The sequence below is a fragment of the Pelobates fuscus genome, chromosome 5, assembly GCF_036172605.1.
Source record: "Pelobates fuscus isolate aPelFus1 chromosome 5, aPelFus1.pri, whole genome shotgun sequence".
Taxonomy (NCBI): domain Eukaryota; kingdom Metazoa; phylum Chordata; class Amphibia; order Anura; family Pelobatidae; genus Pelobates; species Pelobates fuscus.
Window position 1 is genome coordinate 375,196,897 of NC_086321.1, and position 72,089 is coordinate 375,268,985.

The window sequence follows — 72,089 nt, forward strand, 5'->3', positions numbered from 1 at the left end:
TCTGACCAACATCCAAGGCAAGAAGTAAATACTAAATATTTCAAAATCTGTAATGTATTCAGATTTACTTTCGATGCAAATTACATACAATTTTTTATATCTTCAGAGTTTCTAAGAAACAAGAACAATTTTTAAAAACAATAAATAAAATAAGCTTGAAATCGGTTTGTTTAACTGCTTTGAAGGCTGGTAATCTCTGAAATGGGCAGTTGGAGGAACTAGCCAACATATTTCCGGAGAATTTAATGCACTATATTCCAATAAACTTTACTGTCACTTTAACTCACTTCGTTCATGCACATCATTTAGTACAGAGACCCATTGGTCTATATAAAGGTTTCTTTGTCTGACAAAATATTTACTTAAATAAATGTCATCCATCTAGAGCAGAGATCATAATCACCTGTTTTATGTGACATCTTTAATAAGAGATGGAAACACCCATCACTAATTGTATTACGCAATCCATTGAACACTATCTTAATAAACACAGGACCTATTGAACACATTGTTTGATTTTTGTTATTCTTAATTTCTCTATATTATCTGATTGTTCCTCTTTCCTGATAGCATTACAGCCGTATCCGCCATGGCTACACCTTTACTCACAATTGACTCTTTGTCCACTTGTAACTTTGGGTGGTATGGGTGCAGCAATGGGTGCAGCAATGACTTTATCTTTCTTTGTGATTTCAGCCTGTACTCACCTTCAGCATACACAGTTCTCTTTCCTGCTTCCTAACTAAATATGTATTATATACGCAGTGAGGACATGACTATCCCTACCTTCTATAGGTTATCAGAGTGGTATGTGAGGAGCTCTGCATGTCTGGCATCTTTGTTACCCCATCAGTGTTTAAAATGTGAACCGCTAGGAGTTCTCCTCTTTTATCTACATTTGTCCATGCCAATTTATGTAATTTTCGGTGGCCAATTCTGATGTTACGTGTGGCGTCGTTCTCAGTATCGGGACTGGGATACTTAGTCCTCAGTGCTCCATTTTGCCCAGTTTATGGTTCTTGCTAGTACTCAGTGCTTGCAATTATTTGTTTCTGTTCTGATTTACTGTGTTTGACCCAGCTTGTTCATCGTTTTTCCCTGTTTGCCGCCTGCCCCTGATCTTGGCTAGTCTGACTAAGTTGCTCTCTAGTATCCTGACTTTGGCTAGAAATCTTGTTTCCTCTGTTAGACTGCTGCTTGCAGTGTATTTCTCTAAGCTCTAAGTGACGTTAAACCACTCTAAGGTCTGCAGTTAGGTGTTCTATCTCGTGAAGTCCTGACATTGTAGCAGAGGGGAGGAAAGAGATAGGCAGTTCTTCAGGATCATAAGGGAACCCAAGGATTCCACAACCCCCAAGCTGACACTCAGTGGTTACAATTTAGTAGGATATGGAGTTGAGCGAACCCGGACTGTAAAGTTTGGGTTCGTACTGAACATTAGGTTTTTTGGACCCCGGACCTGAACACGGACATATCACTGTATGTTCGGGTTGGAGTTCGGTGTTCAGCGATTTAATGGCGCGTTTTGAAAGGCTGCAGGGCAGCCAATAAACAAGCGTTTGACTCATGTGCCCTTAGAAGCCATCACAGCTATGCCTACTAATGTCATGGCTGTGATTGGCCAGTGCAGCATGTGACCCAGCCTCTATATATAAGCTGGAGTCGCGTATCGCCACACGCACATGAGGTCTTGTTAGTGTAGAGAGAGGATGCTGCTGCTGTGAGGGACAGCTTAGGAAAGAATTCTGCAAACTAGTACATTAGTGGGGTGCACTTCATATCTGAGAGTCAAATAGAAGCTTCAAATACCGCGGTTACATCGGAGTTTTAAAAAGTCAATTTATTTTGGTGCTAAAAAGTACATTAGTGGGGTGCACTTCATATCTGAGAGTCAAATAGAATCGTTAAATACTGCTGTCACATTGCAGTTTTAAAATGTAACATTTTTTGGGTGCTAAAAGTACATTAGTGGGGTGCACTTCATATCTGAGAGTCAAATAGAAGCATCAAATACTGCTGTCACATTGCAGTTTTAAAACTTTAAATTATTTGGGTGCTAAACTGCTAAATAGTATTTTAGTGGGGTGCACTTCATATCTGAGAGTCAAATCGAAGCGTCTAATAGTGTGCATACAGCGCAGTTGTAAAAATTCTAATTTTCTGGGTGCTAATCTGTTAAATAGTACATTTTGGGGCGTGCACTTCATATCTGAGAGTCAAATAGAAGCGTCTAATAGTGTGCTAACAGCGCACTTGTAAACATTCTAATTGTTTTGCTGCTAACATGCTAAATAGTAAATTTTGGGGCCTGCTCTTCAAATCTGAGAGTCAAATCGAATTGTCTAATAGTGCGCTTACAGCGCAGTGATAAAAAATCGAATTTTCTGGGTGCTAATCTGCTAAATAGTAAATTTTGGGGCGTATACTTTATATCTGAGAGTCAAATCGAAGCGTCTAATAGTGTGCTTATAGCGCAGTTGTAAAAATTCGAATTGTTTTGCTGCTAATCTGCTAAATAGTACATTTGCGGCCTGCGGTGTACTTCATATCTGAAAGTCAAATCGAAGCATCTAATAGTGTGCTTACAGCGCAGTTGTAAAAATTCAAATTTTCTGGGTGCTAATCTGCTAAATAGTACATTTTGGGGCCTGCGATGCACTTCATATCTGAGAGTCAAATAGAAGCATCTAATAGTGCGCTTACTGCGCAGTTGTAAACATTCTAATTGTTTTGCTGCTAATCTGCTAAATAGTACATTTTGGGGCCTGCACTTCATATCTGAGAGTCAAATAGAAGCATCTAATAGTGCGCTTACTGTGCAGTGGTAAATATTCGTATTTTCCTGGTGCTAATCTGCTAAATAGTACATTTTGGGGCCTGCGATGCACTTCATATCTGAGAGTCAAATAGAAGCATCTAATAGTGCGCTTACTGCGCAGTTGTAAACATTCTAATTGTTTTGCTGCTAATCTGCTAAATAGTACATTTTGGGGCCTGCACTTCATATCTGAGAGTCAAATAGAAGCATCTAATAGTGCGCTTACTGTGCAGTGGTAAATATTCGTATTTTCTGGGTGCTAATCTGCTAAATAGTAAATTTTGGGGCCTGCTCTTCATATCTACAAGTCATGCTACAACAAAATTAAACAAGTTTTAAAATATGTATTGGCCAACCAGTGGCTGTAAAAACCTAGTTTTACTGGTTACATTCATGACTGCACACTATAGTAAACAGGACCTTCATGTAGTGTGTTCTTTTTTTTTTTTTTTTTTCAAATCATACAGCATCCTTTCATGTGCTTTTCAGATGTCATATTGTGAATTACCAATTTTTGTGTAGCCTGATTTTTTTTTTTTTAAAAGTGAAAAATAAGTGTTATTGTGATCGCTTCATATACAGAAGCATTAATATACATTTCTATATTGTGTAAATACACAACTACAAAGTTAAAAACCAAACACCAAAACAACGTGCCAGACAATCTACCTGTGCATGGCTAGTGTGATACAATAAGTCTACATCTTAAAAATGCAATAACCCACAGAAGATGGGCGAGTTTTTTTTTTGCAAATGGAACTTTGATTTATTTATTTATTTATTTATTATTGCCATTTATATAGCGCCAACAGATTCCGTAGCGCTTTACAATATTATGAGAGGGGGATTTAACTATAAATAGGACAATTACAAATAAACTTACAGGAACAATAGGTTGAAGAGGACCCTGCTCAAACGAGCTTACATTCTATAGGAGGTGGGGTGTAAAACACATTAGGACAGGAATTTACACTCAAATAAGGTGGGCTGCCCTTTAGGAGAGGGCAAGAGACAGGTATGTGAGGTAAGGGTTAGTCTTGGAGGCCATAAGCTTTCCTAAAGAGATGGGCTTTAAGGCACTTCTTAAAAGATGCAAGACTAGGGGAGAGTCTGATGGCGGTAGGCAGGCTATTCCATAGGAAGGGAGCCGCCCGCGAGAAGTCCTGCAAGCGCGAGTTGGCCGTACGAGTGCGGACAACGGACAGGAGGTGGTCACGGGCAGAACGGAGAGACCGAGAAGGGACATACCTATGGATCTGTGAGGAGATATAAGAGGGGCTAGAGTTGTTCAGTGCTTTATAGGTGTGAGTTAGTACCTTGAATTGACTCCTATAGCATACAGGAAGCCAATGTAAGGACTGGCAGAGGGGTGAGGTGTGAGAGAAACGACTAGAGAGGAAAATCAATCTAGCAGCAGCATTCATTACGGACTGTAAGGGTGCAGTACGGCTATTGGGAAGACCAATCAGGAGAGGGTTACAATAATCCATGCGGGAAATTACTAGAGCATGGACAAGCTCCTTGGTAGTATCTGGTGCAAGAAAGGGGCGGATGCGGGCTATGTTTTTAAGATGGAATCTACAGGATTTGGCAACATGCTGGATGTGAGGCTCAAAGGTGAGACCAGAGTCAAGTATGACGCCAAGACAGCGCGCTTGCAAGGATGGACTAATGTTGGTACCACAAACTTGGAGGGAGAGCGAAAGATGAGGATCAGTATTAGGAGGAGGAAAGACAAGGAGCTCAGTTTTTGAGAGATTGAGTTTCAGAAAGCGGGAGGACATCCAGTCAGAGATGGAAGAAAGGCAAGCAGTGACACGTTGCAGGACGGCAGGGGAGAGGTCCGGGGAGGAGAGATATAGCTGGGTGTCATCAGCGTACAGGTGGTAGTGAAATCCAAAAGAGGTAATAAGTTTGCCAAGAGAGGCAGTATAAAGAGAAAATAGAAGGGGACCAAGGACGGAGCCTTGGGGAACGCCAACTGAGACAGGGCAAGGGGAGGAGGTATCATTAGAAAAGGAGACACTGATTGGAATTTACTACATCGGTAACTTGTAATATTGTTTCACACCTACAACACTTGTTACACAGATCTAAGTGATAGAAAACAGATTGATATTTTCTACACTAGAAACTACCAGATAACAAGCTGCTATATTTAAACCAGTTATCAATAGCTAAGAGGTACTTCAACAATATTGTAATTCTGGGGTAATACCCTCACAAGTCAAACTGAGAGGTCAGTTTATAGGGAAAACTGTTGCCTGGATACAATTCTAAAACAATTTCCATATGTCCTTTGCAGACTTTACATGCTGGAAAAACACAGGTGCCAACTGCTGTGGTTTTCTGCAGTGTGCATACCGGCAAGGAGGGTAGGGTGGAAGATGATGTGGAGGATGATGAGATCCTAGACCCCACATGGAATCAAGGTCATGCAAGTGAAGTGTGCAGTTTGGAGGAAGAGGTGCTGGTTGCACAGAGGCACCTGCACAGCATAAGAGGGAGCAGGGTGCCAAAACGGATTGGCCATCCCCTAGCGCTCGTCGGCATGTATTAGCTCGAGAATTACCAGTTATCAAAGTAATACAAGTAGCGATCAAATGATCCATAATAGAGTTGAATGAACCCAAACTGCAAAGTTCGGGTTCGTACCAGATTTAACGATCCATTCGTAGTTTCACAGTGAGGTGGGCAGTCCGGTGACCAGGACCCAGACACTATCTGGGCGGCGGTCGGATGACAGGGACCAAGTATGCCTGATGTTGAAGTTAGGAGTCACAGTGTGGAATGGATTAGTAGGGTCTGGTGCAGGGTAACCGCATGCTTGTCACGTATTCATCCACTTATAAAAATGTGGTTATTGACATTTACTGTCCACACAGGAAAAGTTGTGCCGAGCAGCAACCAAATCCACAGAAGGGTTAATGCTGAGCAGCAATTATGCAAATGGAAACCTGGTAACTGCTTTGGGGTCAAAGGCCGGTTACAGCCTATCAGATCTAGAGGAGGGGTATTTAGGCCCAGTTCTCCTCCTGCTCAGTGCCCTGCCGTGGTTTCCCTTGTGGTTGTCCGAGAGCACGTTAATGATTCTGGTAATTCTGGATATTTGACTTTGGCATTGTTTTTGACTTCCCTGTTTTCTGGCATCCCTGACTCCTGTCTTTTCCTTATCGTTGTGCCTTTTTCTGTTTCCCTTGACCTCGGCTATTCCTGACTATTCTTTGGTACGTTAGTCCAGCCATTCTAAGGTCCGGTATATGTTACCTATCAGTCCTCTGTGTTACACAATTCTACGTGCTGGATCATTCTGTAATCCTGACAATGCCCCCTGGTGTTGAGCACCAGCGTTTGTGCGGCCACATACCAGGACCCTGATGCAGCTTCAGTAAAAAGAGTACTGGATACCAGAAGCCATCCACAACTTGGAACAGTATGTGACATTCATTGTAGTGGCTGTGCGCGCTTTTGGCACTCCCACCCTGCTGCTGCTCGCCTGTCTGCGCTGCAGTGTAAGTTCGGCCTTCCCGCTCACCGCCTCATGAGACTGTGCGAGCAGCAGCAGGCGATAGTGGAGTTTCAGCTGCAGCACGCACGGGTCAGTGGCTCTGCCAGACTTCCCTCCATTTGATCAGAGTTAAAGGATTTCAAGTGGACTCATTACAATTACAGGGCCTCTAAAGAGTCCTGTATTGTTATTTGTCGTTGCTACCTTCCCACGTCGGTAATGGGTCATTTGCTCGCCTGCTGCCTTCCTTCCATGTGGTAGCCATTTCTCAGGGTCCCTGTACGGAATGGAACCCTGATTCCCAGTGGTCACCATGGTAGGCACAGAAACTGGCATCGAAAGTTGATATTGATGACATCCAAATGCAAAGTCGCCGTCACAGGAATGTGCGATTGGCCTGAGGTTCTCTAGAGTCAACAAAGTGCCTGCGCAACTATAATGTCAACAGCTACTCTGTGGAACAGAATTGTCTTTTTTTTATATGTCCCAATATTTTTGGGGCAACCCCAATTAAAAAATATGTATATATCCTGGTTGCTTATTTGCATATTTAAAAAAAAAAAAACAATAAACATAAATGGATCAAAAGGGAAAAACATTATTCAAATATTTCTCTGCATCTCCTCCCCTTCTGGCTTTGTGTGGAACTACAGATTTCAAAAACTAACCAGCATCTACTATGGTTTTTTACAAAAGTGAGATTTGTCAGGAGTTCAAAGTGAATTTTAAGATGAATTTCAAGATCTAGGTCAAAATAGTCAAATACCAGTTAGGGTACATTGACATTAAATATGAAATAGACTTGGGGGGCGGAGCCTGACTCTCAAGCGAGATAGACGTGCAAGCCGAGAGCTCCTGAGTCCGGAGCCCAGATTTGGGGTATTTCACCCGACCACCCGATTACACGGACTGCTACACTCGAGGATCATGATGAGGAGACTGCAAGGCACCCGGGGATACCCGATACTTGGACCCCCGATGCTAGGCGGACCAAATCGTGGCCAGCGGCCTGCGTGGGTGGGAGCCGAGGAGAGACGGCCGCTCTCCCGGTTCTCTGGTGGACAAGGGGGCACTCCCAACACACCTCCGCCTCCCCCCCTTGGACCGGTGGGGGTTATCCCGGTCCTTGAGGACACTGCTGAGGGACATACAAAACTCCCGCGCCACGCGGGAAAGCAGGGACCCAAGATGGCGGCGGCACTGGGCCCTGCAACAGAAGGCCAAACACTGCCACAGCCTGTCCCAGAAGGCCCTAAGACAGAGGTACCGGACACTCTGGAAGCCATACTCGACCGCTTCTGGGCCATGCTATTAAACCGAGCAAGGCAAGCAGCGGCCACACGGGCACTAGACCAAGGCGATCAGGCACGAAACAAGGAACGGCTGGGGAAGCCTCCCACGAGCCGACAGATGTCCAGCACTACCCTGATCCCACCAAAATGGCGAAAACCACGGAAACAACATAATCGGCTAAAACATCAAGCCGCAGACAGATGTCCTGCCCAACACAGCCATGGAACACCGCACCCCACAGCACCAACGCCGGTCCGAGGCAACGAGTCAAAACCAGCGAGACAACCTCTCAGCCGCCCCACAAGCCGACCAAGCACATGTACGTCGGACTGGCAAGCTACCGCCATGCTGAACAGACGGGTAATCCCAGAGGGCGTAGGCTGAGAAGAAGACGACCAAGGGACGTGTTGAGCTGGGATCAAGCCTAAATAATCCACCACGGGACACTGTAATAACATACACCTAAAGCATTTTTATTTTTTCTCTCTCTCTTTCCTTTCTCTTTCTTTGTTTGTCCCTAGTGCTAGCCATGCTGTACAACCTCTTAAGTGCACACTTATGCTTGTTCACCCACTCAGAGCCCAGGGCACCCACGTCAGTTACTATCTAGATGTTAAAACAAAAACCTCACTCTGCTTCTGGTCATACCTACACCGCTATGAACGCTGTACTAAAGGTACTAAACGTTACACAATAATGCACGTCTTCTGACACCCACTAGCCGTGCGCCTAGATAGCCTACCACCGGCCAATCTCAAACAAAAGCCGACGGGCCCGCCTGTCTAGCAAGCCACTTGTCCCCTCCACTCCCCAGTTACTCGCCTCTCACCAACATGTAACCTGCCCTGTTTGTATACAACCATACATGTCCCATCAACTCACTTTGACCAACTAATCTGTAGCATCAAACACATAGGACACGCATGAAAAGCATATGTTAAGGCTCATTTAGAATTTGCTAGCCCTATCGATGGTTTAATGACATGTATGAATACGCTTGTTGGTATGTTTACCTTACCTTTACAGCCGATGCATCACTACGCCAAAACTGTTTCTGTAAAATTGTGCTGATTAATCCAATGTTTCCGCTAATCGAGAACCTATATTGTCGCAATTTTGCTCTCTTTAACCTAAAAAATGTGCCTGACTATTGTTTACCACAACCTGTACAGCAAATGTTTACTACCGTATTTTGATGTCGCTGTTGTGGCGCACCAAAGCTCACTGTTACTTTTGTGCACATCAAAAATAAAGAATTTAAAATAAATAAATAAATAAATAAATAAATAAATATGAAATAGACTTTGAATTCACTTCGAGTTAGTGTCAATTCTCACTTTAGTGCATAATTCTGCTATACGTTCGCAGATTAGAACTTCTCAGCGGCAAATTCTTATATAACTTGGAGCCATTCTACCAGGCCATAGAGGGATGCTTTAGGACAGCACAGCTGGTGCAAACAAATGCATTTACACAGATTGTAAAATCTTTTATTGAAATAATTAAAAAATAAATCTTGAAAACATCTTCATTGTTCCACTGTCCTCACTCTGAGTCTGAGTCTCAATATGTCTATGTGATGGATCTATACAGCATTATGTATATCGCATAGTATTTCTGAAGGACCATTTGCTTCATTCCATAGTTCATTGTTGAATTTGTTACCTTTGCAGCTAGACAGGGAGAGTAGTACAAAATTTATACAGAATAAGCTCACTCAGGAGTTCAGAGGAATTCAGTCTATTCATTGAAAGGTTTTTAAAATGGTTTTACATATTCTAATAGACTAGAGCATTTTGCAAACATGGAGAGACACAGGGTGGGAGAGGTAAGCAATACATTTATGCTGTAATAAAAATAAAAAATAAATCTGAAGGGAAGAGACATCTACGCCTGGACTGACAGCTGCACGGCGATGTTCTGAGTTTTATTTACCTAGTTGGTTTATGAAGAAAGCACCACGAGATCCTAGAAAAGGAAATTTGCCATTAATGTTTACGGAAAACCATTTCTGAGAATGATGAAATGTCTCTGTGTTTCTAGCTAACATGTCATTTTAATTATAGTTGAATGTATACCAGATATGTGACCCTGTATACAGGATGAATACTAGATTCACCGTAGGTTTACAGAAATACGCTGGCACCATAAACACTACAGCGTGATGTAGTGGTTATGGTGCCAGGAATGTCCTTACAACCCCTCCGCAACTTAAGTAGTCGCAAAAATATAGAGCAGGCCCAATGCGCAGCTTAGTTGATAAGGGCCACTAGTGAAACCCAAATACATTTATTGAATTTATTGAACACTAAATAACAAACGTTTCAGGATGTCATTGCTTGGTGCTCTTTAGTATATGTTTTGGGGGGATTCCCTAGTAGCAATTATCAACTAAGCTGTGCATTGGGCTTTCTCTAAATTTTTGTGTTTTATTCTCAGTACTGAGGTGCTACAGCACTAGTGTACATTTTCCCATGTTTTGGGACTGCAAACATCCCACCCTCCTAATCTGTGATGCCATATAAGGAAGTAGAAAGTCCTTTAATGATCTATTCAAACATTTGCACAACACAGGCACACTCTGCCTATACATAGAGTGCACAGTCCCAGGTAAGAACTGGTGCTATGTGTGAAGATAACTGAGTACATGGACAGCTTGACAACGTTCAAACATCTGATGTCTTTGATTAGGCGGTGGAAACTGGGCATAAGGATCACCACCTTAAATGACTTTAAATAGGACATCATTTTACGCACCTCAAGACGCTTTGTGTTATAATGACATAGCTGTTGTTTCTGGAGATTCGAACATCAATGAGTAAACATAAACACATTAAAGAGACACTCCTATGCCTTTTACAAATCCCAATACAGCTCAATGAGATGCCTTTGCAAGACAAGGTGCTCTGGGCAATTGCTGCCTGTTGAGTTTAGTTCCACTGAGCTAACCAAACCAGAAAGCAACAGGACAGGGCGTCTGATTGACAGCCAAGGGGTGTAAGAAGGTAAATTTATAGAAGTACCAGTTGCTATTGAAATCTGCACTTTTAGTAAAATAAAAAAAAGGCACTTTCTTCACACAGAAAGCATTTTAGCAAACTAAAGGGCTTTAGGAACCTGGAGTGTCCCTTAAACAATAAATAAATACTTACATCCAGGATGTCAATGTTGGCATCATTAAAGTCAATGTTCATCAGTTTTGGAAGAGGAATTCCTTGTCCTACAACAGCTACAAAAAAACACGTTAGACGTGAGAAATCACACCCCTAGAAAAGCCTTGTGAAGATAATTAACATTCCACAATTTGGTTCATCCAATCAATTCATCTCCCCAAATAGTTTTGGGTGATTTAGGTTTTGTTTGGGGGAGCTTTATCCATGACATTGTTTTGGAAAAAGTAATTCGGACTAACCAAAATAGCGTGAAAATGGCCAATCAGTTATTTTGAAGTACACCAATAGGTTAAGTGACCGTCAGTGGGAAAAAAGATGGGCAGATAAAAGAATAAATCTGTATTTATATATTATGTATCTAATAAATATACGAGAAATAAATAAAGATTTTCTTTTTTTAATGATCCTCCTATTTCTTCCTCTATTGTTCACTTCTCACTTTAACTGTGAGTAAAATGAACATTGAGTGACTGTCCGCTAACCATCAATAATCGTTTTGCTATCAATCATCTTATTTGTTGGCCCCAATGAAGGAACTCTGAATCATGAAATTCACAAAACTGTCTGTCCAGTGTCCATTTTGTTTCATGAGTTATCCACATAGATTGTCTAAGTTTGGGATTTCAGACAAACTGAAAAATTCAGAAAAATCGTAATATGGGTTAAAACCGAATGCACAAATCTAATTAATACCATATTGATACATTAATCAGCCTCTGTGCATGGGCACAATACTTGTTACCTCTTGTTGGAGGAGAGTGCTAACAATCACATGATTCACTCTTGCTTGGAGCCTCGAGACCACTGCATTATATAACTTTGCCACATCTGTCTTTTCACCCCAAAATAATTTAACAGGTTAAGCAAATTGTTGTTAATAATAAAATGTAATCCTTACTGTTAATTGCTGGCAGGAAGGCAAAGCTGATGATGTTCCCAACGAGTCCACCTAGTACCGAAACCTGAAAAACAAGACTCATCAGCTGATTGTCCAAGGATCTAACTGGCAAACACCAAGAAATTACTACCATAATTATTATACCTTTTATATTTCTAGGAGATAAAGAGAGTTGAGGTGATGTATTTATTGGCTGAGTAAAACCTTGCAAAAACAATCAATACAATTTTTCAGTAGTAATTTTCATAGTAATTTGTAGAACATGCCTGAAGAAAGTCTAACCTCATATCTACTCAGTGAATAGAAATATCACTTTTACAAGTTTGAGCCCTCCGTGTATTTGTATTGCTGACATTGTACCATTCTCGATTTTTGTATTTTACAAGTGCCTGCACTGTTAACGATATCATTGCGTAATTATTTTCCATACTAAAATGAGTTTTCTTGTTGAAAAAGGAAACACTTACATCAAAGCGTCCAACTGACGTAGACAATATGGAAAGTTGAGTGCTGGAAAAAGGGAAATCTCTGTAAGTTTTTAAAGCAAATTAAAATACAGAGAGTTTTAAAAAAAGAGACAAAACTGGAAAAGGGTGGATTTACTGATTACTAGATAAAAAAATGGGGCATGCACACAAAACAATCACAAATCTGAAAGCGAATGCAGCAATTATACACAACTCCAGTTGTTTATGTTTCTCCTCCTCATGCTATGTGACTCCCCCTACTAAGGTCAGGAAAGGGCAGGGTCGGTGCTACCATTAGGAGAATAAAGCATTGGTCTGGGGCGCTGGCCTGTTGGGAGTACCCACCGAGAGGTTTCCTGGTGGGCGGCTGCTGTGCCTGGCATTCGGCTCCTTAGCCACCCCCCAGTTCAGCCATTTATCTGCTGGGCTCCTTTCCTCACCTCTCCTCACCTCCCGGGAAGAACACTCTGCTTGCTGCAGGCAGGGGGAGCCAGAACATGACTTGGTATCCATGCTGCCCCCTGCCTGTGAACACCGGAAACACTCTGCAGGGAGCAGGAAGTAGGATGTGCTCAGAGTGCAAGGCTCTCCTGCTCCCCTAGCAGAAACACAAACACTTCCTGCAGGCTGGACCCCTCTCCTCCAGTCACAGCACTTAGGACCATTTGGAGGTAGGGAGAACTGATTATTGTGTACATAATTGTAAATTGGTGTGTCTGTGTGTACTGAATTGCTATGTGTGTAAATAAAGTGTGACTTTATGTAAAGTGGTGTGAGTTTGTGTTTGAGTGGCAGTGTGTGTGTGTTAGGGTGTTAGTGTGTGTAATTGACACTGTGTATGTGAGAGAGTGTGTGTTAGTTACATAGTTAAATAGTTACATAGTTACATAGCTGAAAAGAGACTTGCATCCATCAAGTCCAGCCTTCCTCACATTTGTTTTTTGCTGTTGATCCAAAAGAAGGCAAAAAAAAAAAAACAATTTGAAGCACTTCCAATTTTGCAACAAGCTAGGAAGAAAAATTCCTTCGTGACCCCAGAATGGCAGTCAGATGTATCCTTGGATCAAGCAGTTATTACCCTACATTGAAAGATTATATCCTTGAATATTCTGTTTTTGCAAGTATGCATCTAGTAGCTGTTTGAACATCTGTATGGACTCTGATAAAACCACTTCTTCAGGCAGAGAATTCCACATCCTGATTGTTCTTACAGTAAAAAACCTTTCCTTTGCCTTAGACGAAATCTTCTTTCTTATAGTCTAAACGCATGACCTCGTGTCCTATGTAAAGTCCGGTTTGTGAATAGTCCGGTTTGTGAATAGTTAGTGAATGTGTATGTGAGTGAGAATGTGTTACTGAGAGTGTGTAAATGACACTGTGTATGTCAGTGAGAGTGTGTGTTAGTGAGTGTGTAGATGACACTGTGTATGTGAGTAAGAGTGTGACTTAGTGAGTGTGTAAGTGAAACAGTGTATGTGAATGAGAGTGTGTGTTACTGAGAGAGTGTACATGAAACTGTGTATGTCAGTGAGCATGTGTGTGTGTGTTAGTGTGTGTGTAAGTGACTGTATGTATGTGAGTGAGAGTGTGTGTGTTAGGGACACTGTTTATGTGAGTGAGAGTGTGTGTGTTAGTGAGAGTGTGTAAGTGACACTGTGTATATGACTGAGAGTGTGTGTTAGTGAGAGTATGTAAGTGACACTGTATGTCAGTGAGAATGTGTTATTGACACTGTGTATGTCAGAGAGAGTGTGTGTGTGTTAGTGAGAGTGTGTAAGTGACTGTGTGTGCATGTCAGCGAGAGTGTGCTAGTGTGTGTGTTGCCATGTAAACAGATTCTTATATATTAAATTAGTTTTATAATATATATTAATATAATTCTATACTAAAACGAAAAAATATTTTACTTAAAGGACCCCTATGGGCACCAAGACCACTTCAGCTTAATGATGTGGTCTGGGTACCAGGTCCCTCTAGTTTTAATCCTTCAGAGAAACTGCTATGTTTCACTGAGGGTTAATCCAGCCTCTAGTGGCTATCTCGCTGACAGCCGCTAGAGGTGCTTCCGCAATTCTCACTGTGAAAATCACAGTGAGAAGACGCTGGATGTTCATAGGAAAACACTGAGTAATGCTTTCCTATGGGCTGTTTGAATGCGCGCGCGGCTCTTGCCACACATGCACATTCGGAGCTGACGTCAGCAGGGGGAGGAGAGGTCACCAGCGCCGAGGGAGCCCAAAGCGGGAGAAAGGTAAGTGGCTGTTTTAACCCCTTCAGCCCAGCAGGAGGGGGGTCATGAGGGTGGTGGTGGGGGGGGGGGGGGCCCTAATGACCCTATAGTACCAGGAATACAAGTTTGTTTTCCTGGCACTATAGTGGTCCTTTAAAGTTCACATGAATTGAATCCCACCATTATTATAAATAAATCCCACCAAATGCATTGATGTATGTTCTAGGCAGTACAAGTGTATGGATATAAATATTAAGTAGTATGTGTGTGTGGATATATGTATTGGGCAGTATGTGAATATTGATGTATGCATTAGGCAGTACGTGTATATGGATGTATGTATTGGGCACTATGAATGTATGTATTAGACAGTGTGTGTATATATGGGGAAGTGTGTGTCTATCTCACTGCAATTCAGAATTTAGTGAATAAACCTCTGAGAGAATGTAGTTGCATTTATGAGGGGGCAGCAAAATGGATTATTGCCTAGGGCGGCAAGAATACTTGTACAAGCCCTAGGAAAGGGTGAGGCTTGTAACAATGATTGACAGTGAACCAAGACGGAGGTGAATATGGTTGTGTTTCTGCACCTGATATTATTTTTAGACCTCTCAATAACATATTTGTTAAATATAGGCATAAGTAAATTTAGTATTTTAAATACTGTGAAATGACAGTTCTCTTTTAAGAAAACCCCTTTAAATCAGACCGATTAGTAAGATAAATACTGTGAGATTAATGGCTGAATATTGTCTCGCACTTAGAGAGTAGAAGAATACTTACCTGTCAACAGACAGGGAGATAATCAGTTTATCTCCACCCACTGAAAACTTTGCGCTTAAGCGTACGTCCTGAAAAACAAATATGCCAGTTCATTTATTAACCCATAATGGTAAAAATAAATGTCTAATAATATGATTGACATAAAAAAAGGCATATTTAACACACTCTGGCTCACAATATTCTAAATTCCCTACAAGTCTACAAAAAGAATTATGGAAGCCACGTTGAAAATCACCTTCTAATCCTTTTTTAAATATACTTACCACCCCAAGGACGCAGATAGGAGTTTTTTTTGAGTTCGAGTTTAAAGCATTGATTTCTGTTTTAACGAATAAAGACACAATTCCACGATTCTTCTGCAGCTTGATGGTGGGAGCTGAGGGTACTCTGATCTTGAGGGTCAGAAGTTGTGTTTCTTTGAACATTGAGGAAACCTGTGTAAAAAAGTAACACTCAGCTTAACAGAACATACTACCTTGCTGGTTTAGATATATATATATATATATATATATATAGAGAGAGAGAGAGAGAGAGAGAGAGAGATACCTAGCATTAATATATAACTCAGTAACATAATAATCTAGGTTGAGAAAAGCATAAGTTCAATCGAGTTCTACCTTTAAAATACATATTTTCATGCTTTTAATCCATAAGAAAGCAAAAAAAATAAAAAATAAATAAAAAGCCCAAGAAAACTATTTGAAGCAATTGGAAATTATACAACAAAAAGGGGAAATGAAGTGGTCTGGGTGTCAGGTCCATCTTGGGTTAACCCTGCAGCTGTAAACATAGCAGTTTCAGAGTAATGCTTTCCTATGGACTGATTGAGTGCTCTTGCCGCGCATGCGCATTTGTCGGAAGAGGGAGGAGAGTCCCCAGCGCCGAGGAAGCCCGGCGCTGGAGAAAGGTAAGCCTTTAACCCCTTCCTCCCCCTAGAGTTTGTTTTCCTGGCACTATAGTGGTCCTTTAAGTGAAAACTCCTTTTCTACAAGTCTCAGTGTGTGACCTCTTGTCTGTTGAATATCCCTGCCAATGAACAGGTTACACTGACCCTGTTTACATTATTTTTTCTAGCCTTTCTTCATAACTAATATTTCCCATTCCCCTTATTAATTTTGTAGCTTGGTTTTTTCTATTACTGCAATATCTTTCCTTAAAACTGGGCCCAAAATTGCACTTCATGACTTTGCAATTAATTATACTGAATCTCATCTGCTGGTTCTGTGTAAAAGGTATGTCATGTTTAGAATACACTATCTTACCTCGATTTGCCCTCTATTAAAATGTTAGGATAAGCTGTCCAAATAATTTAATATTTCTGGATACACTTTTAAATGATTTAATATTTTGATATATTTTTTAATATATGGATACATTTTTCTATCTCTTATATTTTTTGATCAATTAATATATTGATAAAAAATACTTTTAAAAGTTCATCAAAAAAAATAAATCATTTGTAAAGCTTATATAAAAAAAAAAGAAAGAAATCAAGGCCTTTGTGTCATCTGCAAAAACACATAACTTTCAATGTCTACTTCAAACAAATTAAATAGACGCCGACCCAGGACAGAACCCTGAGGCACTCCACTTACCACTTTCATCCAATTTAAATATTTTACATTTACAGTGACTCTCTGCACACTATATTTAGGTCACTCTGTCTTTAGAACAAGATCTACCATCGAAACCAACTAAATTCAGCTTTAATAGTAACTTTATGTATGTAAAAGTATCAAACAGGGTTCCCCCTAAGAGTTTTTCCATCGTTAAAGGGGGTCCGTCACTTCCCAGCATTTTTAACACTGTGGCGGAAACCGCCTCGCCACGGGACATTGGAGGGGCCTGGCTGCCTGCCTCCTACCTGCTGACTATGGCCCCTGGAAAATTGGTACGTTTGAACTATATTTGGGCATGTTTTAGTTTATATTGCTGCTGCTGGCCCTTTTAGAATCATCCCTGGACATATTGGGACGTTTGGGAATAATGTCCATTTAAGACTTTGTAACATATCACAGTAATACTGTCTTAAATATTATGTAGGTATTTATGTGTTCGGTTAAACTGGGGATATGTAGAAATGTGTGTTTTATGTGTTAAATGTATCAGTATGTAATTTTATGTCTTTTACTGTCTTTTTGTCTGCCATGTGGGTAATGGAGTTTTGCCTCAGTCCTTGGAGATAATTAGATTCCTTCCCCAATTATCTCCAGGCCAGAGGGGAGGGATTGTGAGGCATTGTGGGAGGTAACCGGTCTGAGCTGGAAAGTCATGCTGACAGGGGTTTTAAAAGATACTTTACTAACTTTTGAACCCCTGGTCTGATTCATGCCATTTTTTAATATGGTGTTCCCCTGAATGGATTGATTGTGGATATGTATTTTTATGTGAATGTGATGTATGGTTTTAGAGTTATGAAAGTTGGGTAGAAAGTATGTTTTAACTGTATGTATAATTGTGTTAAGTGTTAATCTAAGGGGAGGAGATGTGTGGGAGGTAACATCTATGCTATTGGATATTTTATGCCTCCCCCTGGGTGTGGCCTGTATGTGTGAAATGGAAATAAAACCCAGGCTGGATGTGCCAGTCCAGAGTTCCTGCTTAACCCTCAAAGTGAAGTGTCGTCTCATTATTGGGGGAGGATTTATTGCATGCTGTTCCAGTTTGACTGCTAGGAGTGTAAACCTATTCGTATGATTTCCTATTCAACTGTCTACAGCATTCATATGCTTAAGAGGATTTATATGCTTCTCTGATTCGGTGGTTGTGGTGTCTGCTTGCAGTGCTTGGAGCGCTAGGAGCATCCTTTAACGGAGGTACCCAGTCGGGGTGCCAGGCGATCCGTTACAAACAGTATATCTATTTACCCAATATATCAAACAAATATGTGTTTGTGAGGTATGAAAATTAAGGTTAAATGTATAAATCCTCCCTGCTGTACTTAGTTATAACCTGTGATTGAGCCCTCCATCTTGGCTTCCTGTCAAATATAATTATAAGCTCCACCCTTTGTACTTCTCAGTCAGAGTAATAGAACACACAGAGAGATGGAGAAAGAGACACAATGCTTCAGTCCTTCCTTCTTCCAGTGCAATGTGTGTCCTGAGTGTGTCAGGATTGAACTGGATTGTGATGCCAAGTGCTAAATGTTTAATACATAACTAAAGAAAAATAGAATTGTGACGGACCACCTGGCACCCCGACTGGGTACCCCCGCCAATTGCTGCTTCCTAGCTGTTGCCGAGTAACATAACCATAAGCACCTTAGCCCCTTAGCTGCCGCAGCTTAGCAGGGGTCTCGACATCCCTTCTCACACTGGACCAAACTCTTGTATCCAGCTGCCTGTGAGAAGACCTCTCCTCCAAGAGAGTATAGCAGGTATAGCAGTGTAGCTCTTACAAGAGCCAGTGATTACAGCCCAGGGGAGTATCGTGATATAGCAATCCCCAGAGCAGATACAGCTGTTCCCCCCACACATGAGATGAGACTCATTTTTTGGTAGCCACAAATCGCCTTAAATGACAGTCCCATGCAAGGGGCACTCCGCCCTGAACCTGAGAGTAAACCACAGTAGAAACAAAAACATGATTATTTTGGCTCTCAGATGCAGGACTCTCCCATACATAGTGAAACAATCCCTCCCCTGTGCCTGGGAGATAATTGAGTCATGGACTGTACTCAATTATCTCCAGGCAGAAAAACTCACATTTCAGCAATATCTCGAAAGTACCCTTAAAACCCATGGAAACCCCATTAAAGTGACATCCCATTATAGCCCAGATCTGGGTGACCAACATATCCACAATTCACCCAGATCGGTTCATGGGTTCAGGATTCCCATGGAAGTCATATTTTGATCGACCGCACGCATGGTCCCATGGCCAAAACAGTTCCAGAGAATCAGGGCTTGCGATTGATCTAGTTCGGTAGTTTCAAAACGAACAAAATACCGAACATAGTCAATATTCATACCGTGGAGCTTGTTCACCTCATTCAGATGAATGATTCCACCGAACAGCGCTCTTCAAGGATGTAAAGTACCAAACGTAGGCTATGATGGAAGTTCAGCGGTGTTCAGGAGTTTCAGTGTCTGAAAATAGTTTGACGACCAAACACCGCTTCCTGCATTTGCAGGAACAAGGTGGGCGCCACCTCGTGGTTGACCGTGCGAACTGCGGCCACCCACACGAACAATTAGAATGCTGCGGTTAGAATCATTAAGAGATGATGATAGGGCTTAACAAGGTCCCGGGTGGTCCCTGGTTTGTGCGTTTGTTCGGTTCCCAATTAGCATAGATATAGGACACATTATTACATACAAGGTCTTTTATGAGCTTTTTTGCATGGCCCATAGTCCTGAGGTAGGAGGCTGGCAAACAGGCCCCTCCAAGAAACAGTGTCGAGGTTACTTTCGCCACAAGAATATCACTTTAAAAGGGTTGTTCACAAAACAATAGGTGTTTTTGAATTTGTTATTGAATGGGGTATTTTCCAAAGAAGTGACGTTTCCAATTTAAATGATTGTCAAAGCATGTGTCTGTACAATAAAACCGTCAGGCAAGTCTTACACTCCTTACCACTAATGCAAAAGATTCCTACACTCCTCATATTGTGTAACAGCTCTCTAACAATGTTTATTAAACCAATCGTAAGCAGTTACACTGCCCCCGAGATTCTGTCATTAAAGGGTGAAATATCAAGCTTATTTTTTTGTTAGAAGTAATGTTTGCGTCTTGCAATTGGACCTTTATCATACTTTATCATGTTGTAACTTTCACTGTAGCTGATGTTTAACATGTTCTCTGTCAAAATGCATATCTATGTTTTTTTTGTATTTGTTTTTACCTTTGGAATGACGCCACCAATGACGGCAGTTGTGAGAGGTGGAATCCCAGGAATCTGTAACATAAATGCATATAGACAGTCTGGTGTTATTCTGGGGCATGTTACATAAATTCTTGTATTTATATTCAAATATAGCTGGGTTTCTGGCCACAAGCAGGAGATCCATGCAAATTGTGAAAAAAAGAATATGGGTGCTAGGATTAGCAATAGCTCATGGTCTACTGGAGAACATTTTCAGAGGGCGTATAGTAGACGAATCTCCTGCTCCCCTCACTTGTCCACCAGAAGAAGATGGAGTCCCTGTGCCAGATCCTGGTTTTATTGCACCCCTTGTAATGTTTACTACTGCTGTTAACAGTGATCTCAACAAGCCGTAACACAGACAGCACTGTGCAATATATAAGGGTCGCAAAGTGTATTGTAAAATGGAATGTATCAAGACAATATTCATTCTTTAAAATGAGGAATACTATAGGAACCTACCAAGCTGCATTGTGTTTCTGTCTGTATTTAGTTTGTCAATGTCCTACAGCCCATGTAGGTTTGCATGACAAATCAATTTACAAACAAAGTTTTTGGCAGCAAGGAGCCAGGTTCCTATTTTAAATTACTGGAAAAGATTTGTTCTAGTCTTAACTTGATAATAACATCTCCAGGTACATCGGGTGAGTCACTTGAATCTCACATTTCATTTTATTTGACCCAGGAGCATGCCATTTGATTATATATAATTTTTGGAGAATTATGTATCCGTTCCGTGAAAGATTCAATTACTAAATATCTACTTACGTCTCCATCAGATAATTCTAAATCCATCAGGCCTTCCTTTTGTAGAGCAGTTAGAACACAGCCAAGGAAGTTGGAAGAAAGCCCAAGCTGAGCTTCTGTAGCTTCCATCATTGGTGGCATGGAGATTGGCATCATTGACTGGCCCAAGGGGTAATCAATGAGTCCACCACCTAATTGACTCACCACTGTCTATAACAAGAATGAACATGGTTAGAAGGACCAAACACTAGTTTATTAAAATAGATTCCAGTACTGTGCGTCACTTACATTTAAATCCAGCTCAATAAACTGCCCAGTCACTATGGGAAGACTCGATACTGTGTACTGGATACTTCCTAATAGGCCAAGGGGAACCAAAGCTGCGTAAGAAATGAAGTTAAGTTGCACTAAAAATACTGATACAATAAAGATTTGTATTAGATTTAAGATTAACACTAAGTACCCTCTTGTCCCATATTTTAACATTTAAACTATTTTATTAATGGCATAATGAATATAAACCCCATATATGTTATATTTTAAAATATTTTTTTCCCCAAACGTACAATTTGCCGTAAGCAGAAGTCCATTAGTCAAGTCAAGAACGACATTCACCACCGGACACAACTGAAAGTTAAAAGGATAGAATCGATCAGAGGTCTTCATAAATATTAGTATGCTTTTACAAAGATCTCTAAAGAAATTAATTATTTTCAAGCTTGGTAAATATTTATTGAGGTTGAACAATAAAATTAATTCAAGTATCTTTTTTTTTTTATTATTCTTTATTTTTGCTGTGGACATATAACATTATAAGCTCGACTTGCCACAACAGCAATAACAAGCATCTTGCCATACTTATATATCTCATTTAATATTAATTTAATGAAGTAGGAAATGGATGGTCTATTTATCCACACATGTATAAGCCTTATAGAAGGAAGGAGCTAAATGAAGTAATGTGCAAAACAGATCTATGGTGTATAAACAGGTAATCGGTTAATTATGGAGGATGGGCTTAATGTTATTTTTAAAGAAACAGTAAATGCATATATTTTAATTGTTAGCATTGGAGTTTACCATCATTCGGTTTTTCATAATTACATTGTTTTTTGCAATAGCTCAGCCTTAGATTTCTAAAATAACCAGTAGGTAGAACTATAATGGGGGGCCATTAACACCTATTTATTGACTGGTTTCCAACCAGGTCAGTAAATCTTACTGACTGCCATGGGTGGTATAGTGTCACTACTGATCTGAAGAGGAGAGGAAATAGGAATCCTTAAGTTAACCCTTTTGGAACCAGATTTAGGGCCAAAATCCCTTGATGATTTTTTGACTTTACTTTTTCTTGGTCTAAATGGGGTTAATCACAGTTTAGTAGAAAGAGGTGGTGTTACTATGTAGCCAAAGCAATACGATTACTGTAGAAACCTATAGACATGTGGAAATACAAGTATGTGCATTTCATGCAATTTAGCAATGGTTAAGCAAGTTAAAAATCAGATATCACTGCTTACCACGCCAGGAAGTATATTTCGGAGGAGATTACTGACCAGCCCATCCACAATTCCAGAGAGCAACCTATGATGAGAGAAAGGAGCAGATGTTATAATACAGTGAGTTTTTTTTATTATTTTTTTTTTTTTAATGCAGAGAGAGGTGTGACTACTTACGATGACAAAACAATTTTGTGGCAAAATAACACAATTATTTCTACAGTAAAAAAATAAATGATCCGGCACATAATGGTAATACATCTCTTTGTAGCATTCAAAATTAATGCCATTGTGTCCTCTAATTAGTGACTACCTAACATGGACCAAAATGTGTCCAGCTTCTTACATAGAGCTCATTCCCTTCTGGGTATCCTAGTGGGAAGCCCATAGAAAGTGATACTATAAACTGATTCCTAAATTCTTGTAGATTATGCCTTGTATTTATCGTAAATGTTTTGATACGCACCCTCTTAGCAATCTCACGTTTATTCCACCAAGTAGTGCCTGGCAGTCTTCAATAACCAGCCTGGGTACACCTGATGCCTCCTGAGTGAGTCTAGTTCGAGCCGTTATGTTAACTTCAACCAAGATGTCAAGGAAGCCTAGCAAACTTCAAAGAGTTAGAAAATCAATGCAATACATCAACTACATAGACCCATAGACCCATTCATAAAAACAAGATAACAATAGAGTACTAGATAGTAAAAACTAGGGACAAGATACTAAACATATTACATCTATAGACTAAGGGTGTTTTTCGGCCAAAGTTGTTCTAAATTAAACAGAGCATGTTTTCAAACAAGTTGAGTTAGAAATATTTAACTTTTCAGTTATTTTGGCCCACAATTTTCATTCCCCTTTTCAAGCCTTATAAACATGTTTGTTTGGTGGAAAGACAAACAAACAACCTAGGCGTTAATTAAATATGCAATAAAGCTTAGATTAATTTATTCAGAAATTGTGAATTTTGTATATCAGTTTCCTGTATGATCTCACTTGAGACCTGTGTTCCTGAAATATTTTTGGGATATCCCTAATAACGGTCATTGTAACAGTTGAGAATCTATTGCTTTATCCACAAAGCCAAAACGTTTTGAAGATGAAGTATGGTAATTTCCAGTGTATCTAGAGAGGAAGAATTTTTGACCACTAGAGGGAGTGATATTCCACTGACCCAAACATATCTCATCTTTCCTCTATAGCATTCTTAAATAGTATGTTCTTTAGAACTTTGGGCACCTTCAGATTAATAGAATATCAGTTATAGAACTTATTAGATCTCTAGATTGTAAGGTAGTTTGAGCAGGGTCTCATTAAAATATTGTTCCTGTAACATTTTGCCATTCTCATTTATTGTTAAATGAAAGTCCTCCTTCATAATATTGTAAAGCATAGAGGAATATGTTAGTGCTATAAAAAATACTATTACTGCTACTACTACACTAATAATAATAATAATAATAATAATAATAATAATAATAATAATAATAATAATAATAATAATAATAATTTGATGCTTAGTAGCAAGTGGAATGTGATTATTGATGCCAGTAACAACCACTATTATGTTGTGGCTAAGAATCATTATAATTTGTAGGATCACAGATTTGAAATCTTGATGCTTCATGTATTTTGTATTTTGGAGTTAGTGTGCCTTTAATGCTATTGAGGAGTGGTTATTAATAAACAAATCTTACATGTTGAAACCTAAAGGTGCTGTTACTGTTAACTATTAACTGAGCTTGATCATGTTTCACTGGATGTTACCTTTCATGCCATTTCTTTATCTCTCCAAGTCTGCTAACAGTTTAGTTCATGTACCCATATCATCAATCGCTTGCCAATAACTAACAAAATACACACAAGCAAATACTGTAGGGTTTCGCCATTAACTGCAGATAAAACTACAGAATGTGTTTTTTACAATTACACCTATATTATCAATAAAAACAGTTTTCACCCTTACCTTTTTCCATTGATAGCCACCTTTGTGTACAAGTTAAGGTGGACGCCGATTCCTGGCAGCAGGCGCAAAGATATTTGCGGGAGTGTAAGATCAATAATGCGCAAACTAAAAAGAAACAAATGAACACATTGGGGAGATTTATCAAAGAGTCTGATCGGAATGTAAACAGATAGGAATTACCTTCCTGATTCTACTGGTTTTCATTTTGATTTCCCCTCCTTTAATATTTTGTACCATTCTACAGAACACTTTGTTAAATCATAATTAACAATGAGATTGTTAAAGGAACACTATAGGCGCCCAGACCCCAGACCCCCCACATACACCCCCCCCCCTTTTAGCCCTGTACTCGAAACGGAAATGTATACATTGCAGGGCTAACCTCCCTCTAGTGGCTGACAGTATGACAGCGCTAGAGGCCTTTCTATAAAACAGCAGAGTACATTGAGGCATTTTTCCAAGCATGCACACTAGCCTCCCAATCATCAACATTGGTGATCTCGGTTAAAGAGGCAGAACTTAAGCGGGGAGGCCGTAGCTGCGAGTGCTGAAACGTAAGTAAATCACCTTTTTTCTAACCCTAGCAGCGCTGACCCAGTCACCTAAATGGTGACTAGGGCCCCATAGCGTTAGGAATACATGTTTGTATTCCAAGTGCTATAGTGCACCTTTAAACATTAAAATCATATTAATGGCAAAGTACTGGCATTGTTATAATTAGTAAGAAACAATTTATTCTGATTTGAGTTAATACTGTGTGTAATTATATCATTGTTATTACCAAAGCATTTATTTTTTTAAGAATTAATTTGCATACTTATATTTAACCTATTTTGTTGCTACACCCATCTCTTATGCCTGGACATGAAATTAGCATAGATATAGGACACATTATTACAATTTGTGTGTGGGGGGGGTAGGTTTAGGAGAGCAACATCCTGTTACAATTTTGCTCTTTAATCTACCATAGAGAAGAAGAATCTGCTCATTATTCAGCCAGAACCATACATCTGTTAGGTGCTGCACTATACATTATAAATAATACTTGAATAGATTGATTATTATAGCAAATGCAGTGCAAATAAAAAATGTGTAAAATTAATTCATATTTTTTTTTATAATAGAGCTTACCCAGTGAGGCCTTGCACTGTGTTTAATAGGCCACCATTTCCAAGTATTCCAAGAAGACCTCCGCCTCCAAGCAAGCCACCAAGCAATCCACCACTTCCAAGAAGACCTCCATTGGGTTGAGGACCATTGTTACTATGATCATCCCATTCACCAGAATTACCATGAGCTCCTCCATGAAGCCCACCACCTCTTCTGCCATCATCACCACCCCCACTACTACCACCTCCACCAAGGATGCCTCCAAGAAGTCCTCCTCCACCACCACCACCACCACCAAGAACACCACCAAGAAGGCCACCGCCACCACCTCCACCACCTCCACCACCTCCAAGTATGCCACCAAGAAGTCCTCCACCACCCCCACCACCACCTAACACACCCCCTAAAAGGCCCCCGCCACCTCCACCACCAAGAAGACCACCAACAAGTCCTCCCACAAGGTCACCTCCACCAGCCCCTGCAGGCATTTGCAAGTTGTTCTGGGAGCTGCTTCCGCTCATTTTTCCTGAAACAGCTGAAAAATAATATTTTCCAAATTTGGTATAACTTTAAATGCATTTATATACATACAATTTCATATTTTAAAATAACAACCTCACTATTACTTTAAAACCTCATCTATATAAACTGATTAATCTCACGAACATTATATTGAACTAAAACTCTTTCACCATTCCACTATTTAGATTAGCTAAACATCTCAGAAGAGATCAGTGGCTATCACTGAGTTAATATTTGTCAAATTATAGTAAATTGATCCCAGGATATCAAAAGACCTATCTTGTAAATTTCACTTGGTCAACCAACACAATCTCAATGTTTTCTTCCTAAATTGTATTTAGAAGAGGTTAGGTAGGATATTCTGAGTTACAGTATCTCACTAAAGTGAGTACACCCCTCACATTTTTGTAAATATTTTATTTTATCTTTTCATGTGACAACACTGAAGAAATGACATTCTGCTACAATGTAAAGTAGTAAGTGTACAGCCTGTATAAGAGTGTAAATTTGCTGTCCCCTCAAAATAACTCAGCACACAGCCATTAATGTCTAAACTGTTGGCAACAAAAGTGAGTACACCCCTAAGTGGAAATGTCCAAATTGTGCCCAAAGTGTAAAATTTTGTGTGGCCACCATTATTTTTCAGCACTTCCTTAACCCTTATGGGCATGGAATTCACCAGAGCTTCACAGGTTGCCACTGAAGTCCTTTCCACTCCTCCATGACAACATCACAAAGCTGGTGGATGCTAGAGACCTTGTGCTCCCCCACCTTCTGTTTGAGGATGCCCCACAGATGCTCAATAGGGATTAGGTTTGGAGACATGCTTGGCCAGTCCATCACCTTTACCTTTAGCTTCTTTAGCAAGGCAGTGGGTCATCTTTGAGGTGTGTTTGGGTTCACCATCATGTTGGAATACTGTCTTGCGGCCCAGTCTCCAAAGGGAGGGGATCATGCTCTGCTTCAGTATGTCACAGTACATGTTGGCATTCAAGGTTCCCTCAATGAACTGTAGTTCCCCAGTGCCGGCAGCACTCATGCCAGTCCAGACCATGACACTCCCACCACCATGCTTGACTGTAGGCAAAACACACTTGTCTTTGTACTCCTCACCTGGTTGCCGCCACACAAGCTTGACCTCATCTGAACCAAATAAGTTTATGTTGGTCTCATCGGACCACAGGACATGGTTCCAGTAATTCATGTCCTTAGTCTGCTTGTCTTCAGCAAACTGTTTGTGGGCTTTCTTGTGTATCATCTTTAGAAGAGCCTTCCTTTTGGGATGACAGCCATGGAGACCAATTGGATGCAGTGAGCGGCGTATGGTCTGAGCACTGACAGGCTAACCCCCCACCCCTTCAACCTCCGCAGCAATGCTGGCAGCACTCATACGTCTATTTCCCAACCTCTGGATATGATGCTGAGCACGTGCACTCAACTTCTTTGGTCAACCATGGCGAGGTCTGTTCTGAGTGTAACCTTGTCAGGATCGGGACAGGGATCCAACACGCAGAGTACAAAGAGTGGAAAGGTACGTATACCGGGCCTTAGAATGGCCGGACTAACGTACCGAGAGTAAAGAATAGTCAGAGGCAAGCCGAGGTCGAGGGAACGAGAAGACAGATAAGCGAGAGACAAGCCGGGTCAAGGGATAACAGAGAAACAGGGTAGTACAACGAGCCGAGTCAAAACCAAAAGAGCAAACTAGAATACCAGAGCACTGAGTGACTAGACAAGCTAGAACCACGACAGGGCAATGAGCTGAAGTAAGGAGTAAGCTTAAATACCCTGGTTCTGGATGGAAATCACGCCTCTGAAAAGTACCGATTGGATATCGGACACTTGAGTGACAGATTGCTCGTGCTAGCGCCATGACGTCACGTATTGAGCGTCCTGCTAGAAAAGGAGGTGGATTCCTCACGGCCGGTGTTTAAGTGACTGGATGAACCGCGAGGAACGGAGGAGACAGCTCGCCTGGACGGATACACCACCAAGTCTCTACCTCCCTTAGAGGTAGAGACCTCAGGTACCCTGACAGTACCCCCCCTCTCAGATACGCCCACCGGGCGGAATGAACCGGGGCGAGATGGGAAGCGAAGGTGAAATGCTCTGCGAAGGCGAGAAGCATGGACGTCCTCCTGAGGTACCCAACTCCTCTCCTCAGGACCATATCCCCTCCAGTTGACCAGATATTGCAATTTTCCCCTTGAAATTCTGGAGTCAATGATGGAGCTGACCTCGTACTCCTCCCGACCCTCCACCTGAACAGGACGAGGCGAGGAGACCTTAGAGGAGAATTTGTTGCAAATGAGGGGTTTCAACAAGGAGACATGAAAAGAGTTAGGAATGCGTAAGGCAGGTGGCAGAGCAAGGCGATACGCAACCGGATTGATACGAGTGAGAACCCTGTAAGGACCTATGTAACGAGGAGCAAATTTCATGGACGGAACTTTTAGGCGAATATTCTTAGTACTCAACCATACCCTATCCCCAGGAACAAAAACAGGAGCCGCTCTTCTATGTTTGTCAGCGTGTTTCTTGAACAGCGAGGAACTATGTAATAGAATTTGTCGAGTTTGATCCCATAATTTCTTCAGGTTGGCGACATGATCATCAACCGACGGTATCCCCTGAGAAGAGGAAACCGAAGGAAAAATCGAAGGATGAAAGCCATAGTTCATGAAGAAAGGGCTAGAGCGAGTTGAATCGCAAACAAGGTTATTGTGTGCGAACTCCGCCCAAGGAATCAGACCGACCCAATCGTCCTGGTGTTCGGAAACAAAGCAACGCAGATACTGTTCGATCTTTTGATTAGTACGTTCAGCAGCTCCGTTAGACTGAGGGTGATAGGCAGAGGAAAAGTTCAATTTGATGCCCATTTGAGAACAAAAGGATCTCCAGAAACGTGAGACAAATTGAGAACCTCTATCAGAAACAATCTCTGAAGGAATCCCATGTAGACGAAAAACTTCTCTCGCAAAAATCTCCGCCAATTCAGGGGAAGTCGGAAGTTTAGGTAATGGCACGAAATGGGCCATCTTGGTAAATCTATCCACCACCGTGAGAATAACAGTCTGTCTTTTGGAAGCAGGCAAATCAACGATAAAGTCAATGGACAAACAGGACCAAGGTTTCTCAGGAATGTCCAAGGGGTGTAACAGGCCACATGGGGATGCATGAGATAGTTTAGTCTTGGCACAAGTCTCACAAGCTGCGACGAACTCCTCAATATCCTTACGAAGTGAAGGCCACCAGAAATCCTTGGATATCAGAGAGTACGTCTTGCGAATACCAGGATGACCAGCTATTTTACTTTCATGAAAACATTGTAAGAGCTCCAGTTGAAGTTCAGGAGGAACAAAGTTTCTTCCCTCAGGAGTGTTTCCGGGAGCTAGATGTTGTGACTTCAAGATCTGGTCAAGTAGCGGGGAATGAATTTTGAGACTGGTATTAGCAATAATATTGCATTTGGGTACAATGGAAGACAAAAGTGGTTCAACTGAAGCAGAGGGTTCATATTGGCGAGATAGCGCATCGGCTTTAGAATTCTTTGACCCAGGTCTGTAAGTCAGAACGTAATTGAAATGGGTAAGAAACAACGACCAACGAGCCTGCCTGGAGGACAGACGCTTGGCCTCTCCGATATAAGACAAGTTTTTGTGGTCTGTCAGGATGGTAACAGGATGTAATGTACCTTCCAATAAATGTCTCCATTCTTTCAAAGCCTTGATAACCGCTAGTAATTCTCTGTCACCAATGTCATACCTGCTTTCAGTACCGGTCAATTTTTTAGAGAAAAATCCACATGGATGTAATGGTTTATCAACACCCAACCTTTGAGATAGAACAGCACCTAAACCAGTCTCTGATGCGTCTACCTCGAGCAAAAATGGCAGAGAAGTGTCAGGGTGAACTAAAATTGGAGCGGAAGCGAAAAGCTCCTTGAGAGTCTTGAACGCAAGGAGAGCTTCAGTAGTCCAATTCTTAGTGTCAGCCCCCTGTTTGGTCATGTTAGTGATAGGTGCAATAATGGAAGAATAGCCCTTAATAAAGCGCCTATAATAATTGGAAAAACCAATAAATCTCTGTATGGCTTTAAGACCTGTGGGTAAAGGCCACTCTAGAATGGATTGGAGCTTATCCGGATCCATCTTAAATCCCTCCCCAGAGATCACATAGCCGAGAAAGGTTACCTGGGTTTGATCAAAGCTACATTTCTCCAACTTGCAGTACAAGCCATGCTGGAGAAGCTTGTGCAAAACCCTCCTGACTTGTTTGTGATGAATCTCAATGTCACTAGAATGAATGAGTATATCATCTAGGTATACAATGACGCACTCTTGCTGAAATTCCCTAAGAACCTCATTAATCAGATCTTGGAATACTGCTGGTGCATTGCATAACCCAAAAGGCATGACGGTATATTCATAGTGGCCATATCGAGTATTGAATGCCGTCATCCACTCATGTCCCTGCTGGATTCTCACCAAGTTATATGCCCCTCTGAGGTCTAACTTGGTGAAAATTGTAGAGCCCTTCAAACGATCGAAGAGTTCGGTGATCAAGGGAATCGGGTAGGCATTTTTAATGGTTATCTTATTCAGGCCTCGATAATCAATACAAGGTCTCAAAGAACCATCTTTCTTTTTAACAAAAAAAAATCCAGCCCCGGCAGGGGAGGAGGACCTCCTGATGAATCCCTTGTCTAAATTCTCGTGAATATATTCCTCTAGGACTGAGTTCTCCTTTATAGATAATGGGTATACATGACCTCTGGGAGGCATGGTACCAGGGAGTAGGTTAATTTTGCAATCAAAGGACCTGTGTGGGGGTAAGGTATCGGCTTTCTTTTTGTCAAATACTGCCTTTAAATCTAGATACTGAGGCGGAATTTGTGTCTCTGTAGGATTGTCAGAGGTATTCGATGTATTAGTTAATCCAAGAGGTAAGACCTTCCGCAAGCATTTTTCTTGACAATTCTCTCCCCATGAAACTATCTCCCCTGATTCCCAATTAATAATAGGGTTGTGTCTCCTCAGCCAGGAGTACCCCAGAACTATGGGAATAGACGGAGAAGAAATGAGCATCAAGGATATATCCTCTTTATGCAGGATGCCAACAGTCAAGTTAATCGGTATGGTCTCATGAAAAATAACAGGCTCAAGTAACGGTCTACCATCGATGGCCTCAACAGCCAGAGGTGTCTCTTTTAACTGGGATGGAATAGCATGCTTGGCAGCAAAACCCTGATCTATAAAGCTCTCAGCAGCTCCAGAATCGATTAGTGCCATAGTCTTAACTACTCCCTTCTCCCACTTTAAAGAAACGGGTAACACAAGCCTGAGCTCCTTGTAGTTGTGAATAGAGGACAAAGTAGAAACACCCAAGGCCTGTCCTCTAGAGGAACTTAGGTGCGAGCGTTTCCCGAACGATTGGGACAATTTAGGCGTAAATGACCCCTGACTCCACAATACATACATAAACCCTCCCTTCTCCTGTACTGTCTCTCCCTTTCAGTGAGATGAGTACTGCCTATCTGCATAGGTTCAGGAATACGTAAGTCTTCGAACTCAGAGATTTGAAAGGTAGGCGCTAGTTTAAAGGAGGGTCTACGGGTCCTATCTCGAGTGTTCTGCCTCTCTCTTAAGCGTTCATCAATACGAGATATAAAAGAAATTAAATCCTCCAAATTTTCAGGGAGTTCTCTAGTAGCGACCTCGTCAAGAATTACATCTGATAACCCATTCAGAAACACATCTATATAAGCCTGTTCGTTCCACTTAACTTCTGCCGCCAAGGATCTGAACTCTAGTGCATAATCCACAAGTGTTCGATTGTCCTGTTTAAGGCGCAACATTAATCTAGCTGCATTGACCTTTCTGCCAGGAGGGTCAAAAGTTCTTCTAAACGCAGCTACAAAGGCATTATAATTATAGACGAGTGGATTATCATTCTCCCATAAAGGATTGGCCCATCTCAAAGCTTTTTCAATGAGCAGAGTAATAATAAATCCAACCTTTGCTCTATCTGTAGGATAAGAGCGGGGTTGTAGTTCGAAATGGATGCTAATCTGGTTTAGAAAGCCACGACACTTCTCCGGTGACCCGCCATAACGTACTGGTGGGGTAATACGGGAGGAAGCACCTACAGTGGCTACCTCTAGACCTGAGACTGCAGGAGAGATAGAAGGAGTACGTGTCTCCTCAGGTGGATTACTAGCACGAGACAAAAGTGCCTGTAGTGCCAAAGCCATCTGATCCATCCTATGTTCCATGGCGTCAAACCTGGGATCCGAAGAACCAAGCTGACTGTTTGTACCTGCAGGATCCATTGGCCCTGTCGTAATGTCAGGATCGGGACAGGGATCCAACACGCAGAGTACAAAGAGTGGAAAGGTACGTATACCGGGCCTTAGAATGGCCGGACTAACGTACCGAGAGTAAAGAATAGTCAGAGGCAAGCCGAGGTCGAGGGAACGAGAAGACAGATAAGCGAGAGACAAGCCGGGTCAAGGGATAACAGAGAAACAGGGTAGTACAACGAGCCGAGTCAAAACCAAAAGAGCAAACTAGAATACCAGAGCACTGAGTGACTAGACAAGCTAGAACCACGACAGGGCAATGAGCTGAAGTAAGGAGTAAGCTTAAATACCCTGGTTCTGGATGGAAATCACGCCTCTGAAAAGTACCGATTGGATATCGGACACTTGAGTGACAGATTGCTCGTGCTAGCGCCATGACGTCACGTATTGAGCGTCCTGCTAGAAAAGGAGGTGGATTCCTCGCGGCCGGTGTTTAAGTGACTGGATGAACCGCGAGGAACGGAGGAGACAGCTCGCCTGGACGGATACACCACCAAGTCTCTACCTCCCTTAGAGGTAGAGACCTCAGGTACCCTGACAAACCTGTCCTCTGAAACCACTGTATGGTCTTGCCCACCGTGCTGCAGCTCAGTTTCAGGGTCTTGGCAATCTTGTTATAGCCTAGGCCATCTTTATGTAGAGCGACAATTCTTTTTATTCAGATCCTCAGAGGGTTCTTTGCCATGATGTGCCATGTTGAACTTCCAGTGACACGTATGAGAGAGTGGGAGAGCGATAACACCAAATTTAACACACCTGCTCCCCATGCACACCTGAGACCTTGTAACACTAAAGAGTCACATGACACCAGGGAGGCAAAATGGCTAATTGGGCCTAATTTGGACATTTCCACTTAGGGGTATACTCACTTTTGTTGCCAACAGTTTAGACATTAATGGCTGTGTGTTGAGTTATTTTGAGGGGGCAGCAAATTTACCCTGTTATACAGGCTGTACACTTACTACTTTACATTGTAGTAGAGTGTCATTTCTTCAGTGTTTTCACATGAAAAGATATAATAAAATATTTACAAAAATGTCAGGGGTGTACTCACCTTTGTGAGATACTGTATATTGCTCTTGTTACCTTTATTCAGTGCTGTTCTGCTCATCCGCAGTACTGCTCCATTACTTCCAGTTGTTCCAGAAACACCAGCAAAATTAGAATGTATCAGTAAAGTACTCACAAAGCAGACACGCCACAACCTGAACATCTTTGGGCCACGTACCTGCTAAAATAAATTGTAAGTAAGTACATTTACATCAGACAGGCTCCTCACCTGTCCATCATCCATCCACAAAACAACATATCCTCCTGGGCACCGAGGACAAAAATTGTCTTACATTTTCTTTCCATTTTTAATGAAAAGAAAGAGGAAATTCCCAGCATCCCAGCCTGTCACATAATATTTTACTGAAAAGCCCAGGATGTCCTCTTTACAATACAGCAGATTTATAGAGTAGCTCAAATGAATAAAAAGATATGCATGTGAACGAAATGTCCAGTACAGGGAACACAAGTTAATGGGCTGGGTCTGGAGGATGTTGCAGACTGCCAAGTGTCCAACTGACTTCAGTCCCTGTGGCCAGGAGAGTATGAATTTTCTATTTCTCATGAATTGATGGAGTAAAAGATATCATGTCCTTTTCTTGTCTCTCTGCAATTGATGTCTTTAGAAAAGATACACAGAGATAGAAATATAGAAATACAACCAAGACAGTGTGGACCACTAGTCAGAAGATATACAGAGATAGAAATATAGAAATACAACCAAGACAGTGTGGACCACTAGTCAGAAGATATACAGAGATAGACATATAGAAATACAACCAAGACAGTGTGGACCACTAGTCAGAAGATATACAGAGATAGAAATATAGAAATACAACCAAGACAGTGTGGACCACTAGTCAGAAGATATACAGAGATAGAAATATAGAAATACAACCAAGACAGTGTGGACCACTAGTCAGAAGATATACAAAGATAGAAATATAGAAATACAACCAAGACAGTGTGGACCACTAGTCAGAAGATATACAGAGATAGAAATATAGAAATACAACCAAGACAGTGTGGACCACTAGTCAGAAGATATACAGAGATAGAAATATAGAAATACAACCAAGACAGTGTGGACCACTAGTCAGAAGATATACAGAGATAGAAATATAGAAATACAACCAAGACAGCGTGGACCACTAGTCAGAAGATATACATAGATAGAAATATAGGAATGCAACCAAGACAGTGTGGACCACTAGTCAGAAGATATACAAAGATAGAAATATAGAAATACAACCAAGACAGTGTGGACCACTAGTCAGAAGATATACAGAGATAGAAATATAGAAATACAACCAAGACAGTGTGGACTACTAGTCAGATGATATACAGAGATAGAAATATAGAAATACAACCAAGACAGTGTGGACCACTAGTCAGAAGATATACAAAGATAGAAATATAGAAATACAACCAAGACAGTGTGGACCACTAGTCAGAAGATATACAGAGATAGAAATATAGAAATACAACGAAGACAGTGTGGACTACTAGTCAGATGATATACAGAGATAGAAATATAGAAATACAACCAAGACAGCGTGGACCACTAGTCAGAAGATATACAGAGATAGAAATAGAGAAATACAACCAAGACAGTGTGGACCACTAGTCAGAAGATATACAGAGATAGAAATAGAGAAATACAACCAAGACAGTGTGGACTACTAGTCAGATGATATACAGAGATAGAAATATAGAAATACAACCAAGACAGCGTGGACCACTAGTTAGAAGATATACAGAGATAGAAATAGAGAAATACAACCAAGACAGTGTGGACCACTAGTCAGAAGATATACAGAGATAGAAATAGAGAAATACAACAAAGACAGTGTGGACCACAAGTCAGATGATATACAGAGATAGAAATATAGGAATGCAACCAAGACAGTGTGGACCACTAGTCAGAAGATATACAGAGATAGAAATATAGAAATACAACCAAGACAATGTGGACCACTAGTCGGAAGATATACAGAGATAGAAATATAGAAATACAACCAAGACAGTGTGGACCACTAGTCAGAAGATATACAAAGATAGAAATATAGAAATACAACCAAGACAGTGTGGACCACTAGTCAGAAGATATACAGAGATATAAATATAGAAATACAACCAAGACAGTGTGGACCACTAGTCAGAAGATATTCAGAGATAGAAATATAGAAATACAACCAAGACAGTGTGGACCACTAGTCAGAAGATATACAGAGATAGAAATATAGAAATACAACCAAGACAGTGTGGACCACTAGTCAGAAGATATACAGAGATATAAATATAGAAATACAACCAAGACAGTGTGGACCACAAGTCAGAAGATATACAGAGATAGAAATATAGAAATACAACCAAGACAGTGTGGACCACTAGTCAGAAGATATACAGAGATAGAAATATAGAAATACAACCAAGACAGTGTGGACTACTAGTCAGATGATATACAGATATAGAAATATAGAAATGCAACCAAGACAGTGTGGAACACTAGTCAGATGATATACAGAGATAGAAATATAGAAATGCAACCAATACAGTGTGGACCACTAGTCAGAAGATATACAGAGATAGAAATATAGAAATACAACCAAGACAGTGTGGACCACTAGTCAGAAGATATACAGAGATAGAAATATAGAAATACAGGGGGGCGTGGCCGGACCGTGCATGAGAGCAGACGTGTAGTCTCCGAGCTCCGTGCCCTCGGCCTATACTAACAGCTACCAAAGCCTGCAAAAGACCCCTAAATGGTCCGTACAAAGAGGCACCTGCTCCTGGGTACCCCCCACACCAGTTCCCCGAGGAACAGTAGAGGTACCTTAGACGATTTTGTGTCCACACCGTCGGACTCTCGCTCCGCCGGGCCTACTACAAAGATGGCGTCGGCTTCCCCTGATGCAGAAAGCGCGGGAGCCCCCTCCGAAGACGGGGAACAGGCGGATGCGCTGACACTGATCCGGCAAGAACTCTCACGGATCTCGTCCAGCATGCTCACTAAAGCAGACTCTACCGGGATGCTGAAAGAGTTTCGCGCAGCAATGCGAGAAGAGATCGCCTCCATGCGCACCGAGCTGACGGCGGTAGAGGTGAGAGTTGAGGCCCTTGAGACTGAAGCGGAGGCGAGCCGGTCCCAACACAGGTCTGCTGAGGTTGCCGCCACAAGACAAGGCAACCTCTTACTCACTCTAAGGCGGCAGGTAGAGGACTTAGAGAACCGGAGCCGCCGCCAGAACATCCGCATCCGAGGCCTACCTGAACCAGACTCAACCCCGCTGTCTGAGACGGTACAGGCCCTGTTTAGGCAGATCCTAGGCCGCAACTGCCCAGAGACCATCCAATTCGACAGGATCCACAGAGCCCTGGGCCCCATGAGGCAAGATGGGAAACCCAGAGATGTGCTATGCTGCCTACACGCCTATAGCCTGAAAGACGCACTAATGGCTGCCACCAGGGGCTCAGACTCCATATCGTTTCAGGGCGCAAACGTGGCGCTGTTCCAGGACCTCTCCAGCCTGACCTTAGACGCTAGGAGAGCACTACGGCCCATAACTGCCATACTACGGGAGAAAAATGTGCCCTACCGCTGGGGCTTCCCGTTTAGCCTACAGATTCGACAGGGCAATACCTGGCTACACATCAGATGGCCGGACGACGTGGCCCCCACTCTACGTGCGTTACACATCCCCTTCATACGCACCCGTAACTGGCTTCTAGAGACACCATTGGCACCCAACCGGAGACGAGGGACGGGCAGCCCACCGCCAGACGCGAGGAGAGAGCGAGACCCCCCGGCTCGGATGATTGGAGGCCCGACGGGATCTGAAGAGTGACCCAGCAGAGATCTACAACTGAGGTACCTGGGATGGGCATCGAGGTTGACCATAGTGGGCAGTAGTAGATAGGTTGGGAGGGGGGCCTGTACCTCGGACACTGGCCTAAGGTGACTCTGCTGCTGCCCCCCCCCCCCCCCCCCCCCCCGCGCTGGTCGACATCGCCATGCACCTGGGACGCTATCCAGTAACTACGCTCACCACCTCACCCCCCCCCCCCCCCCCCCCATATTGATAACTTTGGGTTAGCGTATTTACCAAGCGTCAGCCCCTCCCTGGGATTTGGGTGGGGGACCGGTTTCCGGACAATACCACCCGGATGGGACTCGGGTGAACTGGCTAAAACGACCCAACTTGAAAGTTGCTTTTGGGGTGGCATGGGTAGGGGAATTGAATGTGTGTAAATAATAGCAATAGGCCCAATAACATATGGTGTGCCTCGCGGCCCGGGGGGTTGGGGTTTGAAGATTAGTCCGTTAGCCTTGATTTAAGCCCCCTGCACAGTAAAATATTAACCGAACCCAGAGAAGTACCTAGACCTTAACCATAGTTTTGCTCAAATCAGACCGGCCGAGGGCCGGACGTTGTACTATACGACACACTAAATATCTCTATTTTGTTATCACACTGTACCACATTTACACTGAATGCATTGAGTATACCTGTACGGTTTCTGTTTACGACCCCGAGGACAGACTGCGGGTTACAGACGGGAGGACCGCGGGCGACTGAGTCACTTAAAGGGCTTGGGGACTCAGACCTGTCGGACGCCTTCCACACAGTCAAGTCCATTCACTTTTGATAGCGGTAAAACCGCTATTTCCTGACCTCTCTCCCTACCTCACTGACCACCCACACCCCCCCCCTGACAGTTGCCCTACCCTTCCCCCCCCCCCCCGACTGCATTCCTCCCTCCCTCCCCCTCTCCGAACCCACCCCCCCCCTCCCTTGTCGGCTATGGCGGGGAGCCCTGGTGGGGGTTTCGGCCCGGCCCCTCTGCGCCTCTGGACCAACAATGTGAGGGGCCTTAACACCCCGGAAAGGAGGTCTCATTTGCTCCGGTCCCTGTGGACGGCTCGGGCCTCCATAGCGTTCCTCCAGGAGACCCACTTTAAAGGTGCTGCTCCCCCCCCCCTGAGGGACTCGAGGTTCCCAACTGGGTATTTCGCAAACCACCAGTCAGCTAAGAGGGCAGGTGTGGCAATTCTAATCTCCCAACACATCCCGTTTTGCTGCCTGGATACGAAAATAGATCCGAACGGGCGCTACTTATTCCTAAAAGGCACAATTGCCGATAAGAAATATACACTGGCCACGATATACGCCCCGAACTCGGGACAACATCGATTTTTATCAAGGACCCTCCAACTCCTAGACAGGTTCCGAGAGGGACTACTCATAGTAGCTGGGGACACTAATGTCCCATTAGACCCACGTCTCGACACCTCTAGAGGGTGTAGCTCGCACTCCGGTCTCTGTGTCCGGACAGTAGGGAAGGCCCTGCGTGATTCGGGTTTGGCTGACGCTTGGAGAGTGCTCCACCCGGAAGACAGAGACTACTCGTTTTACTCGCAGGTCCACCACGGTCACAGCCGCCTGGACTATATCCTGATTGCTCAGGAATACCTACACCTCCTTCTGACCTGCGACATCCAGACGACCGTCTGGTCAGACCATGCCCCGGTACTAGCCACGCTGCGCTCTCCCTTATTTAAACCAAGTGACAGACAATGGAGACTAAATGAACAGGTGCTTGGAGATTCAGTTGTGTGCACAGACACGAGAGAGGTCATCCGACGCTACTTCCTAGAGAACCCGGCCACGGACACCTCCCCACAAGTTCGATGGGAAGCCCACAAATGTGTCCTCCGAGGCCACTTTATTAGGACCTGCACAAGACGCAAACGGGACCAAAATCACGCACTGAAGGACCTACACAAACAAACAGCGCAGCTGGAACTGGTACACAGAGCTGATCCGACCGAAGACAACCTCCGCCCCCTGCTAGAGGCGAGGAGGAACCTACGCTCCCTCCTGTCCAGGAACCTGACACACACACTCCGCAAATCCCGGAGATTCTTCTATGAGAACTCGAACAAATGCGGTCGCCTTTTGGCTCACATGCTCCGCAAGAAAAGGAGACAGTCCCGCATTACTCTCCTGCAAAAGGCTAATTCGCCCCCTGAACGGAGGCCACAAGCCATCATGGAAGAATTTGGAGAGTTCTATGCGAAACTATACAACCTACCGAAGGAGGAAGGAGCAGAGGCGAAACTTCGGAGACGTGCCGACATTCGGGAATACCTGGAACAACATCTCACCCAGAGGCTCACGCGGACCCAAGCCGAAGACCTGGACGCCCCCATCACCCTAGAGGAGCTCAAAGGAGCCCTTAAGGCAGCAAAAGCGAACAAGGCACCAGGTCCCGACGGCTTCCCGGTGAGATATCTGCGGACATTCGAAGAGTTGCTCATGCCCGAACTACTGACAAGCCTTAATTCGTTGCTGGATGGTGGGAGGTTCCCAGAAGATACATTGATGGCCACAGTAGCGGTGGTCCCCAAAGAGGGTAAGGACCCTACATCCTGCGCCAGCTATCGACCTATCTCCCTCCTTAATGCGGACCTTAAGCTTTTTACGAAGATCCTGGCCCGACGAGTAGGGGAGGTTGCACCAGAACTGGTGCACCCGGACCAAACAGGCTTCATCCCAGGACGTGAGGCGAAAGATAATACGACCAGAGCCCTCAATATCATCCATTCCGCTAAAACCACCTCCCGAGGGGGCCTCCTGCTCTCCACCGACGCCGAGAAGGCTTTTGACAGAGTCGACTGGCAATTCATGGAAGCAACCCTCCAGGCTATGGGTTTCGGCCCCAACATCAGAACTTGGATAGCAGCCCTATATACGTCACCGAAGGCCCGCCTGCGGATTAACGGAGCACTATCCCCCGCTTTCCCCATCAGCAACGGCACGCGACAAGGGTGCCCCCTGTCCCCCCTCCTGTTTGCCCTCACGCTAGAGCCCTTTCTGGCGGCGGTCAGACGGGATGGGGGTATTACGGGAATACAGGTAGCCAAATCGGAACACAAAGTGGCCGCTTATGCGGATGACTTACTCTTCTTTATCGGCAACCCGATAGTCTCGCTCCCCAATCTACTACGGTCCTTTCGAACGTATGGAGCACTCTCCAACTTACGCCTGAATACGGAGAAATCCGAGGCTCTGCCCTTGGGGCTCCCCCCCGGCCTAACAACCCATCTAAAGGCAAACTTCTCATTTCGTTGGTGCACGCAACGCATTAAATACCTCGGCATCTGGTTGATGAACGACTTAGCAAAGATGTTCACGGAAAACTTCCTTCCCCTCCTACGGACACTGGCCGCGGACATGAAAAGATGGGGGGGATCCTGTATTTCATGGTTCGGGAGGATAAACGCGGTGAAGATGAACCTCCTACCGCGCCTCCTGTACTTGTTTCAGACGATCCCCATCAAAATCCCCAAAACCTTCTTCAACGAGATGTCCACGGTCATCAATCGCTTCGTCTGGGCTTCAGGAGTAGCCAGACTCCGACACACGCACCTGATTAGACCAAAACGCCAGGGTGGAGTGGCACTTCCCTCGATCCAAACATACTACCAGGCAGCTCACCTCCTCAGGGTGATAGAATGGCACGTGCAGGACTCAGATAAACAATGGGTTAGTCTAGAGCGAGCTGCTTCCAAAGAGCGCCTGCCCTGGATTACCTGGTTGCCAAAACCCGCACAGACTAATGAAATCAGGTCTCACCCACTCATTGGAGCTACACTGCAGATCTGGGCGACTCTACGTTACAAGCTCGACCTCACCACCAACCCCAATCCGCTGACCCCAGTGATCTACAATCCAGAGATTGCCGGAGGTTTGGCCCCAGGGGACATCACAGGCCTAGGCAACCCGAACGCCCCATGGCTTGGAGACTGGTGTGCAGACACACACTTGAAACCTCTCGAGACGCTAACCTCCTTAACACCTCCAACGGGGCTAGCCCGTTTCCGATACCACCAGATCCAACACTACCATAGCTCCCTCCAGGGAAAGCAACTACTATCCAGGAAAAAGACGGGCTTTGAGACTCTCTGTACGGAGAATCGACACCTTCCGCGAGGTATCTCCACGCTGTATTCTATGATACTACAAGCTACCAGGCTCCCCCCTGCGAGATACCAAACTAAATGGGAACAAGCCACGGGAACTACCCTCACTGAAATGGAATGGGAAAAAATACACGTCCTCGCCCATCAAGGTACGACCAGTGCGAAACTTCAAGAAACCAATTACAAGCTTATGACGAACTGGTATCGGACCCCCAATAAGCTTTACCAGATGGGGTTGCTACCATCGGCTAGGTGCTGGAGATGTGGAGCGGACGATGGCACGGACCTACACATCTGGTGGTCATGCCCGCCTATCGAGACATTCTGGCGACAAGTACACGGGAAGCTACGCGAGATCCTTGACTCTGACATACCACTACAACCCCTACCGATGCTACTCCACCACTCAACGATGCCCCTAGGAGCCTACAAGAGATCTCTCACGCGACACTTCCTAAACGCGGCCAAGAGCCTCATCCCCGCCCGCTGGAAATCCACAACAACCCCCACCATGGCTAACTGGATGGAAGCAGTTGAAGAAGTATACAGTATGGAAAGCCTCACAGCTGACCTACAGGGGACGGCGGAGAAGTGCGCCCGGCTTTGGGCCCCCTGGATCGACTACATGGCTCGTGTGCCGGCGGGTTCCCGGAGACGTGGGACCGAATAAACGGGAGTGTGGGTGGACTCGGGTTGTTGGGCTATGGGCCGGGGTGTCGCTGGCGGACCCTCCCCCTGGTTCCCTCCCTGCTGCTGCCGACCCTCTCTCCCCCCCCCCTGTAACCCTTCCCCATCTGCCCTATACTACCTTGCCTAAGCAACAGTCCCCCCACTGTATGGCCCTCTGACCTAGCTATGGTTACGGATGTAACATACTGTATATAGACGACGAATCTACCCGCCTTCTCTTAAGTAGTATGGACCGAGGTGTCTACCTACACCACCGGGCGCCTAATTGACGTTGACAAGCCCTGACAAGGGACCCTTGACCACTCAGACTTGCCCCCGACCTGTTTCCCACTCCTTCCCTCCCCCCCCCCCCCTTCCCCCCCCCATAGGGGGACAGACAGATACCGAATAGGGACAATATAGTTGCGCAGTAGCGCCTGTTCAGGGCATCACCAATTAGGGTCTAAGTAGGGTGACAGTTCCAACATTGATCTAAGTGATTAGTCAACCAAGCTAACATACACCTGGGCTTTAGTTTGAAATTTTGTAATACAGCTGAGTTGGGTGGCATATGAGACCTATCAGGCAATATCTGTGTTATAAGCAAGACCCCCTAAGCTGTAAAAGGCCCTATATTTCCCATCTGACTCTGGGAGACTAAGCTGAGCCCCCCCTTTACAAGACGGAGCTGAAAATTCCTGGTTGAATCTCCTGTTCCCTCAATGTAGAGGAGAACACCCAACCCGCTTTGTTCACCTATTTCGATATACAACTCCCACTGTGTATGTTTACGCACTTTCCCTTATAACCGCTTATTTGTTTGTTATGTTATACTGTCTTGATAAAATCCAAATAAACATTCAGATTGTCAAAAAAAAAAAAAAGAAATATAGAAATACAACCTAGACAGTGTGGACCACTAGTCAGAAGATATACAAAAATAGAAATATAGAAATACAACCAAGACAATGTGGACCACTAGTCAGAAGATATACAGAGATAGAAATATAGAAATACAACCAAGACAGTGTGGACCACTAGTCAGAAGATATACAGAGATAGAAATAGAGAAATACAACCAAGACAGTGTGGACTACTAGTCAGATGATATACAGAGATAGAAATATAGAAATACAACCAAGACAGCGTGGACCACTAGTTAGAAGATATACAGAGATAGAAATAGAGAAATACAACCAAGACAGTGTGGACCACTAGTCAGAAGATATACAGAGATAGAAATAGAGAAATACAACCAAGACAGTGTGGACCACTAGTCAGATGATATACAGAGATAGAAATATAGGAATGCAACCAAGACAGTGTGGACCACTAGTCAGAAGATATACAGAGATAGAAATATAGAAATACAACCAAGACAATGTGGACCACTAGTCGGAAGATATACAAAGATAGAAATATAGAAATACAACCAAGACAGTGTGGACCACTAGTCAGAAGATATACAGAGATAGAAATATAGAAATACAACGAAGACAGTGTGGACTACTAGTCAGATGATATACAGAGATAGAAGTATAGAAATACAACCAAGACAGTGTGGACCACTAGTCAGAAGATATACAAAGATAGAAATATAGAAATACAACCAAGACAGTGTGGACCACTAGTCAGAAGATATACAGAGATAGAAATATAGAAATACAACGAAGACAGTGTGGACTACTAGTCAGATGATATACAGAGATAGAAATATAGAAATACAACCAAGACAGCGTGGACCACTAGTCAGAAGATATACAGAGATATAAATAGAGAAATACAACCAAGACAGTGTGGACCACTAGTCAGAAGATATACAGAGATAGAAATAGAGAAATACAACCAAGACAGTGTTGACTACTAGTCAGATGATATACAGAGATAGAAATATAGAAATACAACCAAGACAGCGTGGACCACTAGTTAGAAGATATACAGAGATAGAAATAGAGAAATACAACCAAGACAGTGTGGACCACTAGTCAGAAGATATACAGAGATAGAAATAGAGAAATACAACCAAGACAGTGTGGACCACTAGTCAGATGATATACAGAGATAGAAATATAGGAATGCAACCAAGACAGTGTGGACCACTAGTCAGAAGATATACAGAGATAGAAATATAGAAATACAACCTAGACAGTGTGGACCACTAGTCAGAAGATATACAAAAATAGAAATATAGAAATACAACCAAGACAATGTGGACCACTAGTCAGAAGATATACAGAGATAGAAATATAGAAATACAACCAAGACAGTGTGGACCACTAGTCAGAAGATATACAGAGATAGAAATAGAGAAATACAACCAAGACAGTGTGGACTACTAGTCAGATGATATACAGAGATAGAAATATAGAAATACAACCAAGACAGCGTGGACCACTAGTTAGAAGATATACAGAGATAGAAATAGAGAAATACAACCAAGACAGTGTGGACCACTAGTCAGAAGATATACAGAGATAGAAATAGAGAAATACAACCAAGACAGTGTGGACCACTAGTCAGATGATATACAGAGATAGAAATATAGGAATGCAACCAAGACAGTGTGGACCACTAGTCAGAAGATATACAGAGATAGAAATATAGAAATACAACCAAGACAATGTGGACCACTAGTCGGAAGATATACAAAGATAGAAATATAGAAATACAACCAAGACAGTGTGGACCACTAGTCAGAAGATATACAGAGATAGAAATATAGAAATACAACGAAGACAGTGTGGACTACTAGTCAGATGATATACAGAGATAGAAGTATAGAAATACAACCAAGACAGTGTGGACCACTAGTCAGAAGATATACAAAGATAGAAATATAGAAATACAACCAAGACAGTGTGGACCACTAGTCAGAAGATATACAGAGATAGAAATATAGAAATACAACGAAGACAGTGTGGACTACTAGTCAGATGATATACAGAGATAGAAATATAGAAATACAACCAAGACAGCGTGGACCACTAGTCAGAAGATATACAGAGATATAAATAGAGAAATACAACCAAGACAGTGTGGACCACTAGTCAGAAGATATACAGAGATAGAAATAGAGAAATACAACCAAGACAGTGTTGACTACTAGTCAGATGATATACAGAGATAGAAATATAGAAATACAACCAAGACAGCGTGGACCACTAGTTAGAAGATATACAGAGATAGAAATAGAGAAATACAACCAAGACAGTGTGGACCACTAGTCAGAAGATATACAGAGATAGAAATAGAGAAATACAACCAAGACAGTGTGGACCACTAGTCAGATGATATACAGAGATAGAAATATAGGAATGCAACCAAGACAGTGTGGACCACTAGTCAGAAGATATACAGAGATAGAAATATAGAAATACAACCAAGACAATGTGGACCACTAGTCGGAAGATATACAGAGATAGAAATATAGAAATACAACCAAGACAGTGTGGACCACTAGTCAGAAGATATACAAAGATAGAAATATAGAAATACAACCAAGACAGTGTGGACCACTAGTCAGAAGATATACAGAGATATAAATATAGAAATACAACCAAGACAGTGTGGACCACTAGTCAGAAGATATTCAGAGATAGAAATATAGAAATACAACCAAGACAGTGTGGACCACTAGTCAGAAGATATACAGAGATAGAAATATAGAAATACAACCAAGACAGTGTGGACCACTAGTCAGAAGATATACAGAGATATAAATATAGAAATACAACCAAGACAGTGTGGACCACAAGTCAGAAGATATACAGAGATAGAAATATAGAAATACAACCAAGACAGTGTGGACCACTAGTCAGAAGATATACAGAGATAGAAATATAGAAATACAACCAAGACAGTGTGGACTACTAGTCAGATGATATACAGAGATAGAAATATAGAAATACAACCAAGACAGCGTGGACCACTAGTTAGAAGATATACAGAGATAGAAATAGAGAAATACAACCAAGACAGTGTGGACCACTAGTCAGAAGATATACAGAGATAGAAATATAGAAATACAACCAAGACAATGTGGACCACTAGTCGGAAGATATACAAAGATAGAAATATAGAAATACAACCAAGACAGTGTGGACCACTAGTCAGAAGATATACAGAGATAGAAATATAGAAATACAACGAAGACAGTGTGGACTACTAGTCAGATGATATACAGAGATAGAAGTATAGAAATACAACCAAGACAGCGTGGACCACTAGTTAGAAGATATACAGAGATAGAAATAGAGAAATACAACCAAGACAGTGTGGACCACTAGTCAGAAGATATACAGAGATAGAAATAGAGAAATACAACCAAGACAGTGTGGACCACTAGTCAGATGATATACAGAGATAGAAATATAGGAATGCAACCAAGACAGTGTGGACCACTAGTCAGAAGATATACAGAGATAGAAATATAGAAATACAACCAAGACAATGTGGACCACTAGTCGGAAGATATACAAAGATAGAAATATAGAAATACAACCAAGACAGTGTGGACCACTAGTCAGAAGATATACAGAGATAGAAATATAGAAATACAACGAAGACAGTGTGGACTACTAGTCAGATGATATACAGAGATAGAAGTATAGAAATACAACCAAGACAGTGTGGACCACTAGTCAGAAGATATACAAAGATAGAAATATAGAAATACAACCAAGACAGTGTGGACCACTAGTCAGAAGATATACAGAGATAGAAATATAGAAATACAACGAAGACAGTGTGGACTACTAGTCAGATGATATACAGAGATAGAAATATAGAAATACAACCAAGACAGCGTGGACCACTAGTCAGAAGATATACAGAGATATAAATAGAGAAATACAACCAAGACAGTGTGGACCACTAGTCAGAAGATATACAGAGATAGAAATAGAGAAATACAACCAAGACAGTGTTGACTACTAGTCAGATGATATACAGAGATAGAAATATAGAAATACAACCAAGACAGCGTGGACCACTAGTTAGAAGATATACAGAGATAGAAATAGAGAAATACAACCAAGACAGTGTGGACCACTAGTCAGAAGATATACAGAGATAGAAATAGAGAAATACAACCAAGACAGTGTGGACCACTAGTCAGATGATATACAGAGATAGAAATATAGGAATGCAACCAAGACAGTGTGGACCACTAGTCAGAAGATATACAGAGATAGAAATATAGAAATACAACCAAGACAATGTGGACCACTAGTCGGAAGATATACAGAGATAGAAATATAGAAATACAACCAAGACAGTGTGGACCACTAGTCAGAAGATATACAAAGATAGAAATATAGAAATACAACCAAGACAGTGTGGACCACTAGTCAGAAGATATACAGAGATATAAATATAGAAATACAACCAAGACAGTGTGGACCACTAGTCAGAAGATATTCAGAGATAGAAATATAGAAATACAACCAAGACAGTGTGGACCACTAGTCAGAAGATATACAGAGATAGAAATATAGAAATACAACCAAGACAGTGTGGACCACTAGTCAGAAGATATACAGAGATATAAATATAGAAATACAACCAAGACAGTGTGGACCACAAGTCAGAAGATATACAGAGATAGAAATATAGAAATACAACCAAGACAGTGTGGACCACTAGTCAGAAGATATACAGAGATAGAAATATAGAAATACAACCAAGACAGTGTGGACTACTAGTCAGATGATATACAGATATAGAAATATAGAAATGCAACCAAGACAGTGTGGAGCACTAGTCAGATGATATACAGAGATAGAAATATAGAAATGCAACCAATACAGTGTGGACCACTAGTCAGAAGATATACAGAGATAGAAATATAGAAATACAACCAAGACAGTGTGGACCACTAGTCAGAAGATATACAGAGATAGAAATATAGAAATACAACCTAGACAGTGTGGACCACTAGTCAGAAGATATACAAAAATAGAAATATAGAAATACAACCAAGACAATGTGGACTACTAGTCAGATGAAATACAGATATAGAAATATAGAAATACAACCAAGACAGTGTGGACCACAAGTCAGAAGATATACAGAGATAGAAATATAGAAATACAACCAAGACAGTGTGGAACACTAGTCAGATGATATACAGAGATAGAAATATAGAAATGCAACCAATACAGTGTGGACCACTAGTCAGAAGATATACAGAGATAGAAATATAGAAATACAACCAAGACAGTGTGGACCACTAGTCAGAAGATATACAGAGATAGAAATATAGAAATACAACCTAGACAGTGTGGACCACTAGTCAGAAGATATACAAAAATAGAAATATAGAAATACAACCAAGACAATGTGGACCACTAGTCAGAAGATATACAGAGATAGAAATATAGAAATACAACCAAGACAGTGTGGACCACTAGTCAGAAGATATACAGAGATAGAAATATAGAAATACAACCAAGACAATGTGGACCACTAGTCAGAAGATATACAGAGATAGAAATATAGAAATACAACCAAGACAGTGTGGACCACGAGTCAGAAGATATACAGAGATAGAAATATAGAAATACAACCAAGACAGTGTGGACCACAAGTCAGAAGATATACAGAGATAGAAATATAGAAATACAACCAAGACAGTGTGGACCACTAGTCAGAAGATATACAGAGATAGAAATATAGAAATACAACCAAGACAGTGTGGACCACGAGTCAGAAGATATACAGAGATAGAAATATAGAAATACAACCAAGACAGTGTGGACCACTAGTCAAAAGATATACAGAGATAGAAATATAGAAATACAACCAAGACAGTGTGGACCACTAGTCAGAAGATATACAGAGATAGAAATATAGAAATACAACCAAGACAGTGTGGACCACTAGTCAGAAGATATACAGAGATAGAAATATAGAAATACAACCAAGACAGTGTGGACCACTAGTCAGAAGATATACAGAGATAGAAATATAGAAATACAACCAAGACAGTGTGGACCACTAGTCAGAAGATATACAGAGATAGAAATATAGAAATACAACCAAGACAGTGTGGACCACGAGTCAGAAGATATACAGAGATAGAAATATAGAAATACAACCAAGACAGTGTGGACCACTAGTCAGAAGATATACAGAGATAGAAATATAGAAATACAACCAAGACAGTGTGGACCACTAGTCAGAAGATATATAGAGATAGAAATATAGAAATACAACCAAGACAGTGTGGACCACTAGTCAGAAGATATACAGAGATAGAAATATAGAAATACAACCAAGACAGTGTGGACCACTAGTCAGAAGATATACAGAGATAGAAATATAGAAATACAACCAAGACAGTGTGGACCACTAGTCAGAAGATATACAGAGATAGAAATATAGAAATACAACCAAGACAGTGTGGACCACTAGTCAGAAGATATACAGAGATAGAAATATAGAAATACAACCAAGACAGTGTGGACCACTAGTCAGATATACTACACTGCCAAGAGAGTATCTTACAAAATATTAACCTGAATAAAATATGTACAATGTGACAGAATATTTTTTAATTCGAAGAGATGGTTTGTGAAATCTTCTTAAAACAACAAAAGCAAAAAATATTTACCCAATTAAAGTTGTTTTTAATTGAAAAAAAAAATAAGATTATGCCCTAGGGCTAAGCTAAGGATTTAAAAGTAACAATTGTTTGGAAAAGAAAAATATTACAGTGAAGGTTCCATAACAAAGATTTCCATGATGTTCCTGGAATTATTTATTGAAAGTGGTTTAGTCACTAAAAAGCAAATTGTTGTGAAATTGAAAACATAATTGATCAATTTAAGCTTTAATAGTAATACCGTGGCCTTACCTAATTTGGATAATTTTTCTAAATCTATTCTAAGTTTTGCAATTCAACTTCCAATTCACTACAATTCGCTGTTTAGTGAATAGATCCCATAACGGAACGGGCCAGACCATCTAAATTGCAATGCAAACAGCACAATACGATGGGGTTTTATTGACTAAACACATAATGGCAGTAAAATAAAAAACAAACTGTGAAAGTTAATAAATAAATAAATAAATAAATAAATAAAAGCTGTGACGATATCTGAGAATTTTATACTTAAATTTTTCAATTACATTTTATATTTTTTCAAATCATTGCTTTTTTGCCTAAATTTCAGGTTTTATCTAAAATTTTGCTTTTCATTTGAGCCAAACTGGTGTTTAGTGAGTAAACCTGTTGTTTTCATTGTTTTTGTGTGTTTTCATGGATTTATGATATTGGCTTTATACAATTCATAGGGTTGGAACCAGAGAATCAGATTTCACCTTTTGATTCAAACACTTTTATTGCAGTACTAACACTCTGCTTCTTCTATGAATTAAAGGGACACTCCACACACATAAAATACTTAAGGCTTTATTTACGATGACTGTGCCCTCTTTCTCTTACATTTTGCAAACTGTTATTTCAGTAGAAATTGTCACTGTTATAAATGAACATTGTTACACCCCTTCCCCCTCCCTGCCCCCCTCTTCCCCCTGGCTGCTTATCAAACAACCAGTCCTGTTACTTCCTGGTTTGGTTTACTCTGTGGAAATTAACTCACGAGGCAACAATTGTTCGGAGAACATGCCTTGCAAAGACGTCTCATTAAGCTGCATTGGGAAGTCTGTGATTGGACAGCCACAGAAAGTCTGGGCGAGATTAGAAGGGGAGGGCTTGCTAAGACTGCAGACAAGAGACCTATTTGTTCACATGCTCTTTTAGATATTTAACCCCAATCAGAGACGTAACTAAAAACAACAGGGCCCAGGTGTGAAAATTGCCCTGGGGCCCCCCATACATCTACCCCACAGCCGATATGTCCCGGGGCAGTCACTTCCTCCAAGCTCAGTCTGACATCATCACAGGGAGTTGGGCCGCGTTGTTAAAGCGCTGCATTGCTGACCGGCCCCCTTGGAAATTAATTTCCATCGGGTGGTGCTAACAGCAGGGCCACCCGATGGGCCCCTGAACACCCGGCCCCGGTGGTTATACATACAGTTTGGGTCAGACAGTGTTTGAAAAGAGACAATTAATCTTAATAGATTGAAGCAAGGAAGACCATAGAGACTAACAGTCAGATTCAAACACTGTCTGACCCAAGGTGTACGAATATGGCTGAAGGATCCTGCTATATACAAAATAGGGATGAGTTTTTTTTCTCATTTTTTACATCTATTTTATTGAAAAAAATATATATTTCCTTTCAGAATTTGATGAAATTATTATTATATTAAAAAATTTTTTTTTAATAGTTTTGAGGTAACAGAGAACCTTTAACTGGTTCTCAACAAGGCCAAATGTTGGTGGAGATTTATAAAGGCAAAGCCAGGTGATATTCTACTCAAAAGCCTCAAAGAAGGGACAATTGATATGAAAAGCAAGAAAATATATTTAAATCTGTAACACTTAGAGTCTAGATTAGCACCTATGATGCCTTAATAAATCTCCAGTCTTACAAAGAAAGTATTTTTTTTTTGCACTTTGAAGTGAGTCACCGCACACACACACACACACACACACACACAATCTCTTGTTGATCTATTCCTTACCTTTTGCAGTTAAATTTGGAAATTCAGACGTCTATGCACACATTTTCTTCTCCACAATATGTGGCAAGTCTTGAAAATCATCCTTTTATAGAGATGAAAAATCTGGATGCTAATCTTACAGATTGTCAATAGAACAATATAGTTCTATTACGGAATTTCTGCATCTCCGAGATAAAAAATTTGTATGGGATCAAGGAAGATTATCTACTACGAGGTCAGATGTCAGATCTAACACTCGCATCATTTATGAAAAAATTTAATGTACTCCAATGCGAATGACTGGGAGACACAAAATTGTTACATTATAAAAGTATAACATATTATATTGTTATCTACTAGAGTTGAGCGAACCCGAACCACAAAGTTCGGGTTCGTACCGAACATTAAGTTTTTTGGACCCCGGACCCGAACACGGACATTTCAGTGTATGTTTGGGTTGGAGTTCGGTGTTTGGCGATTTAATGGTGCGTTTTGAAAGGCTGCAGGGCAGCCAATCAACATGAGTTTGACTTGTTTGCCCTTAGAAGCCATCACAGCCATGCCTACTAATGTCATTGCTGTGATTGGCCAGTGCAGCATGTGACCCAGCCTGTATATAAGCTGGAGCCACGTAGAGCCGCACGCACATGAGCTCTTATTAGTGTAGGGAGAGGATGCTGCAGCTGTTAGGGACAGATTAGGAAAGAATTCTGGTGTTGAATCTTCAAACTACAGCAATTATTCAAACTACAGCGATTATTTTAGTGGGTGCTATACTACATTTTTGTACCCTGCCCTGATCCCAGTGCCACAGAGAGTGCAGTGCACTTGCAACTGCATGTGTGCCAGGCACATGACTTTAATCCTGTTCTGGTAGCCCAGTGGGCAACATCTAGGCATTTTTAAATACTGCAATTTTTTGGGTGCTAAATAGTACATTTACGTACTGCATTTCTTGCAGTCTAATAAAACCCTTAAATACTACTGTTACATTGTTGGTTTAAAAAATCACTGGGGCGTGGCCTGCTGCTGGAGCTGAGCGGACGCATGTAAGATCAGCTCCGACTTATAGAGACCAAAAGAGCAAAAATAAACGGCACGCTGAGCGCAAAACCTGCTACAAACACATATACTGACCGGGGGAAGCAGCCACCATGTCGCACAGACAGAAAAACAAAGCGGGAAAATCCGACAGAGCTTCATTCTTCTTGACAAAAACTGCGGCCTCCAGATTGAGGGAGAATCAGGAGCCTGCACAAGATGGCGACACCCAAGAAAGGCGGGAAACTTCCCCCTCACCGCACACATCACCTTCTCGCGCACCAGACGAACAGCCCCTGACGATGGGAGGCATAAGGGAGATGATGGAAGAGTTCACAGCCAATATACAAAAGAATATGAAGAAGCAACTTCAGGAGCTAAAAGTTGAACTACACAAAGAGGTGCAGGAGATAGGTAACCGCACCGCATTAATCGAAACAAAACTGGACGAACATGCTGTGGCCCATAACAGCCTGGCGGACAAAATCCAAGAACTGGACAACATTGTGGAAGCACACAGACTCAAACTAGCAGATATGGAAGACAGAGCGAGGAGAAACAACCTCCGGTTCCGGGGCATCCCAGAATCTGTCCAGACGGCTGACCTCCATAACTATCTGTCCGACATGTTCCAAGCTCTTACCCCAGAAATCCACCCTGATCAACTTATAATTGATAGAGCGCACAGACTGCACAGGCCTAAACATCTACCGCCTACAGCAGCAAGGGATGTGATCGCTAGAATTCACTTCTTTCACGCTAAAGACAAAATCATGAAAGCCAGCAGAACTGCAGGCATGCCTGAAGAATATAAATTTATTAAAATCTTTGCGGACTTATCAGCGGAAACCCTGCACTTCAGGAAATCGATGTCGCCCATCACCACGGCCCTGAGAGAACAGAATGTGAGCTATCGCTGGGGATATCCTGCTAAACTCCTCATTTCGCATCAAGGTGCGGTCCACATGGTTGCAGACTTACCACAAGGCATTCGTAAGCTGAAGGACTGGGGACTGCCGCTGCCACCCGTTGGACCTGAAAAATCGGCGAAAGTTCCAAGAATGTCGCCAGAATGGTCCTCTCAGTGAAGAGCTCGAGATATACGTAAATATATTACACAAGCACACACACACCTAATCAACATGACAACCCTTAGATTCTGCTAAACTTCAACAGAACTTACTATCCTTAATGCACAGCACAAGTTCGAACTGTTTATGGTCGTATAGACGTAAAGCCCGGAACATTGGCAGCTACCACAGCTGGTTAGACTTTGACTCTGCCCTACACAAAACTGATTTCGCATAAGGGCATGAACTGTGCATAGTATCCTGTCACCTATCTCAATAACGGTGTCAAAATGTGTTGGCTCTTTTGCCTTTAAGCTCAGTATTTGTTTTGAGTAATAACTGTTTTGTTAAAATGTACAATCTACTGTTAAAACTGCTCTGAGGCCCCTAGGTGAATGACTAACATGTTAATAGGCATCACCTGCACCCCCCCCACTACCCGCACCTACTGGTTAGGTGGCGGACCGCGGCCCCAAATATGGGAGCCCGTCTGGGTACATCACCCATCGATTGTTCTGACCCCCCCTACACCCCTCACTCTCGACATACTAGTAACTTGTTACACCCCAAGAAAATGCATTCCTCTATCCAAAATCAAAGTTGGGCACACAAAAATTTCGCAAAACACATAGTACACTTAAAGAAGTCATGGAGGCACAAAAATAGCACAGAAACACCTTTACCCCAACATGAAACTGGTTACCTATAACGTAAAAGGGTTAAACACACCAGGCAAGAGACGCCTTTTATTGCAAGAACTTAAATCTAAAGAGATAGACATCGCCTGTATCCAGGAGACGCATCTCCAAAACGCTAAGACACCCGAATTATACACCAAATACTTCCCTAATCAATACCATGCGCTGTCCGCGAACAAAACAAAGGGGACATCCATTTTAATACACAAGGATGTAGCATTTATTGAGCAAAGAACACTAATTGACCCACAGGGCAGGTTCATCGTGTTGGTGGGACTCTTCAATAACACTCAGTACACCCTGGTCTCGGCGTACTTCCCCAATAAAGGGGCAGAGACCTTCCTTCACCGTCTCATGCAAAAAATTTAACTGATCAAATTAGGGGGGCTGATCCTCTGCGGCGACTTCAATTTTATTACATCGCCAGAGGAAGACACGACAGCGCTCCCACAAGGAGTAAGGCGAGGGCAGATGGTTTCCATATGTAAAACACTCTCTAAAAAAATCATACTACACAACCTGTATGACAGTTGGAGGGTTCTTCATGCAGGGGAGCGTGATTACACGTTTCACTCGAAAGTTCACAACACTTACACAAGGATCGACACCTTTTATGTGGACCAACAAACATTAGCACAAGTCTCTAGCTGTAACATTGGGGAAATAACTTGGTCGGACCATAGCCCAGTTTATCTAACCCTGTTCGACTCTTTCCAATTTAAGGGGAGAGGAACTTGGCGGATGAACGAGTCGCTGTTACACGACCGTACATTCACATTGCAAGTACACAAAGACTTGGCGAATTACTTTAAAGAGAACTCTAATGGGGAGGTATCTGACCAACATGTATGGCTAGCACACAAAGCTGTCGTAAGGGGACTTTTCATAAGGCGCTCCTCTTACCTCAAAAAGAACAGACAGAAAAGCCTACTAGAATGCCAAAAGTTACTGGCGATAGCGACGACCCAAAATAAACTTAACCCGTCCCCAGCCCTACTGGAACAAATACAAACACTAAACAACCAACTCATAGAACTGAATGCAGCGAAAACTGCATACTGTTTGCAAAAACTGAGGGCAACATCTTACCACCATAGTGGGAAAGCAACTAAATACCTAGCTAATCGGCTAAAAGCGAAGCTAGCACACTCCAAGATACCCTACTTGCACACCACAGACCATAAAAAGATTCAAAATCCCCTAGAAATATCTCAAGAATTTGCAAAATACTATGCAAATCTCTATAACCTAGGGAACCATCCCGGAACAGGCCCTCTAGATGATAACTTGATTAAAGCATACCTGGCAAAACTCCCTTTACCACAGCTAGACCATTCACAACTTTCGACATTACTTGAACCAATCACCGTAAATGAAATACTAAACACAATCCGACAGCTGCCAGTGGGGAAATCCCCCGGGGCGGATGGCCTATCTAATTCGTATTACAAAACATTCGCAGACATACTCGCTCCGTGGCTGGCGCGGACGTTTAAGACGGCAACGGACACGGGTCAACTCCCCCCCGAGATGCTTCTAGCCACAATAGTGACCCTACCTAAGCCAGGAAAACCCCCAGACCAATGCAAAAACTTCAGGCCCATATCATTGTTGAATTCTGATGCTAAGATCTATGCTAAGATACTGGCCACCAGGATGAACAAACTCCTTCCAACACTACTCAATGACGACCAAACTGGGTTCGTACTGGGGAGACAAGGGACAGACAATAACAGAAAACTGTCCCTAATTCTGGAAAGGATGAGGGGGGCTGATCCCGGCAGTCTACTCCTAGCTCTAGATGCCGAAAAAGCCTTTGACCGCCTGGGCTGGCTCTTCCTCCGCCGGGTATTGGAAAGGTTTGGGTTCCCGCATCAATTCATCAAGCAAATATTTGCCCTATACTCCCGCCCCACAGCCCAAGTCCTACAGGCTGGTTTCATGTCCGCACCATTTGATATCACCAACGGCACGAGACAGGGGTGCCCTCTGTCACCCCTGCTTTACGTGCTCGCCTTAGAGCCACTACTCACTGCAATTAGAACCCACCAAGAGATGATGCTGTACATTACAAACCCAGTAAAATCACTACCCCACGTTATGCAACTCATTACAGAATACGGGGCGCTGTCCTACTACTCCCTCAACACTGCTAAAACACAAGCACTAGGCTTGAGACTAGACCCAAAAGTACAAGCAAGACTTAAGAGGGACTACATATTTGAATGGAGGACAGACAACATAAAATATTTGGGCCTGACATTTACCAAAAACCCACAAGATATGCTCCCCTCAAATTACATTAGGGTCTGGAGGGACTGCACCGATACACTGAAGGGCTGGGGAAATCTTTTTCTGTCCTGGATAGAGCGTATCGTAGCAATTAAAATGACGATATTGCCAAAGCTCCAGTACCTGTTCAGGAACCTCCCATGGCAGGTACCAAACTCATATTTTAAAAATGTGCAAACCAAGTTGATACAATTTGTGTGGGGAACGGGACGGGCGAGAATATCCCAAAAAATACTAACGGCACCCACAAAAAAAGGGGGGATGGCGTTCCCCCACATCAAATCGTATTACCAAGCAGCAATATTGGCATCGCTATTAACGCACCTTAAGGGGACAGACCAGCCCCAATGGGTACATATGGAGAACCAAACCATGACCCCCTTCCGGGTATCTAGAGTATTGTGGCTACCAAAGCCTCTCAGACCAGTAATCCCGTCCATGCCGACACAACTCAGTTTAGCTCTTAAAACCTGGGATAAACATAGAATACACTTTGAATCGCACCACCCACTATCGTTAGCTACCCCTCTTGATGCAATCCCGTACTGTATCCCTACATTCCACGCAACACCATGGAGAGACAAGGGAGCCACTCACCTGACGCACTTATGCAAAGGTGGTAAACTATTGCCATTCTCGAAACTATGCAGCAAATACGGGATACCACCCACATCCCACTACTCATATATCCAACTACAATCCTTTCTCCATAAACAAACTAAGGAACAACCACATAAGCAGAATCCAAAAGGGAAAATGACGACCTGGGAACACACGGGAATCACTGGGGTACCCCCTCAAAACCTCAAACCACTGTCTGAATGTTATAAAAGTATTCAGCCCTACCAGCCGTTCCATAGCTCCACTCAGGCACAACAATGGGCTGCAGACACGAATAATAACATTACAGAAGATACGTGGTCACACTTAGTGACATCGGTAAGGAAGCTGGTGAAGTCAGCCCCACTGATTGAACAATATTTTAAAACAGTGTATAGGTGGTATATGGTGCCAACCCGCTTGCATAGACTGTTCCCCAATACATCCCCGACTTGCTGGAGATGCACCAGAGACGTAGGTTCAGTCCTTCATATCTGGTGGCGATGCCCTAAACTGGAAAGGTACTGGGCGGAAATACAACAAATCATAAAACAATCCACCAAGATCGAATTAGCTTTAGACTCATTGACTTTTTTGCTACTAGACATACCAACCGACTTACCTACCGCAGTTAAAAAACTGATATACCACATCCTACTGACAGCACAGAGGGTTATAGCGAGATCCTGGAAATCTCCTGCAGCACCGAAAACCCTTCAGCTAATACAAGACATAGACAAGCAACTCATATACGAAACCCACTACTCTGTGGCACAAATGTACCAACATAAACACACAGACGCATGGGAAATGTGGAGGTCATGGAGGACGGACACAAGATCCACCTCGGGTTAATATTCCTTTTGCAATGACACATAATAGACAAGGACGTTCAGTAGACATAGGTTGGACACTAGAAAGCTAACCAATAGATACAAAACAAAATACGCCAGGTAGCAATGAGACAGACAATGCGGAACCAGCAGATAGCAATCAATTCACCGTAATCCAAATGGGTACATAATCGACCGTAAGGTGCCACAACATACCAGTGCAAACGGTTTGAAATGATATGCTGGGAATGTAACCTCAAACTGTAAAATGTACAATGTAAAGTGAACGTATGCCTTCCCCTCCCCCCCCCCCCCCCTCCCCTCTTCTCTTCTGTATCCCTCCCCCATTACCATGACTTGTGGAAAACTCAATAAACTTCAAGTTTCAAAAAAAAAAAAAAAAAAATCACTAAATAGTACATTTGCGTCCTGCAGTGCACTACATATCTGAGAGTCAAATAGAACCATCAAATACTGTGCTTACAGCGCACTTTGAAAAATTCTAATTGTTTTGGGTGCTAATGCTAAATAGTATATTTGCGTCCTGCGGTGCACTTCATATCTGAGAGTCAAATAGAACCATCAAAAACTGTTCTTACAGCGCACTTTTAAAAATTCAAATAGTTTTGGGTGCTAAATAGTACATTTGCGGCCTGCACTTCATATCTGAGAGCCAAATAGAACCGCCAAACACTGTGCTTACAGCGCACTTTTAAAATGTATAATTATTTTGGGTGCTAGTGCTAAATAGTACATTTGTGTCCTGCACTTCATAAAGAGTCCTGTATTGTTATTTGTCGTCACTACCTCCCCGCGTCGGGATTGGGTAATTTGCGCGCCTGCTGCCTTCCTTGGATGTGGTAGCCGTTTCTCAGGCTCCCTCTCCGGAATCAAATCCTGATTCCCCGTTACCTGTGGTCACCATGGTAGGCGTAGAAAATGGCATTGAAAGTTGATAGGGCAGACATCCGAATGCAAAGTCGCCGTCACGGGGACGTGCGATTTGCCTGAGGTTCTCTAGAGTCACCAAAGTGCCTGCACAACTATAATGTCGACAGCTAATATAACGGATCTTCACTAATAGGGGATGGAGAGGGGCCCTATGCTGGTCCCTTTACTTCCCCACTCTCTGGCAGACATCTGGCAGTACTGCCTCGGATCCTGAGAGATGCCTGGCCAGAATAAGCTGTGGGTGAGTCAAGATGCCTGCCCAAATGCCCTGCCAAAGGGATATTGTGAGCTAGCTTAAGCAGCTCTTACCAATACTTCTTGGGTCTGGGGCTGGCGTTCTCTCACTAGCCATGTCGTTGGGGAGCCCATTGAAAAAGTGCTCTAGCATGACGAGCTGGGTGATCTCCTCTGGGAACTTGACTTGGGAGTTGAGCCAGTTCTGGGTGGCCCTTGTGATGCGACATGTTCCTTCTCCCCATTCCGGGTCTCCCTAAACGTTCGGCTGTATTGCTCAGGGGTGACCACATACTGGGCCAGGAGATTTGTGTAATAAAGGGATAGTCTCTGATCTGCTCTTCTGGTACAGCCCGGTAAATATCCGCCGCAATCCCCACTAGTTTGCTGGCCAGGATCGTGACCCAGTCGCTGGGGGAGTAGGCACTGGTGCTCATAGTCTTGTAAAAAGTCATCAATGCCTTCTTCTGCTTCCTTGAACTCTTCCATTGCATGGTAGCTTGTAGGCCAGGGTGGTTGTGCTTCCCGACGCCCTCTGCTCCCTTCTTCCTTCATCTGGGTTCATGAAGGTTGCCCTCTGTCTATTAGCAAGGATTGTCAGCAGGACCTTGCATAGGCTTGCACCTCCAAAAAGGTCCTGCTATTACCGAGGGTGGCTTTCGGTAATATGCCAGGCGCCGTTCCACCTCCTTGCGCACTTCCTCCTCATCTCCGGCCCCTGGCTGGGGTTCGTTGCCTCACTGCATGCCTGGTCATCCTCCATGTGCGCAGCAGTCAGTTCGGCCTTGTTACGCCCACCAGGCGTTATTCCTCTGGCTCCACACAAGTCCTGCAGTGTAGGTCGCTTTAGAGCACTGTAGTCCTTGGGTCTGTTGGCAGGGACATGGTATCCCGCTGCTTGCCACCAATTGAAGCGGGACCTGGGTAACCGATGGTTATCCCCTTTGATTAGAATAGGTCAGACCCATTTCCCCAGTAACCGAATTGGACACAGTTCCAGTATACAACGTTTGACAATCTTTATTTGGGTGAACAACTTTGCCTCCTGTTGCCTCCTCCTTATACTCCGCTTCCTCCTCCTTTACCACCTTCTCATCCGGTGAGCATAACACCTTCACCACCAACTTCAGCACAGTCAGGGGAAAACGACAGCAGGCTGGTAATTCTGGTGATCCTCCTTGCAGCCATGCTTTAGATTTTGATTTATGTTCTTCCAAAGCTAAAATCAAAGATTCCATCTAGTGCTATTTTATGGCTCAGCTCTATTTTTTACGTTTATGTATTTTATGTTATTTTAAGTGATTTTCCTATCCACATTTGTTTGCAGGGCACTTGTCCTACTCTTACCCCCATTTTGCTTCCTTTTGCAGACCTCTAGCCCTTTCCAGGACTTTCTTAGAGACATTTTTGTGCCCAAAAGTTTGGGTCCCCATTGACTTCAATGTGGTTCGGGGTCAAATTCGGGGTCAAGTTCGAGCCCGAAACCGGACTTTTTTTCGAAGTTCGGCCAAATCCGCCAGATCCGAACATCCAGGTGTCCGCTCAACTCTATTATCTACATGTTGCTTCGGATCAGGTATGCTTTGATAATTCTGGCAAGGCATCAGGAGTGTTCTAGTTCTGTCAGAATATAATCTGTGTTATGAAACTGATAACAATGGCCTCGATTTAATTGGAGCCGATAAGCTTTATCGACAGTTTATTGACTCCTGTTAAGAATTTTCAGAAACTAGCAACTGTGAAGCCATTACTGCATACTTATTAATTAAATACAGGTGTCCCTCATGCCCCCACCCATGGACATCAGGTGGAAGCTGAAATTGAAAACAAACCACTGTCTAACTCCTCAACCCCACCCATGGCAAGCCATGGCAAGCCATTTGGGGCTGTAGTTAAATAATATCCACCAAGCTCTCACCCATGTGTCATGGTTGGGGTCTATTTATATAATAAATGGCGCCGGGATAATATCCCAGGCCACCAAACTCATTAGTGGTGGGTGGGGGCTATTAGGGTTATTCACTAAGATCTGAATTTGGACTGCAAATTCACGAATTTGTTGGAATTCATCAAAAATCCAGATATTGTCAGACACTAAACAGGCCTGACCAAATCCAGGTTCAGAGAATTCAACTCTGAACCCTGATTAAACCCTGATTTAAAAAAGCTGAATGATTTGCCGGCTGGCAGTGCTAGCACCTGGGGGCAAATGGTGAAATGTGAGGGGCCACACAGGTTAATTAGGTGATGACCAGTGATTGCTAGCCAGCTGCCACATTATAAAGGTAAAATAAGTTAGTAAGACCCAATATTACTACCGTCTTTCCCCAAAAATAAGACAGGGTTTTGTATTAATTCCTCCCCCCCCCCTCCCGAAAAACGCACTAGGGCTTATTTTCAAGGGAGGTCTTATTTGGGGAAAAATGTGTGCCACGAAGCAGGTCTATGTTCGGGGGAATTTCCCCTAACATAGACCAGTTCACTAGGGCATGGAATCCTGCAAATCTATGTTTGGGGAAACTAATGACTAATTTTCCATACAAATGATAGACCAAACTCACTAATTAGACTGATTGACGAATCCTAACGGCATTTGACTTTAATAAATATGCAAATTGCCAATGTAGGCTTAATTTGTGAATTTTTGTTGGATATTTTTCATTTGGGCAAAATCCGGTGTTAATTGAAAATCCCTTCAAAAAGACTTACAGAGCTATTCAAACAGGGATACTCATTAATGTCCGAATGGAACTGAACCAAATGGGCCAAAACCATCCTGCTGCATATGAGGCCATTCGTTCTGCAAAATCCGGACATTGATGTTGGAATTTATCAATGTCCAGGTTTTGTAATTTAGGTCCCAAACAGGCCTTAAATTGGTCTGGATTTCGGCCAGTTGGAACTCCGCCAGAAAGCTGAAATCTGGGCAAAATGCAGCAAATAAAAGCTCAAAGAATTCAACTCCAAGCCCGGATAAAAAAAAAGCTGAACGATTTGTAGACAATAGTGAAAAACTCTTGGTGGAGCATGGGTTAATTATGTGGTGACTGGCAAGTGCTTGCTAGCCAGCCACCACATTAAAACAGTTAAATAAATAAAAATCCTTTGGAGGTCAGTAAGACCTCCATATTGCTATAATGGAGTTTTGTATCTAAATATGCCTCCACCTGCCATCCTGCAGATAAGGGCATATCTATCAAACACTCTTTGCAAACCGGTCAGCAGAAAAGGCCCGATCCTATAGATATAGGGCCTGTAGAATAACAGGTGGGCTGGGGGGGACTAAACCATGCCCTACCTGTAGACATTGGATTGGGAATACTTTACATTTTAAGGGTAGACCCCTCCCATGGGCCCTTCCCATGCTGGCAGGTGGTGCCCTAATCAGTATAAAGAGGAGGGGAGGGCCTGGCGTCCCCTCCTTGGGGACTTATAATTTATTAAGGAGGACCTAGTGTACCCTTTCATGGCCCCCACCTGTGCTGTCTCTTTTGCCCCTTCTCCAGCCCCTCTGTATCTCTTTGTGTACCCCTAGCACCTCTGGGTGTCTCTCTCCCAAGCCTTGGTCTGTCTCTTTTGCCTCTTTCTCAGCCTCTCTGTGACTCTTTGTGTCTCCCCAGCCCCTCTGTATGTCCCCCCCCCAAGCCCCTGTCTGTCTCTTTTGCCCCTCTCCTGCCCCTCTGTGGCTCTTTGCCCCCCCTTATCCCTCTTTTTGCCTCTTTTTCTCCATAGCCTTAATGGTGTGCCTCTTCCCACAGCACCTTGTCTCTTTCTCCCCTAGCTTTGTGTCTCCCCAGCTCCTCCTTGCATCTCATCTCCCCCACGTGTCTCATTCCCTCAGCCGCCCATGTGTCTCAATTCCTCCCCCAGCCCCATCCACGTGTCTTAAACCCCCAAGCCTATCCATGTCCTCATTTCATCTGCCCCAGTCCCTCCATGTGTCTCATTCTTCCAGCCCTACTATGTGTCTCATTCCCAAAACACCTCATGTGTCTCAATCCCCCAGTACCCCATGTGTTTCAATCCCCCAGCCCTCCATGTGTCTCAATTAATCTGCTCCCTTCCCCATGTGTCTTAATCACCAGTGTTAATCTTGGCAGCACATTTTAATTGAGTGTTAGTCATAGTCTTTTGACTAAAAACACATTTTAGCTTTAGTCGTATTTTAGTCACATAGTTACATAGTTACATAGCTGAAAAGAGACTTGCGTCCATCAAGTTCAGCATTCCTCACATACGTCGTTGCTGTTGATCCAAAAGAAGGCAAAAAACCTAGTCTGAAGCGCTTCCAATTTTGCCACAAACTAGGAAAAAATTCCTTCTTGACCCCAAAATAGCAGTCAGATGTCTCCTTGGATCAAGCAGCTATTACCCCACTAATTAGAAATTATATCCTGTATGTTATGTTTTTGTAAGTATTTATCCAATTGCAGTTTAAACATCTGTAGTGACTCTGACAAAACCACCTCTTCAGGCAGAGAATTCCATATCCTTATTGCTCTTACTGTATAAAAACCTTTTCTTTGCCTTAGATGAAATCTCCTTTCTTCCAGCCTAAATGTGTGACCTCGTGTCCTATGTATAGCCCTGTTTATGAATAGATTTCCAGATAAAGGTTTGTACTGGCCCCGAATATATTTGTATAAAGTTATCATATCCCCTCTTAGGCACCGTTTTTCTAAACTAAACAGATTTAATTTTTTTAACCTTTCTTCATAACTAAAATGCTCCATTCCTTTTATCAATTTTGTAGCTTGTCTCTGGACTTTTTCTAGTGCCATGATATCTTTCTTTAGAACAGGCGCCCAAAATTGCACAGCATATTCAAGGTGTGGTCTTACCAGCGATTTATAAAGAGGCAAAATTATATTTGCATCCCGAGAACTTATGCCCCTATTTATACATGACAAAACCTTACTGGCTTTAGCATTTGCAGATTGACATTGCATATTGCTGCCTAATCTGTTGTCTATAACAATTTCCAAATCCTTCTCGTGTGTGGTTATCCCTAATTCACTACCATTTAGTGTGTAAGTTGCTTGTGCATTCTTAACCCCGAAGTGCATAACTTTGCATTCCTCTACGTTAAATTTAATCTGCCATTTTAGTGCCCAGTCCCCCAATCTATCCAAATCCCTCTGCAGCAAAGCAATATCTTGCTCACATTTTATTACTTTACAAAGTTTTGTGTCATCTGCAAACACTGATACATGGCTTTCAATTCCTATTTCAAGATCATTTATAAATATGTTGAATAGAAGTGGTCCCAAAACAGAACCCTGAGGGACACCAGTCATCTAAATTGTTTTAGTTTTACTCTAGTTTTAGTTGACTAATTCTCAAAAATGTTAGTAGATTAAATCTGACTAAATTTGTTAGTCGACAGAATTAGCACTGCTTTCAATTCACTAGGAAAAAAAACATATTTTGGATCACTTTAGAACAGTCTAATAAAAAAATGACAGAATTTAACTGTCACTTTCTGAACATTCCATTGTGTGAGTAAAGTCGTTATAAGTTATTCATCGCCTAAATTTGTCACTGTTTTAGACAGCAAGCTGGAGGCACAAATCCCAACCTTTTAGTGACTGGCACCTTTGTTAAATTGAGTTGTGCAACAGATAACGTGGATGGAGAGTGTTCGGGATTTTTGCTCCTTGTTAGATCCTTTTGCTGATCATTTTATCTTGTTTTAGTAATCCTTTTATAAAACATTATTGTTGTACCACGTATTAAGACATGTCCTACAAATACCAAGATTAGCTGCCCTAAAATTGCCCTTAGAAAGATTTGGACTCAACTAATATATTCCGGCAAGCTGCGTGATTGCATCCTGAACAATAGGTCTCCAGTTACAAGATAACGAATGCTTGAGAAATTCAGAACCTGTGTATCTCATGGAAATATAATGCTCTTTCTTTATGGTTTTTGTGTTGTGCAAAAAAAAAAACCAACCCACAAGGAAGTCACCACAGACTCTCCTAATCACTCTGATCTTTTTTTATCTATTAAGTACATTTTCCAATATATGTTGAACAATCTGTGCCTGGCTTTGCTTTTCATTGCTGTAAACAGGGCACCTAACCCCTGGGTTAAACACAAAAATTGTAATTTTATCAAATAAAAAATATTCCAAAGTAAGTTGGGCAAACATTCGGGAACCGATGACAATTGTAGCCATCTGAGAATGAAAAAGTCTTTATTGTAAAGAAACTCGTACTCAGTTTCACATCAATCAGTTTATTCATTTTATAATTAAAACACATAGGGCTGAAACTAATAAGGAACAATTATTTAATGCACAACTCTGTTTAAAAAGGAATCCCGAGATTGAGGTTAAAGTGTTCTAAACAAGAAGGTAACACATTGAATTAAGTTGGATATCTTCTTCCAGTGTGGCTTTTATAAAGTATATTTTGTCAAAAGTAATTGCACTGAATTAAATAGAAAAATACAAGTTTCAACTAGCACTGTGGAATCGACTATATAGTGTAACCCACAGGCATTTAACTGGGTCACTTCTTCCTATGATTAATGTTTTATTCATATCTTTGTGCCCAGAGTATGCCACAAAAAGGTTGTATTGCAGAAGTGTAGGTAGAAACCGCACTCAATTCCTCAGCAGCCACCCGGTGCTCCGGAGCAGGACCAGCAATCCCACAACAGCAAAGCAAATAGAAGAAATATCTCCAGGCACTCAGGATGTTAAAGCCACAGGCAGGTTTATTGAAACAGAAAGGACAGTCACGTTTCGACTTAACAGGAGGTCTTTGTCAAGCTAACACTGCAAAACAGCAACAGCAACGTTACGACCTAAAAGGAGGTCTTTGTCAAGCTAACACCACAAAACAAGATAAGTGTATATATAGCAAACAGTGTGAACAAGGTTAGCAAATAAACCAAAAATGTGTAAGCGCTATGGAATATGATCCAGACAAATAAACAGCACTATTATTATTATTATTATTATTATTATTATTATTATCGCCATTTATATAGCGCCAACAGATTCCGTAGCGCTTTACAATATTTTGAGAGGGGGGGATGTAACAATAAATAAGACAATTACAAGAAAACTTACAGGAACAATAGGTTGAAGAGAACCCTGCTCAAATGAGCTTACAGTCTATAGGAGGTGGGGTATTAGAAACATTAGGATAGGAAATATCAGGTAGGAGTGAAGCAGAGCTGGAGAAGAGAGCAAAGCACTATCCCATAGGAGAGAGCAAGAGACAGGTATGTAAGGGAGAGATTACTCTGGGAGGCCATACGCTTTCCTGAAGAGATGGGTTTTAAGGCCCTTCTTAAATGATTGAAGACTAGGGGAGAGACAGTTATACACAGAAATGTATTTAAAATAAATCATTGCCAAAAACAAGCGCGCTAAATGTTCTGTAAATACAGAGAAACACAAATAATAGTGCAGACTATCTGAATAAGTGCCAACACATAATAAGGGTATGAGGGAGAGAACTCACATGTACCAGAGCCTAATCATCCCTGGCTCTGGATATTCAAAGCTCCCCTGGAGAGGGAATGTTCCCAGATAAAGATGACTCCAATCAATGTATCCACAGAAAGCTTGATATAACTGTGCAAGATAGGGAATATAGAGAGGCAGGACCTCCAATTGAATAATATCAAATATGTTTATTGTGTAACTAAAGGTTAAAAATCCTTACTTGGTAAGTGGTGGGTTTTGCTTGCAAAGCTATCCACATAAAAGCATATACAAAAGCAAAGGAACGAGAGCACTTCCTAGTTCTGTCCATCCCGATTATGTGATCAACTTCCAGGTCCACCCCTCCAATGATGAATGCGTGGTGATCGGGGCCGCGGACGGACTGCCCGGACGGCCCAAGAGCCGACATCACGCCCGTGTGACCTCTTCCTGGGGGGTTTGTTTCGTCTTTGTGAATTTGGGGTAAAAAGTAAACGAGAGGGATTTTTGGATATTTGATGTTTAGGTAATTAAACTCCTGTTTGTTTAAAAATGTGTGACCTTTATTTAAAAATGTAGTTAAGATTTGTTGAATGCTGAATGTGGGATCAGATTGTAATTTTTCGTACCCATCGTAGTTGGTCAATTGTCTAAGGGCCTCTTCTATATGAGCTTCACTGGATAGTATAACCAGCCCTCCACCTTTGTCTGCTGGTTTAAAAACTATACTTTTTTCATCCTGTAATTGTTTCAGTGCGATCCTTTCTTTTTGTGTTAAGTTATGTGGAGTATATGTATTGTTAATTTTTTCAAAATCTTTTAAAACGGATTTTTCAAACATTATTAGTGGGGCCGTTTTATAGTGAGAGGGATAAAATTTAGATTTTTCTTTTAGGTTTGTGCTAATCATTTTAGTTATGTTTTGGGGTGTGTTTATGTCATTTTGAGGTATGTTTGCGAGTGAGGTAGATGGTTTAGTAGAGTCATTTTTTTTCAGCAAAGAATCTTTTCAGGGTGGCCTTACGTACAAATTTGTTAACGTCCAGAAATGCCTCAAATGGTTTAAAAGAGTTAGTGAGAACACATTTAGGACTTTAAAATTTGTGACAAGTTAAAAATTCCACATTGGTACAGTTATAGTCTTTCTGATCTTTCTTTCTTGTGTTCTTCTGCCACTTTGTTTTCTTAAATTTAAGATTGGGAGTGATGAGAAGGTTTTTTTTATCGGTTTGGTACAATAGTTAAAAGTGTTTTGGGACTCATATCTGTTTGCACCACCTTCTAAACTACATCCCCCATCAGACCTAGTGGCTGGAAAACACAGCCGCGCGTCACGTGCTTCGGCTTTAAACAGCCGTAACTAGCTGAAAAATGCTGAAAAATGCTAATTTTTAAAATTAAATATGCGGACAATGATCCCCAAACCCCCCACTATTGATTTGCACTATTATTTATTGATTTTGTATTGCTCTTAATTTGGAAGTTTTCTGATTGGTGGACAGCCAATGATGTAATTGTGGCTCCACTTTTAACTACCCTCTCTCCTATATAAGCCCTATCTGCCAGGTTGTGTGTGATCCATTTGAGAAAGCCTACACGGTGAAATGTGTTATGGACATTACTTTTTAACAAATATTTATATTGAATAAAGATTATGGTTTTATTACAACCTACTACCTCCTTATTTCAAAAACAGATTTTTTTTTCCTGGTATTTTATCTATTTTTATCCAAAGACTGTTACCATCTCTACTCTCAAGCACATCCTAGGTGGGGATCATACCACTAACGCTGTCGCCATAGAGCAGTGAGTCTGCTCCAAAGACTGTTACCATCTCTACTCTCAAGCACATCCTAGGTGGGGATCATACCACTAACGCAGTCGCCATACCACTAACGCTATATTACTGAGAGCACTATCTGTGGCTATTTCTTCTTCTTCTCTGAGTACCTAGATAACCATCTGCTGTAAAAGACCACCACCACCATATCCCATAAGTGGGGATTATACCACTATATGCGATATATACTAGAGCTGGTCATAGCTCTGTTTCATGTGAGTGCAATATTTATACTTCTTATGTGTTGTCTGTCAATCCCACTATTAGCACTATTAGGCCGCTCTGTCTTTTCTCTTTCCACATACGGAGATTAAAGAGACCCAGACCTTCCACATCCCCCAATCACAAAGAACCCAGAAGCCACAGCTGCATTTATTTTTAAAGAGACATTTTACATGTAAATATATCTTGCACTACTGTGACAAGATCCTAAGTACTTTCTTCTGTGGGGCAGCCCTTCTCTGTTTTTCTTATTTTAGTTCATGGAGATTTTGGTATCTAAAGAATTCTTGTTAATGTAAAAAAAGTGTTAGATCAGCATTTTATATTTCATACCTATTGTTTTTTTTATTAAATCAACATTGATACTTACCTGGAGTCCTGATAAATCTGACACAACCCACTGACATCATGGGAAGAGGAGGATCTAGCCCCTCATTTACAGCGGGGGGAGCGCACCCTGATGCTATAATTTTTTATAACCATTCCTGTGAATGCAATATTTATAGCACATTTGTTTCTGTAACAATATCACACTAAATGTTGATCATTCCTTGTAGACTTACAGCTGTATCCCTAGTCTGAATATGATATATTGCCTGTTTGGAAGGGGTTACCATCTGGGTAGTTGTTTAATTAAGATGAGCTATCAATATTTTGTACATCTAACACTATTTGGTGGAGGTGTGGTATATGTATAACCCCCCGTGTTTTACCTGTGCCTATTTTTGTTGGCTGATGAAGTCCGTTTTTAATTTGAAGAGTAACGGAGTTGTACTCTATTTGTAAACTTCACTCTAGCATTAGGTTAGTGTAGCAGGAGAATATTTATCTCTGATTTTGATGACCATATGATATCGTACTGATGCTCAAGCAAAAAATTGCAATGAAACCTCTTTGGCAGAAAAAAATATTTTTTGACATATAAAAGAGAAAACAATAAACCAACCACACTTAAACTAGTTTTTGGCTTCTAACACTTTTGTCATTCTCCTTTAAGTGGTACCATCGGTGACAAATGGGAGATAAACTGTGCCCCAATGTGTTTTTTCAGGTTGTTTAAAAAAAAACCATAAATATGAAATGCATTAAATTGTACGCAGCTAATGTTTTATTTATTTATCTACAAAATACAGATAACAATCAATGAATATGCACATTAATTGTCTAGAGAAATTTTGTGGGGTACAGGAATGTACCTAGATTAAGATATCCTGTCACCTTGAATATTACACTACCAGTTTCTAAACATGGCAAATCACAAGATCATTATTTAGAAGCTGTCTTTTCATTATGATGACTATTTTAATTTAAAAGGGTAGTTTAAAATGTTTAGAATCTTGATCTATATCTATGAGTTATGTAGAAGGGTGAAGAATGAATATTTAAAATTAAAGATCAACATTAGTACAATATGTTTTAATTCTCATGCAAAATAAAAGGATTTAAAGTGCAAGGCAGAAACAAATTTTATTTCAGCATTAATTTAACACCATTTAATTACAACTCAATTTATAACAGAAGGGTTTCAAATTTGCAAATAATAAGTGGATGAAAAAATCATTTGAATCACACTGGTGCCAAGATGTTTTTTTTTTTTTCTTTTTTTTCAAAGAAATATAGGATTTTTACAACTGTGGTAGAAGATTGGCAAATAAAAGTAAAAATATTTACCTGAAGCTAATGGACAAAACCTATTCTTTAAAATTTCCAGTCATTTTTTTTAAATTTTCCACCAAAACGGTCTGCGTTTTGCATCCCAAACTCACCCATTTGGAACATCCCATTACCATCTAGTGACATGCCCCCTTCCATGAAACCATCCATGTCCATTTTTCCAAAACTGCTCCCCATATTACCAGAAGACCACTGTTGTCCAAAATCACTTCCTGTATTGCCAAAACTCCACTGTCCACCCTCTGAAAAGCCACCTCCAGTAAAACCAGGTGTTCCTTGTGCGCCAAAATCTAGACTAAATTCACTTCCTGAGAAGCCCCCCTCACCCATGTTGCCTGAAGTCCATTGCTTTTCAAAATCAACATTAAAGTCACCTCCTGAGACAATACCACCCATATTTCCAAAATCGATTACTGGTATTCCTCCTTCTATATTACCAGAAAAAACTTGGAAGTTTCCAGGATCTACATAGAAATCTCCTCCTGACGCTCCTCCTTCCATATTGCCAGAAGTCCACTCTTGTCCAAAGTCTACTTTGTAGTCACCTCCAAAATCTACATTATAATCACCACCAAACATTCCCCCTTCCACATTGCCAGAAGTCCACGACTGTTCAAAATCAACATTAAAGTCCCCTCCTGAGATAACACCTTCAATATTTCCAAAATCTATTACTGGTATTCCTCCTTCTATATTACCAGAAAAAACTTGGAAGTTTCCAGGATCTACATAGAAATCTCCTCCTGACGCTCCTCCTTCCATATTGCCAGAAGTCCACTCTTGTCCAAAATCTACTTTGTAGTCACCCCCAAAATCTACATTAAAATCACCACCAAACATGCCTCCTTCCATATTACCAGAAGTCCACTGTTGTCCAAAATCTACATTATAGTCACCTCCAACACCCTCAAAATCTTCATTCAAGTCACCTCCCGAGATGCCTCCTTCCATATTTTCAGAAGTCCATTGTTGCACAAAATCAAGTTTGTAGTCACCCCCCATGCTTCCCTGATCTACATTGAAACCGCCTATTGAGAAATCCCCACCTAATAAACCCTGTGAAGGTTCAACATCTTTATTAAATTCATTGATACCAATGGAACTAGATAAGCCTTCGGATATCTCATCAACTGCTTTAAGATCAGAATCTGGTATGTCTGTTTGGACAAATCCAGGCAAAAAGTCCTTAGTACTTGGTATTTCAGCATTCGACCAAGCAAAATCAATGTCATTACTTGCCAAGTCTGTTTGCGGTATATACCCATTAAATGTTGATAAATCTATTTGTTTCGAACTGATATCATTGTCATACCCTGATAAATCTATTTCTGGTATACTTAGATCAAAATCTGATATGTCTGCTTTTGGCAAATCATAATCAATATAATTTTTTGGTGAGTCTATTTGCAGTTTATCTAAATCAAATATTGCCATGTCCATTTGGGGAAAATCTATATTGGTAACACTTTCTGAAAAGTCTATTTGTGGAAAATTTAAATCAAAGCCACTTGCTGATAAGTCTAGTTCTGGAAAACCAAAATCAGCACCAAAGAAATCCATTTGTGGCATATTCAGATCATAATCAAATCCTGGTACGCCTGGTTGTAGTATATCTAGACCAAAATCAAAATCTATTAAGTCTGTTTGTGGAAAACCGTAATCACTGCCAAAT

The 72,089-nt window shown here is 41.9% G+C and overlaps 1 protein-coding gene across 1 annotated transcript; it reads right to left on the reverse strand.

Moving 5' to 3' along the window:
- Window positions 1-9,508: 9,508 nt before the first annotated feature.
- Window positions 9,509-51,590, reverse strand: LOC134610454 (BPI fold-containing family B member 4-like). The gene is made up of 16 exons (XM_063453419.1): window positions 51,543-51,590; window positions 33,329-33,473; window positions 25,381-25,894; window positions 24,250-24,354; window positions 22,750-22,893; window positions 22,305-22,368; window positions 21,351-21,411; window positions 21,073-21,164; window positions 20,806-20,994; window positions 20,017-20,070; window positions 15,434-15,604; window positions 15,171-15,238; window positions 12,158-12,200; window positions 11,691-11,754; window positions 10,772-10,848; window positions 9,509-9,587 (listed from the first exon to the last, which is right to left on the reverse strand). Exons 2-16 carry the CDS (start codon window positions 33,453-33,455, stop codon window positions 9,564-9,566), a joined length of 1,797 nt encoding a protein of 598 aa, XP_063309489.1. The 5' UTR covers window positions 33,456-33,473; window positions 51,543-51,590; the 3' UTR covers window positions 9,509-9,563.
- Window positions 51,591-72,089: the final 20,499 nt, after the last annotated feature.

Bases quoted from the DNA above. Each gene is read 5' to 3' on its own strand.
- LOC134610454 (XM_063453419.1), bottom strand. From the start codon at position 33,455: ATGTTCAGGTTGTGGCGTGTCTGCTTTGTGAGTACTTTACTGATACAT. The intron at 24,355-25,380 runs GTAAGCTCTATT...GTTTCTTTTTAG, and splicing joins ACAGTGCAAGGCCTCACTGG to TTTGCGCATTATTGATCTTA. The intron at 12,201-15,170 runs GTAAGTATTCTT...CCCTTTTTCCAG, and splicing joins ATCTCCCTGTCTGTTGACAG to CACTCAACTTTCCATATTGT.